This window comes from Lithobates pipiens, unplaced genomic scaffold (assembly GCF_037356315.1).
Source record: "Lithobates pipiens isolate NorthernLeopardFrog02 unplaced genomic scaffold, aLitPip1_a1.2 Scaffold_3, whole genome shotgun sequence".
Classification (NCBI taxonomy): Eukaryota; Metazoa; Chordata; class Amphibia; order Anura; family Ranidae; genus Lithobates; species Lithobates pipiens.
The window spans coordinates 173207329-173268276 of record NW_027507790.1 but is presented as its reverse complement, the minus strand read 5'-3'; the positions used below and the strand labels follow the sequence as shown (position 1 = coordinate 173268276).

Sequence of the window (60948 nt, the reverse complement as noted above, 5' to 3'; positions counted from 1 at the left end):
GTGAAAGATAATGTTACGCCGAGTAAATAGATACCAAACATGTCACACTTTATAATTGCGCGCACTTGTGGATTGACGACAAAGTACGGTACCTAAAAATCTCAATAGGCGACGCTTTAATTTTTTTTTTACGGTTACCAGGTTAGCGCTACAGAGGAGGTCTAGTGCTAGAATTATTGCTCTCACTCTGACGATCGTGGCGATACCTCACATGTGTGATTTGAACACCGTTTACATACGCGGGCGCGACTTCCGTATGCGTTTTCTTTGCTTCGCGAGCTCGCGGGGATGGCGGGCGCTTTAAAAAAAAATTTTTCTTTTTTTATTTATTTTAGTTATTTAAAAATGACTAAATTGTTTTAAAAAAAAAAAAAATTATCACTTTTATTGCTGTCACAAGGAATGTAAACATCCCTTGTGACAGTAATAGGTGGTGACAGGTACTCTTTATGGAGGGATCGGGGGTCTAAAAGACCCCCCACCCCTCCTTTACACTTCAGTGTATTCAGTTCGCCGAAAACGGCGATTCTGAATACCGGATATTTTTTTTAAGCCGGCACCATTGGCAGCCGAGTAAACGGGAAGTGACGTCATGACGTCGCTTCCGTGTTTACGATGAGGTGACTGGAACGAAGCCGATTACGGCTTCATTCCAGTCCCTGCCCAGCAGCCGAAGGCAGCAGAATTTGAATCGGTGCTCCCGATCGAGCGGGAGCACCGGTAACAGTGGCGGGAGGCGGCGGGAGGGGGGAGGTCCCCTCCCGCTCCTCCGGCATAACAGCCGAGCGGCTTTTAGCCGCATCGGTTGTTATGCCTGGATAGCCAATCGCCAGCTGAACAAAACAGTACCAGGATGATGCCTGCAGGTGCGGGCATCATCCCGGTATACCCCCCGGAAGCCGAGTACGCAGATCTGCGTACGCTCGGCGGGAAAGGGTTAAAGTGTAAGTAAACCCTTCTATCGTTTTCAGTCAAGGAAGCCGCCATCTTGGCCTCTAATAATTTTTCAACTGCCATAATGCTGCACATGTGATCAGTTATGACACCAGCCATTGGATGGTTTGAAAGTTTGGGTGAGAGCACAACCAATGTGAACGTTAGCATTTCCGGCATGCCGGGAATGTGTTTTTTGAAACTGGGTTTACTCTCGCTTTAAGTAACACAGTTCTGTTCAAAATCTTAGGCTCGGTACACACTGGATGCCGATGTGGCTCCCAGCAGGGGTCCTGTGCATCTCAGTTCACTGTTTCAGGTCCGATTTCAGCCCGAATTTTTAGCTGAATTCAGGCCTGAAACGGAGCAAGAGACGCACAGGGCTCCTGTGCAAATTCGCACCGGAGCCGCATCGGAGATATGTGAACCGGCTCCTTAGAGAGCCGGTCACAATCTCCTGCTATTGCGAATTGAATGCGGAGGAACACGCATCCAATTCGCAATAGTGTGAGCCCGCCTAACTGTTTATCTAGTCCTTTGACATGATTTGAAACAGTAATATATGTGAACACATTATCCCTTTTCATTGAGGAAACCTGCATCAATGGCTTTCATGGCAGTGGCCCCATGTCCCTGTGTGTCATCCAGCAGGTGAAACATTATTTACTAAAAACTGCTGACATAGGTTTTTAATATGTTATACAGCCTTCCATTGTCCTTTCTATGGGGTGCTGCTCTACATTCATAAATTGTCCCTCTATTGTGGTTTAAAAAAAAATTCTTCTTCAAACTTAGTCATCAAATCCAAGTTTCCTGCCAACTATGAGGATTCTCGGTGCAGTTTTTTCAGTTTTTTTTTTTTTTTAGTTTTTTTTGTCGGGGGGTATATATATTTGTTGTGTTAATGCACATTTGTCATGCTAAATTACAATCTGAAAATAGCCTAACTCTAAAAGACAGAGTTTACTGGAACTGGATACATGGCCTGGTTGCTGGGGCAGCCAATTAAACAGAATTCTGAATGTGTTTTTTTTTTCTTTAGATCAGGTACAGGAAGTGAATAAGGAAAAAAAGGTGGAGCTTGGCACCATTGTAGAACAGAATGTGGATAAAACAGTATTCAGGTTCAGTTCACATTAATATCACTGACATGACAGCTCCCAGCATATGCTGCACAGAATAGAGCCTTTGTCTGTAAGTACAGTAAATATTGTTATGTACTTTACTAAAGTGACTGTAAACTGGGTGATACGCTTGTGTTACAGCTAATTTGTGAGCCTTCTATTTATTAATTGTAATCTTATACAGTATTCACTTCCAACACACTTCTATTAAATAATAATTATGTGCATTGCCACTTGTATTCATTTCAATATAATATGGAAATTGTCTGGCATGTGTAAGTTTGATATCAATTGTTGCTGATACCTTTTTTTAAATGTATGTTATCGTTATTAATTTATTACTAATGTATTAAATTATATTATTGCTGTCAATATAATAATATTTAATAAATACCTTGTAAAGACCACCAGATATTCATCAGTCTGCCATTTTTATTTACCTTACTGGTCTTCAACTGTAATCTTAACAAACAACTGGGAGAAAAACTGGCTTTTACTATATGGCCTTATTATTTTATTTCACTCTATTTTGGAACTTTTTACAACTGGGAAAATTGTCTTTTTCATTACAAGCTTTTACTTTTTTCAAATTGTTTTTATTTTATTTACTTATTTGATGTTCTTGTTTTTTTTTTTTTTAAATCTGTATTGTAGCTACTCACAGTCAGTCAGAGTTCATGATCTTCGATGCCCTAAATTTCTCCCTTTGCCTTTTTTAAGTTAGCCATAGAAAGACTTATAGAGATCATTCATCGAAAATCCACCCATGGGATTACACAGAATTTACAAATTCGTTTTTGCCTTTTCTTCAGATATACACGAGCATTATCTGTGCTTCCTTATTTGAGATTCATCACTTTACTAAAGCGAATGTATACATCTCACTCATCTACCTATAGCAAGGAAACAAGCTAACATCCTTATAACATTAAACCTTCAATTTCCATTATCAGGCCATATCTTTATTGTTCATTTGTTTTAAATTATAATTTACCTGTTATTATTATTTAATTATTCACAAAAACTATTACCTCCTTTACTAAACTTTTCAATACGATATACAATATCCTTTAACTACTCTATATATATAGAGCAATACACATTGTGCCTACCCCCATTATTTTAAATGTTTTCATTTCATTTGCTTCTTATACTTCTGTAAACTGACATAAGAACTCATCCTGTATTTGATGTATATATATATTTTTTTTTTTTATTTGTCACTTTGTCAATTTTATAAACTTTCAATACATTTTTATTGTGGAAAAAAAAAGATTCATATCCATCTATTTATAGGAGCACATTTCTTATGCTTTAAAATTGGGTCTTGTGACAGTTTCCAGACAATTAAATTAGTTGCTGTTTGAGTCAGTCCATATGTAGTATGATTTTCTTAAGCGTTGATTCTGATACAATTGTTGAGTCTGTGAAGTGCTATATTTTATTTTGCATTGTTTTATTTTATTTGTGTATTTTAGTGTTTGTTATGGGAATTTTTTTCATTCAAATATTCTTAAGTTATTGCATACTTGTTTTTGTGTTGACAAAAATGTTTAATCAAAATCAAAAATGACCCTAATAAAAAAAATATGGAGTTGTTAGATCTTGATCAATTGTGATTCAATTGATAATCTCTTTCCTATATTATCTAAAAAGGAACATGAACTAAATGTTCAAAAGTCCACCTTTTACCCGATTCACATATGTGTAGGCATTGTGGGTTGTAGTGCTTTCTGATGTCTATCTATCAATAGGTTGAAAGTTTAAAGTGGATGTAAACCCTCACATATACCCAGTGAAGTGAACAGGGTGCATCATCAATGATGATACACAGAGATGAAACAAATCCTCCTACATAAGTTTTACATGTATATCTGCTGTCTTCATCTCCTGTTAGCACTGCACTAAAGCCTGGGCACACAACCAGGACAGCTGATTGGAGGAAAGGCACCCCCTCCTCATAGGTAGAGACTTTCAGCTGTTTGTTGAATAGTTTAGCTCTGTATCTATCTATACTATTTATAGCATCCTCCTCAACACAAAACTCTGTCTGCTTTTATTATCATATGTGACAGAGAACTTGTCAGGGGTTAACAGGCTGATAAAAGAACGGAGCAGGAGACAGCTGCGGGACTTAGTGCTTTGAAGAGAGATAGCAAAACATGGTAGATATATGTGTCCAGCTCAAATTTCATGAATCAGTTTTACATCCACTTTAAGTCAGACATGATAAAAATAAATTGTAAGGTGGTAATTCAATTTTAGGCAGCCATTCACACACTGCGAATACCTGTAACTCAGTTCAGGGTGGGTCTTTTCACATTTTCCTGTACATTCACATGTAGAGTGATTGTAGCTGTATTAGTGCATATGTAACAACACAGTTCAGTACTGTACATCATTTTCTGTACCAACAGTTGCTTTTTAACAACAATCTTTCAGTGGGTCTGACCCTCTTCTTCTAGGCACAAGCAGTACTGAAAGTAGAACTATAGGCAAAACTTTTTTTTGGATAGAGGGAGGGTAATAACCCCTGTCAGATTTTTTTACGCCATCTGTGTCCCATTTTGGAGATTTCCTTTCACTTCCTATCCCATAGCCAAAACAGGAAGTGTGAGGAAATCCCTGCAAATGAAGGGAATCTCTTGGGGCCCCCCAGGTCACCAGAACTAATGTCCCCATTGGAAGATTTCCCTTCTATTACTTTTCTGGGGACAACCCAATATTTGTGATTTTCTTTACTTTCACTTTCAATGCTAATGGTAAACAGGACAACTAGAGAGGATGAATCTCCTTAACGGGGGGGAATAACAGACTGACAGCAATATAAACTGATAGGAATTCTAATCCCTCTCCATCCTATTCAAAACCCTCAAAAAAAGTTTTGCCTGTAGTTATATTTGAAGGGCAGAGACCTCCAAGAGCTGGCCCAAAAAATTAATTATTAGTATAAATTAAAAAAAGTACTGTAAGAACTTGTAAGTACTGTAGGAACCTAAGGGGTTAATCCTATGCATTGTTTAAATAGGCTGTTTAAACCTGGCTTCTCTGATCCTCCCCTCTTTCCACTGTCTCCTAATAATTTCCTGATAACACAGAGTTTATGGAGTCAGGCTGCACATGCTCAGTTTGGTGTATATTGCTAGAGAGATTTTTTTTTTCTTGGGAGAATGCATGTGATCAGCACAGGGCCAATCAGCACTGTCCAGATCAGGGACCCTGCAGTCTCATAGGGCAGTCAGAAAACTCCTCCTACAAGCTTTAATCAGTGGTGGTCTGGACACTGATAGATGACACAATACTGCTATATACTGCTAATGAGAAAAGGTATTTAGCAATTTATATTTGTTAAAATAATTGCATTTCCATGTTCTGTGTATTGTGCTTATTTTGCGAGTATTTCAATTTATATAATTGCTAATCTATAAGTGAAGTACTCTGAAATTAATAGAGATGTAACAGTACATACAATTACAAATTGCTACTGATCTATCAGCTACTCTCACTAAAGTATTTTCCTGACAACAATATGACAGCATACACATATGGATACAGGCTCTTCCCCTGCCCAATCACAAGACCATTTATACTATATAAATGAGTCACTGCCCCCAAGACAGCATTCTCCTTTTTTTCCTGCAATGCTCAGCCAGTTATGAAGCCGTTTAAAGCAAATCATTTTTATTTTTACCCTCACCTTGCTGGATTCATCTTGACTAGCCGCACAGGTTCAGCCTCTACTGTGACAAAGCTCCCTCCATTTGGGTGTAAACTGCCTATAAGGGGAGGCCTCTCCCATAATCCAGGTATTGGGGTGCAAGATGCTGGTCTCTAGGTATTATACAAGTGTCTCCTTCATTATGACTCCATGGATGAACATTCATTGGACTTCCTGCTGGGGGTGACTCCATGAGGCATTCAGGTGGTAAGACTTCAGGGTTGCCACCCCATCCCTTTATAACCGAACACATATTAATTACACAGGTTCTGTGGCTGATTAAGGTGGTAATTAAACTCACTTGGTGCCTTATCTGCATTATATTAGCCTCAGAACTTGGATAATTCATATATGTCTGGGTTTAAAGGGATGAGGTGGCAACCCTAGGTAAGATGCACCAAATGGTGCATAAGACAATAGTATTCAGATGCTGTTATGCTGTTAAGAGTTGCCTACAGGCATATTCTGTTATCTTGCACTGCTGAAAGCAGGCATCACACATGTGAATCTCTGTCGGCTTGTTGTCCACAGTTCTGTCTGTTTTGCTAATGCCTCACAGGTTGTGGTTTGTGTCTGCAGTACTGCTAAAGCATGGGCTGATAGAAGGTGTTTGCTGTTGCTGGGTTGAGCCTTTCCTATTAACTCAGCAATGCTTGGCTCTGCAGGCTTGACTTAGTGTGTATTAATGTTATAAATGCTTGGTTTGTTGTATTAACCTTTGTAGTACATTTGCCTAGTGTAGGTTAACTTGCCAGTGCTAATTGGCTGGTGTCTATTAACCCTTTATTGCTTTGCCTGTGATATAGTAACTCATTGGTGCTAATGTCCGCTATGTGTTTACTGACTGCTATACAATTACATGTTATTTCTAATGCCTGAGTCAATTTTAGTATTCTGCGTTATCAATCTGTAATTGCTTCTGTATGATGTGCTTCAGATCTTGCTCAGGGCAGGGTCCGTTTGCTGCTGATCATGTGGCGGACCTTGGCACTGTGACTGGTTGTGAAACACAGTTGTGAGTGGGGCTTTGACCCTTCAATGTTCTACGGATGGTTGTGTGGATTGCCACTAATAGTGTATTAATAATAATTTCCTAGCCAATACTTACAGTATTTCGGGTCAAGCTGTAAACTATCCTATTGCTTCCATTATCAAACAGAATAGCTCTAGTCTCTTCTCCAGCACCATCCAAAGGTCTGCAAATCTTTGCACCTGTGTGAGGACATCATCCATCCAGCATGTCCAAACTAAAATGTGTGAGTCACCTCAAGCATTAGAAGTGGAGTCGATGTTGAAGGAATACATGAAAGTGGCCCTTCTCCAGAATGACAAAGAGTTCTTTAGAACTGGCAGAGTCAGAAGAAGACTTTCACTGTCCACTAGGATAATCGCAATTTTGTAGGTCAAGGTAGTCTTATGGGCTGATTATTATTATTATTATACAGGATTTATATAGCATCGACAGTTTGTGCAGCGCTTAACAACAACGGAGATAACAGTACAATTACAATTACAATACAATACAATTCAATACAGGAGGGATCAGAGGGCCCTGCTCATTGGAGCTTACACTCTAGAAGGTCGCTTGCAAATCCGGCAGACTGGCTTTACCCAAGTTGATCGATCAATCAACTTGGTACATTCAGCCTGCCCACTAATGATTCAAATCTTGGCCAGTTCCTGATGAACCCTGTATGACCAGCCTTGGACTCTCAGATAAGTTCCCACTGACACCATTGTTTTTTTTTGTATCTGTAGGAGGTAATTCTTCTCAACAATCACAAGTGTAAGAAGCATTCTGCGCACTGACTATCACACTAATGTATCATGAGTTCTAGATATAGTAATATTTAGTAGGGGTTCCCTGAGACCAGAAAGTTATTTCAATGGTTCCTCTGTGTTGAAAAGGTCGAGAATGGCTGGTCTGTAGGAAGCTCTAGAAATTTCAAATGTCATTCAGTTCTATATGACATGTGCATTGTGCAATGCATTAAATGACATGGCCTAGACCAATGAATCTCAACCAGGGTTCCTCCAGAGGTTGCTAGGGGTTCCTTCAGCATTGGGCAATTTTTGCCTCTCAGATAAGTTCCCATCGACACCACTGATCTTTTTAGCTACCTGTAAGGAGGTAATTCTTCCCAATGACCAAAAGTGTAAGGACCATTCTTCCCAATGACCATCACACTAATGTATCATGAGTTGTAGACTTCTAATTTTTAGATGGGGTTCCCCCCGAGAGCACGTATTTCCTTCTCACTCTGCAACTGTCATTTTCTGTAATATGGCAACCTGGAGGTGTTCTGTATACAGAATGTGTACAGGACAACGCCCAGAAATGTCATTTCCTGCTTGTGTGATTGGCTTACTGATTTTCCCAGAAGCACTAAGATACAAATCAGATTTTCGGTATTCCCACATCCGCTGAAACAAACATTTTAGCTTTAGTGAGATACTTCCCCTAAGGGGTATAAAGACCCTGTCACTTTCCTCATTAGAACCCTAGTGCAACTGCTGCTCAATAATGAAAAATCACTCACATTTATTTTGCTCATGGACACAAACAGACAGCTATTTCTTCAGAATAACAAAAGGTAGGAATCTGCAACAAAGTTTAGTAAAATCCTTGCAATGTACACAGATCACCCAGAGCGTGATACTCTTTAATTACTCTTTAATTATGAGTGGAATTTATAGGTTACAATATAGTATTTGAAGATGTATTTGATGTGCCCTGGAAGATTTGTTTCTCCCTTTTTATTTTAAGTACCGGCATACACTACACTTCACAAGCCGGTTTAGTGTTGTTTAATTTACTTTATTAATCACTGAATATAAAATCAGGGCATCATAAATACTCTGCAATAACAGCAATGGGCACATGTCACTAATTCATGTATATATTGATAAATGTAAAGTTATGCGCTTGGGGGCTAAAACTATGCATGCATCATACCTACAGAGTACATCTGGGGGAATCCATGGGTGTTCTGTAGATCATAAGTTTAAAAATAACATGCAATGCCAAGCTGTGGTTTCCAAAGCAAGCATGGACAGTAGAGAGTGAGATATCATTTTGCTCATGTACAAAAAGGATATCTGGGAACTGGAGAAATTGCAGAGAAGGGCAACCAAACTGATAAGAGGAGGAGCTCAGCTATGAGGAAAGATTAGAGGAACTGAATTTATTCTCTCTTGAGAAGAGAAGATTAAGGGGGGATATGATGATCAACACGTATAAATACATAAGTGGTCCATATAGTGAACTTGGTGTTGAGTTATTCACTGTAAGGTCATCACAGAGGACAAGGGGACACTCTTTACATCTAGAGGTAAGGAGATTTAATCTCCAAATATGGAAAGGTTTCTACTTTTTACTCATGTGTGGGCTCCAGCGGATTTTTTTATCCACAAAAGTCCGGCGGACTTAGAAATTAGTTTTGACTCAAAAAAGAGAAGAAGAGAAGGCGAGAAAGCGGCGACAGTGTCAACAGAAGAACGGGCCACCACCAGTAAAAGAGCTGAAAGAAGGAGCGGAGGCCCGGCAAGAAGAACCGAAGAGGGGGACAGGACCCCCGAAGAGGGGGACAAGACCCCCGAAGTCAGAAGAAGACACCCAGGCGGTGACAAAGAAGAAAGCCAGGCTCCTCCACTAGTAAAAGAGCTAGCAGAAGATAGTGGAGGAGTCCAGCGAGAAGACCCCCAAGGATGGAAGAAGACCCCTGGAGCTGTGCAATAAATTATTTTAAACCCTTCTGTTGTTTTTTTTTTACATTTTACATTTTTTTTACATTTTTTTCACAGGTGAATGGGTGAACATTGTACCCCATACTCATTCACATAGGGTGGGGGCCGGTATCTGGGGCCCCCTTATTAAAGAGGGCTCCCGGATTCCGATAAGCCCCCCGCCTGCAGACCCCGACACCCAACGGCCAGGTTTGTCAGGAAGAGGCCCTTGTCCTCATCAACATGGGGACAAGGTGCTTTGGGGGGGGGGGGCGCGCAGAAGCACCCCCCCATGTTGAGGGCACGTGGCCCAGTACAGCTCAGGAGGGGGGGGGGCGCTCGCTCATCCCCACACGCTTTCCTGACCGGCTGGGCTGCATGCTTGGATAAGGGTCTGATATGGACTCTGGGGGGGACCCCCACGCCGTTTTTTCGGCGTAGGGCTTCCCCTTTAAGTCCATACCAGGTGACGGGGCCAGCGATGTGCCAATCTCGCTGCCAAAGGCGGCGCCATTGACCTCCCTCTCTAGTCCCGTCTACCTGTGTGTGCACAAGTCCGTTCATTTTCAAAAGTACAGCGGACTCCCGCCAAAAGTCCGGTTGTGTGTGGGCAGGTCCGCTCGTTCGGAAAGTCCAGCGGACCTCCGCTTCAAAGTCCGGCGGTTTGTCCCCCAGGCTAAGTCCGCCGGACAGTCTGATCGTGTGTACGTGGCATAAGAGCTGTGAAAATGTGGAATGGTTTCACTGGTTCTGTCCAGCTCAGTAGATTGCTTTAAAAAAGTCCTGGATTCTTTCCTAAATTTACATAGTATAACTGGATACTAATATTTATAGCTAAAGTTGATCCAGGGAATATCTGATTGCCTCTTGGGGGACCAGGAAGGAATTTTCTTTGCCTTCCTCTGGATCAACTGTGGGTATAGGATTGTGTATTTTTTTTTTCTATTGGTTGGACTGGATGGACTTGTGTCTTTATTCATCCAAACTAACTATTTAACTAAATATTTGAAGCAGGTAGAAAGTTAGCACTTTTCAGTCCAACCTTACTGACACTTTTTAAATTTACAAAGTAATTCCCTCCCCCAAGTACTGATCTTCCCATCTTGCTCCTGTTTCAGCTGCTGCTCCTCTTCCCAGTTGAGTGACACCTAGCGTCATTTAACCCACTTCCTATAAGCAAAACTTATCAAGGACACCCTCCTTAAGACACATCATTAAACTGTTTTGGACTCACAGGAGAATGACACAGGGAACAGCGGCTATGTTAAGCCAAATATGGTTTGAATCTCAGCTGGTTCAGCAGGGACCAGCGGAGATTCAATCCATCTATGGGCAGGCTGATTGTACCAAGTTGATCCATCGATAGGCTTGGGAAGAACCAGCATGTCTGATTTCTAGCATGTGACCATAGCTGCTAATAATAATCATTTTGTTCTCCCAGTAGGGACGACTCCCTGTACCCCCTTCCCCGCTGGGAGAACACAATAGCTCCATGGGAGAGTTTCTCCATGTCACCCACGGTTGTAGGAAAGAAAGTCACATAACCTATGGCCTGTCTTATCATGTCATCATGTTGCATTGTTCTCTATATCATGTAAGGCCACCTACTGCTGAAGCAAGAAGATAGAGGACCTGGTAATGGCAAATAACAATTAATCTGAAAACAGCTCCAAAAAAGACATTTACACAAAAATAAATAAATGGGGGTGTGCTGCATTTTGGATTTTTTACAAGTGTATATGAATTGAAAAGCAAATCTATGTATCCAGAACCCCAAGATCTCTGTATGCAGAGGTTACTTTCACAAGGAGGGAATTTCCTTGTGTTGTGTACAAAATAGTTTACACAGCAATAAAGAACTTGTTTGGCTAATTTTTTGACTAGTATGGAAGTTAGCCCATGTAGCAACCTTGGTAGAGAAAACGTTGACTGACCCTAGGACGCTCAGGCTTAGCTTTGAAAGCTTAATGCTACATACATTTATTGATATTTAATATTTCTCATTACTGTCATTAGCCAAAGTAAGACAGCACAGAAGGTTAGAAATAGTTCTGCTCCTCCCATTGATAGTGATGGTCCTTTTCTAAGTTGCCATGGCTTCCTAATGAACAGTACTATGGTCTATTTTCTGCATAATGGAAAGCTACAGTAATGCTGAATGCATCTCCTGTACAGGTTGAATGGATAGGAGACTCAATGGAGGAGGAATGGGTCTACCATTTTTGTATTGGCTGTACTTTACCTGTATACAATAAAGAATAAATGTATTATCATATAAATACAAGGCTCAAAACTACCTCCTCCTTTCGGGTACCAGACTTGGTGCGTGTTCCAGAGCCTGTCCATCTGCCTCAAAAACCAAACAAGTCCAAAGAGTGAAGGCCCTATACTCATTCACTAATCAATTACTTTATGTTGATGTTCCGTCACTCCCCACCAGACTCGTCCCTAACACATAGTAAACAGACACCTTAGACAATAAAGTTATTAGTTGTTGGATAAGCCTGGTGTGGGTCCTCCATTCTTTGGATTTGCTTAAACAATAAAAATATAAGTAGAAAACCCATGTAAGACCTAATGTACGCAGGGTTCTGATTCAGAAGCAAAGAAACAAGTCAGATGCCGAAAAATGGCTTACGTTTATTTTCAGTCTAAGATGATTTTGGAGTTGGTTTCAGAAAGGTTTGCTTGGAAGAATAAAAACAAAGGAACGTGATGCAAGCTATAACTAGGGAACAATAACCGCAAGTGTACGCTGCTATAAGATACAGTTTAGGCTCCTTTTTGTAAATTTATAATAAATGCTTGCCAAAATTAGGTCAGAGGAAAAACACTAATGTATGTGTACACCAGGCCTGGCTGTATTATAAGTATTTCTAAGTCATATGTGAAATGCCATTACACAATCAGTAATTATTCTCAAGCACTTAGAAATAATGGGTACAGCATCTCTCTAAGCTTTTAACCCAAGTTCAAAGCTGCTTTATATTTTGTCAAAGACTAACCTGCAGCACTGACATCGGACCCTGCTAAGAACTTGGGCAATGGCCTGAAAGGTGTTGTAATCATCAGTGTCAAGTTAACTTTTGCTCTATGATCAGTGAAGGTTGAAGGTGTGGTAACACCTGATTCCAAAAGCCTGTTATATGAACATAATGAAATACAGTGGGGGTTATTTACTAAAGGCAAATCCACTTTGCACTACAAGTGCAAACTACAAGTGCAAAGTGCAGTCGCTGTAGATCTGAGGGGGGCATGCAAGGAAAAGAATAAATGGCATTTTAGCTTGCACGTGATTGGATAATAAAATTAGCAGAGCTTCCCCTCATTTCAGATCTACCCCTCAGATTTACAGCGACTGCACTTTCAAGTGCACTGTGTGTGTATTTATTTACATTCTCTCATTTTTCTCTGTGGTTGATTTACTAAAGGCAAGGACAAATGCATTAGTAAATGCGGTAATGTTTCCCTTTTCAAAGATTACCCAATAATTATTATAGCAAGGAAAATGTAAAAAAAAACAGCATTTTTGCTTGAACATGATTGGATGATGGAAGTCAGCAGAGCATTCAAAAGAGCTTCACCTCATTCACTAAACTCTGGGGCAAATTCTCTTGCAAAGTTCAACTTCCCTTGCAAAGCAAAAAGCCTCTTTAGTTAATCAACCCACATTGAATGCACTCATGAAGGAAGATTGAAATTGAGAAAGAGGTACCAAGCCTAAAGCTGGCCATACGTTATACAATTTTCTTGTTCAATTTCCTTTAGATATACCTTCAGCTATGTAGTGCAAGTACCTGCCTGATTGTATACAATTTGAAAGTGTTTAGGTTTGACATCATATTATATGGTTTTGGTAAATCTATAGGAAAATTGTACAAGCATATTGTATAAACGACTTAACTCTTATGTACCTTTGTACAGGAGGAGTGCCGACAACATCTCCCTCAGTGCAAGAGGCTATCTCTCCAGCCACATGCACACACTTCAGACAGGCTGATAGAGAAACTTTCATTACCCTTGATAACCATTGTATTTTCACATTGTATTAACTCTTGTACTAATGTTTTCATACCCCAGTGTGTATAGTGACCTGAACTGTAGACTACATGTGCTGGTTACTTACATTGCACCCCTTTAGTAACTTCAGACAAGGCAGAGTGGCATGATGCCAACAACAGTGAACAGTCAAAAATAAAGTGCAGACATTCCCTAACATTCCTAGTCCCTAACTAGAGCCTTACGACTGCCCTAGCATACCTGTTTTATTAAAGTCCAATGTTGGCTGAGTCCATGTTTGGAATGTAACTCCGACTCCGGCGAGATACGGGCCATCCAGACCCCAGCAATGGAACCAGGCAGAGTATCCTTCTGAGTATGCGTGGATTCTCCTCCAGGGCTCTCAGGATCCAGGCCCTCGTCCTTTTTATAACACGCAGGACCAGAGGGTCGGACCCAAGAAAAACCTGGGAGTACAGTTAACCTTTAACTTCCTGTTGGGGCAGTACTACCCACTACCTGCCTACAAGTAGATGGTGGTATTGCATCAGGAATACTGTATGATACACATAAGTAAATTTATTTACTACTGAAGAATGCACATAGAGATACAGACCATTGTTTCATGTTTTATTTTGCTTCATTCACTAGTTTTATATTTTACATGCTGTTATGCACGCTGCCAGTTATTATTAATATTTGTTTATTGTTGGTGGTGTCTCTTTTTGTTATGGTTTTAGAAAATATAAGAGTATTTATGTATGGGATGCTGTACGTTCTATAGGACACCAGCATTCCACCACCAGCTTCTGAGCCATTTTGGCTACATGTATTACACAGAGCAGGTGATAATATACATGTACTGATGCAAGATGCATTATACTTCTTAAATATTATTATTATACAGGATTTATATAGCGCCAACAGTTTGCACAGCACTTTAAAACATGAGGGCAGACAGTTACAATACAATTCAATACAGGAGGGATCAGAGGGCCCTTCTCATTAGAGCTTACAATCTAGGAGGGAGGGTCAAGTGATACAAAAGGTAATAGCCGTGGAGGATGATCTGATGGAGAAATTAAAAGTACAGTTGTTAGGTAGGGGCCGGATAGGCTTCTCTGCTGGGTTTTCAGGGATTGTCTAAAAGCAAGCAGAGTAGGAGATATTCGGTTTGGGGTAGGGAATTCCAGAGGATGGGAGAGATATTAATATCTAGGCTTAACTTGCCAGAGTGCGTATTGCGATTAATTATCTTAAATGTGTTTCCAATAATCAAAGGTAGGTATCTGCAGTGGATATGGTCTAGGGGTAATAGGTAGGCTGGTGATTAAGGGAGAAGGCCCACTCTGTCTTCCCCCCCCCCCTCCCTCAATATGTTGGTGCAGCTCCTCTACTACCAAATTCATTGGTACCATTAAAGTCCTTTAGTTAGCTTATAGGGTCTTTTTGTGTAACTTTTTGGTAGGATGTGGTACCGTTGTGACATTTTTGTTCAAATGTTAGAGCAGTGTTTCTCAACTCCAGTCCTCAGGGCGCCCCAACAGGTCATGTTTTTAGGATTTCCCTCAGATGAAACGGCTGTGGTAATTACTAAGGCAGTGAAACTGATCAAATCACCTGTTCAAAATAATGGGGAGCCTGAAAACATGACCTGTTGGGGTGCCTTGAGGACTGGAGTTGAGGAACACTGTGTTAGAGGACTCTCTAATGAGGCTCCTCCTCCCAAAATGTCCCCTTTTTATGTACTTTATGCATTACAGTGTTTAACCACTTGCCGACCACCTGCCGCAGTGTGCCAGGCGTGCCCCCGGAGCCGATGCTAGTGCCCGGCGGTCACGATCACCGCTAGGCTCCCGCGATCGCTTGGGGCACACGGAGAACCGGGATCTGTGTGTATAAACACACAGTTTATGGTTCTCTGAAGGGGAGAACAGACAGATTGTCTGTTCATACAGAATATGAAGTATGAGAGAGTATGAATAGCGATCTGTCATATCCCCTGTACAGTCCCATCCCCCCTTCAGTTAGAACACAAAAATTGTCAGACGTGTCCGCCATAATGTCACAGTCCCGATAAAAATCTCAGATCACCACCATTACTAGTAAAAAAAAAATGTATAATAAAAATGCCATAAAACTATGCCCTATTTTGTAGACGCCATAACTTTTGCGCAAACCAATCAATATACGCTTATTGCGATTTTTTTTTTACCAAACATATGTAGAAGAATACATATTGGCCTAAACTGAGGAAAAAAATGTTTTTATATAGTTTTGTGACAGGATGAAAGATGCCTGTCCTTTCCGTCCAGTTCTTCAATTCATAGAAGCAGCTTCCACAGTTTTTATCAATGAAATTGATAGTTTTTTTTTTCCACAGTTTTCATCAATGAAATTGGATCTATGAAAGGAGGGTAGGCGGATTATTGAAAGGAGGGGATCTGCTCCCACCATTCATACATCCTGTTTCATTTCATTCATAGAAGTTGTAGTTAGGAGGAGATGGGCGGAAAGGGCAGGCATAGTTAGACAGGCTTGACAAGTGCCTTTCATAGCCCCTTAGTTCTATTAACCCCCACCACACCAAAAATGAAAGTGGCTGGGATGGGGGTCAAAATAGGACTCAGCAGCACAAGGGACATATCTCACTGAAGGTAAGTAATGTCCCTTGTGCTGTTTTTTTTGTTTTGTTTTTTCTTTACATTTTTTTGTTTTATGTTCCTCTTTCACACGGAAGCACTGCTAATACAGTTGCTAAAGCGCCGGTCATTTTTGCAGTGCTTTAGCTGCGGTTTTTGGCCACTAGCAGGTTGCTTTTCAGGCTTTTTGCGGCTCTTTCAAATCACTTTTAAGGCGCTTCGGAAGTACTGCCTACTCATTTCAATGGGAAGGGGCATTTTTGGAGCGTTTTTTACAGCGCTCCAAACACGCCTCAAAGATGCTACTTGCAGGACTTTTTCTACAACCCCCCACCGCAAGCGTACCGCCCCAGTGTGAAAGCACCAAGTCAAACAAATAAGAGGCAATTTTCAGGTGCTTTTCAGGCGCTAAAACACCTGAAAACTGCCTCAGTGTGAAAGGGGTCTAAGGGTTTTTTTTTTTTAAATGCAGCAGCAGACAGTAGAGCGATAACCTCATCAGTCTATTGTTCCTCATTCACTGTCCAGTCACAGTCTAGGGGCAGGGAGGTAACCTTGCTATGTTGCTAAACTGCAGTAGAGAAAAATCAGGTCTCCAGCTTGGCTGTACTAATTGATGGTGCTGTGTATGTCTCTGGAATGAATGGAAAACAGCTCCAATATATGCATTTCAATAGTGTATTTGGAGATCTGCTTGAAAGTGTAAGAACACTTCCCATACAATCTCACTAGCCTTTTGCCACCCTCCAGGGGGGTCTAGCTTGCCCTCCCGCCCCTTAAAATCTTTATACTTACCCAAATATCACTCTGAGCTTTGCAGCATTGCTTACATTCTTCCGCCAACATCTTGAGCTGATGTCTGTACAGTTTGGCCCCATAGATTTCTATAGGGATGGTATAAGTCTTGGCACCTTTATGTCTACCAGCCCCATGGAAGTCTATAAAGCCGAACTGCATAGGCAATAATGTTGGATCAAGAAGCCAGTCACTGGCCCCAGAGCAGCTTCACTTTGTGGGAACGTTTGCTTACCCTTTAGGGTTTCTGTAGACTTTTGGAAGCAATGCATCAGTTAGGAAATGAACCATGAATAAACAAGAAATTAGACGTTGGCAGTTGTAGAAATTATAGGTTTGTGGAGTAATTACATATCTATTAGTGTGTAATACAAACTGAGGTGTCCCATGAGAAAATATTAGCTGATTAAACAAGAACCAATTCATTTTACATGGTACTTTCAACTACGTACACATTTCATAAGTTCCCTGTATTGCCCTCAATCATGTTACTGCCTGTGCTGTGCTGATCTGATTTCTGTCAGTGATAATATATGTATACCTGACCACAATCATTTCACAATGGCATTTACAATGAAAACAATGTCTCCAAGTCACATTTGTATTGTCCGGGTACAATGTGTTGTTTGTCTTTCCATTGTGGTTTTTCTTAGTCATAAAAAACAAGTCAGTTATGTAAACCAGAAAAAGAATATGACGGCAAATATTAATTCAATGTGTATTTATTTCAATTGCTGTCCTAGAGTACCAGCCTGGAGCCAGCTGCATAATGCCATCAAACAGAGTGTACCCTGAGCACCAGGTAAGATATGTATGACAGAAAAACATCTGTAGCATTTCATACCCAATGGAATTTTTACTGAACCCACCATGACGGAGGACCTAAGACTGTCCTGCATAGCTGAGGATTAGGGATGAGCTGAGCAAGTTATTGCCATAAAGAGTGTTTGGGAGCCCGTGTCCTGACCCAAGGGACATGTATCAATGCAAAAAAAGTTTTAAAGATGGCCGTTTTTTTTGGAAGCAGTGATTTTAATAATACTTAAAGTGAAACATTAAAAATGAAATATTCCTTTAAATATTGTGCCTGGGGAGGTCCTTAGTATGCTTGTGTTTCCCATGTTTAGAACAATACCACAGCAAAATTACATTTCTAAAGGAAAAAATGTCATTTAAAACTACTCGTGGCTGTAATGTAGCGTCGGGTCCTGGCAATATAGATAAAAATCATTGAAAAAAACGGCATCCCCCCCCCCCCCAGTCCATTACCAGGCCCTTTGGGTCTGGTATGGATATTAAGGGAAACCCTGCACCCAGATTTTAAAAAAAATGGCGTGAGGGTCCCCAGGCCCTGTATACAGAAAATTGGGCCTTAGGTGTTGGTGGTACCAGAACACTGTAAGCCCTCACAGTTACTCTCAGTGTGAGAACAAAGATTGTAGGAACAAAGTCACTTCTGGCGGGCTACAAAAAGATGGCCGCTGTGAAGACTAATCTCCTTGTGTTAAGTGGAGAGGGGAGGCCCCTCCCCACTCCACTGAACACACAGAGAAAGCCAGGAACTAGCTGGGGAGAGACAGACGTGGGGACACAGATGTGAGGAGGACCCTGCTTGGGGACACAGATGTGAGGAGGGACTCCGCTGGGGACACAGATGTAAGGAGGGGCTCCACTGGGGACACAGATGTAAGGAGGGGCTCCGCTGGGGACACAGATGTAAGGAGGGGCTCCGTTGGGGACACAGATGTAAGGAGGGACTCCGCTGCGGGACACAAATGTAAGGAGGGACTCCGCTTAGGGACACAGATGTAAGGAAGGGACTCAGTTCGGGACAGAGATGTAAGGAGGGGCTCCACTGGGGACACAGATGTAAGGAGGGACTCCGCTGGGGAAACAGATGTAAGGAGGGGCTGGTTTGAGCACACAGTTGGTTTGAGCCTAAAATATGCTCTAGTGTAAAGTCTCAGTACTTTTCCCTGCCCAGGGAGCTGCAGGTGGCATTTATACCCAGCCATAGAAGTAAATAGTTCTATGCAGCCACACTTGGGTATATGCCGATGCTGCAGTGCATTGTCAAAAACATGATATATTCACCTAATGTTGGGGAGTGCATCATACACGTATGCTTTTGTTTGCAGCAACCAATGGTGTCAGTATGGCCATGTACAGCCATTCACTCCATTGTCCAGTTGTACTTTCCACTTGCGGCTGCCTGGGAAAAAAATCTGTGTTTATACACTAAAGCATATACCTCAAACTGTCTGTGTGCATAAGGCCTAAGGAATACTGTACAGATGATTCTAAGTGCCTAAAGTGAAACAGGAGGTAGCCGACAGTGATCCCAGACTTTGCTTTTGCTAGAGACTAGCCACGCAAATTTGCTATAAATTGGAAAGGTGTGAATTAGAACTTTTGCTTCAAGTACCCTGCAAGTGTATAACTTGCCAGTGAAAATGTGCAAGTTACTAGACTTACAATTTAATACTGCCACACATTTGTGGCAAATTATCCTAGCTATTGGGAATGTATCAAGCTTTGCTGGCCCTGATGCATCTCACTGGTTAATATGGAGAATTAACAGTCCAAACATCCAAATATTTCAATATTTATCTGGACAGGGTCATGTATTATTTTACCTGCTGCATTAGTAAAGCAAACAATGACCCTGGCAGCACATGTATACCTACATACCTGTGATAGAAGAGGTTCTATACTTACCTATTTGGTAGCCCTTTGCTTTGCAGCTTCCCAACTGCTACACGTATCTGATGGCCTTAAATTACTTTCCTGAATAAATTAAATGTTATGCTGTAACTTTCAAACAAACAAACCTATGAAACAGAATTATACTATAAACCAGCATTGAGTTCCATGTTAAATGTATTCACCAACTTTTACTTGTTGCATCCCTAACAGGATTATGACACATTCTCAGTGTCAACATTTGATTCCAGAAGATCTATGACATTTCATCATAACAGAGGTAAAATATTGCAGAATTTATATTTGCATGTAGCACAGAAAGCAACATACACATGCTAAAATGCAGACCTAGCATAGAAAGCATGGCAGTACACATGTATGTAGCCTCATCCTTCTAATCCCGGGAAGAGCTATAATGCCAAAATACTGTCACCTAAAAATGCTCTTTAAAATATTTGGATAGTTGTCTAAGATAATCTGCATTTTATATATATACAATTAGCATCCTTGTTCAACATTTGCATAGATGGGACCATTTACCATATTCTCTAGCCTTCTAGAGAATATTTAATCATAGTCTGAGCAGACTATTTATAGTAGAACTGAGCTAATGAATTTGGTGTATCTGATTGTGCCTACTCTTTATGGTGCCTATATAAACTAGATGGCCACCAGTTGTTCAAACACAATCTACAACATATAAAACAAAAATACATGTATCACCTGCCATTTGGCAGGCTATATGGTAGCAGCTGTAGCCTTAATTTGCTTCTTTCTTTATCCATTGAGGGTATTTAACTATTTTGCCATTACATGAGCACTTGTTTTGTAGAAACGGGCTATGCTTCTTTTTGTTATATACATAATCTGCACCAGCAACAATCACTATTACAAAGAATTGTTGTATAAACATGCAGGTTTGCACTGGGTGAACTTAAAGGCTAAGTTCACCTTTGTTCAACTTTTTTTTTCTAAATTTCGGCTCCCCTATCAACCAATATAGCTTAATGTACTTCTTTTGCAAAAATAAAACAGCTTTCCATTTATTATACAACACTCTCTTTATGGCTGTTTGAAAACACTGCTCGATTACTTCTGCCTTACTTCCTGGACAGACTTTAGGTCATGACGCAGGAAGGAGTTGACCAGCTGAGGGTAGATGATGCAGAGTGTGTGCTAATGAGGTCAACTGTTCAACTCCTTCCTGAGTCATGACCTGAAGTCTGCCCAGGATGTGAGGCAGCAGTAATGGAGACACGTGTTTTCAAACAGCCATGAGGACAGTGAAGTAAACGTGTGCAGAAAAAATGGAAAGCTTTTTTTTTTGCAAAAGAAGTACAATGTTGCTATTTTGGTACATAGGGGACCTGGATATTAGAGAAAAAAAAAGTGAACAAAGGTGAACTTAGCCTTTAATGCTGCCTATGGAGAGCTGAGGGTGATCACCATAGGCAAATGGCTGCTACCAAGGAAAACAATAAAATATTCTGGTTAATCAATTCTTCTTCACTTTCTTCACTGGGGAGACCTACATACTATACATATAAACATTCCTTGATCTGACTGTAAGTGCTCTAATGTCTATAGGCACCTTCAGGCAGGAATTTGAATTTTAAAAATTCAGTATGAAGCATTGGTTGACTTTTTGCATATAACCAAGGCTTAGGTTGCCCTCAAAGATTCTTAATTTTAATGACTGTAAGGAGACAAAAATGATAATTTAAGACCGCTTTAAATGGCTGTGTTATTAGGGTAATGGGACATTTCTTATAATTAAGTTTGCCCTTTAAATTTAAGTTTGCACTTTAAAAAATATATTTTTTTAGACTATAGTTGGCTGTATTTTTAAAGATGCCACATTTTACATCCTGACTGTACAATTTTTATATACATGTCTTTGATTTTTATAAAAAACGGCCTACCCAAACAGTCAATTTATGTCCAGTCAGATAGTCCTTGACACTACACAGCCATTAGTAAATCTAAAAGAGATTTTTATAAAAGACAGCACACACAATAACATGTAAAAATAAAATGTGCAAACTAAACAAAATTAAACCTGAAACAATAGCCCATATCATTATGTGCAAGCTTACTAACAAATAAATCATTGATTTGTATCACTTAATACTCCAGGAGATGAAATGCACCAGTAAGCTTTTAGGGACACACTGGGTTGATTTACTAAAACTGGAGAGTACAAAATCTGGTGCAGCTCTGAAAACAAATCAATCAGCTTCCAGAATTTTTCGTCAAAGCTTAATTGAACAAGCTGCCACCATGCACAGCTGCACCAGATTTTGCACTCACTGGCGCAAGCCCAATACTATGTGACACTTTGGAAATGTGGATTGTGGCTGTGATCTGTTACTAGTTTACATAAGTTTTGCGGCCTCTTTCCTTTTTTCAGTGCATTGCAAATTTCTATACTGGTACAATAATGTAAGAAAATAATAAGAAAATAAGAAAATAGAGAGAAGCAAGTTAGATTCCATGGAGAGGGGATTACTGAGTGCTTTATCACTAAAACAAATGTTCTAGAATCATATTACAAGCACCTTACATGTATATTCAAGATTCAGGCATTCTTGGTTTAGCCAATGGAAAGCACCAGGGGGAGAAGACCAGTTCTGAAATGCACAAAATGCCTGAAAAACTGCCTGAAAATGCTCAATTCGAGCATTTTCTGGCATTCCTATTGAAGTCTATGGGGCCAAAAATGCTCAAATCTGCTTCCAAATCTGCTCATGTAGCTTTCGGCATCCACCTACAGGTGTCTGAGCTCTCATACTATATATGAACAGTGTCCATTGAAGTACATGGGATGCTGGAGCTTTGAGCTTCAAGCTACAAAATGCTGAAGTGTGCATGGGGCATTAACCGGGTAGCTCCAATCTAGTAGGTGGTGGTATTGCATTTGGAGAACACATTGATAGATTTATTTACTATTGAAGATTTCGCATAGAGAAATATTGTTTCATGTCTTATTTTGTCTGATTTACACATTTTCATTTTTACACATTGGTATTCTGTGCGCTCCCCTTTATTATTAGATTTTTAGTTCTAAATAGGATTTTTCAATTATGTTATGTGACCAGCTTAAAACTGACTATAGACACTATAGTGCAGACACGATCCAGCCACTTTTAGACAGTTTTGATGATACACCAAACAATAGCTTCTCACCTAAACCAGTTGATTGGATGGATCAGGAGATGTCATCCAACGTCTCTGAGAACATTTAATGATCGTTCGGTAATATATTAAAAGATTGGTGTTTGCACATGAATAATTTTGATGTACTTGACATTTCACTTGTATTTAGGTAATTTGTTGAACCTGCATAAAAAAAATATAATCAGCATTCCATTTGTTTATTTTGCTTATCATATGATCTATTCTACACTAAAACAATTTCCTATTTCCATTATCTGTGTTAACCATCAAGCATCTCAGATAACAGGAACATGGAAAAAAGGTATCTTTTGTAACTAAAGTCTAATGGAATGAATGGCATATTTTACAGACTGCACCTGTTGTTTCAAGCGAAAATGTTTTTGTATCAGTGGAATGGTGCTACTCGCCCTTGGAGCAATTTCTGCCTTTATCACGTTGGGAGTCATCTTTGGAATTCCAAAGAATGGAAGTAAGCAAACTGTATTATTTGTCTTTTCGAAAAGGTAGTCAGGACATCATGCCCAACATATAAAGCTGCAATTGCGAGAAAGCACAATTCTAATTTTGTGCCTTCCGCTATTTATGACATTTCAACTCCAGATAGCAGGGCAACTAGGGTGAATCTGTAGCTTACTAGCTATTGTAAAGTGTTAGGTCTCATTCAGAATGGCGTACTGAAGCATACACCTGTGCAAGGATGCACAGAGGTCCTATGCATCCCCGTGCGTGCAGTTGCATTCATGTCAACTGGGTCGCAGTAGCAGATGCAGTAGTTGTGTCCGTACAGACACTGCATCCCAATTAACATGAATGGGACTGCCTGCACGGGGAGGCTCATACCGCCTGTGCATCCCTACGTTCCTCACACAGGTGTACAAATAACCACCTTCCACCTGGCCACTGCACATATACAGCTGGGTGGGCACTTCCTCCTCCTGAGTGGACATTCAGGAATGTCCTTCAAAAGGAGGGGGATCATGTGCGCACGTGCCCATGCAGTGGCGCAATCCCGATGCGTTCTCCAACCGGCAGGAGAGCTCTGTGATTGGCCCTCCTGATCACATGATGACTGTGTCCAATCACAGCCATCATTTGACATAAATAGAGAGCCGGTTGCTGGGCGATCGGGTCTCCTCTCCTCACACGGAAGTTGTCAGTGAGGAGAGCGAATCACTGCATACGGCCGATAATCAGTGAGTATGAGCTGTTTTTTACAGATTTTTACACACTGATCACCAGCCCAGTGTCCCCACACAGTGTCCCCAAAACACTATCACCACATACATGTCTCCAAAATAGTGTCCCAAAACACTGTCACTACACACATGTCCCCACACAGTAAAAACACCTGTCCCCCACATATGTAACAGTAAAATCAACTGTCCCAATGATCATCTGCACACATATGTCTGTGATCATCTGCGTTAATCTGTCCGTGATAACACAAACCAATTATTATACACCTAACAGGATTTTGTTTAACCAAAGACATGTAGCAGAATACATTTTGGCTTAAATTTATGCCAAAATGTGATTCTATTGAATTTCTTTTAAAATAGAAAGTAGAAAAATATAGCTTTTTTTTCAAAATTTCTACTCGTTTTTTCACTTATAGCGCAAAAAATAAATAAATACCACGAAAAGAAAGCTCTATTTGTGTGATCAAAATGATAAAAATTTCATTTGGGTACAGTGTTGCATGACCGCGCAATTCTCATTGAAATTACAAGAGCGCTGAAAGCTGAAAATTGGCCTGGGAAGGAAAGGGGTGAAAGTGCTTGGTATTGAAGTGGTTAAATACACCTGTGTGAACGAGGAGTTAATATGCCTTGTCACAGTTTGGTTGTCTGTATGTGATGTACTGATGTAATTAAAATGTTATGATTAGGTCAAAGAGCTATGTTATCATAGTGAAAAAACTCCCTTTGATTGCTAAAAACACGTGTCACAGTAAGAGTATGCCCGCAATCACAAAAAGTACTGGTCCATTAGGGGGAAAGTTGTCAACACATATAACAATGTCCTACCCTCCTAAATTTACAGTCATGGTGGTGAGTGTGAACAGGTCTACCACAGATTCACATCCTGGGGGAGTAGAGGAAGTGAAGCTTATCTTACACCCCCAGAGGCAAGCAAGATTACGGCCATTTTTGTCCCATAGATTTGATAGAAAAATCCTTCACAATCACTAAAAAAGTTTAAATGGAGACCAAAAAAAACGTTTAAATGCTGAATTCCCAAATTTTGTCTAAGTATTTCAGGAAAAAGAATAAAAGATTGAAGAGTCCCACACCAGGGTTCATACTATAAAAAAAACTGATAGCTTACCCTCCATACAGGTGGCAGACATGATTATTACACTACCATTTGCTAATTAGGTTATTTTTTATTCTCATAAGTACATTGTAATTGTTGTTCAGAGTGCAAAATCCAAAAATTTTGCGACAGTAAGCTCAGATGTGAGGAGGAGAAGGTTAGAGATAGAATAAGGAAAGGGAGACTAGGGGCTTAAGGCAATGCAAGAGCTTTGGGCCCCCCATACACTTATAGTACAGGCCTTTAGTATTTCAAGGTGCAAAATGTTTCTGTTACCAAAAAAACATTAAAATAAAAGAGGGCAAATAGAAAGATAAAATAATATATGCTTGGATATTCATGCAATGATGAATTGACCGAACGTAGGTCGAACCTGATTTCTGGCTGTACTAAATTCTGCAAACTGATGTTCCGATAGTATAGCATTATGTAACAGTAATATAAATAATACCTATAATAATAATAGATATTTGTGTATGGGATTACTGGTTTATGACAATCACATATCATCTTTTTCAGATGTATATACTCGAGAGTGCAGAACCTCCCTCGGTAAGGCTGGCTTCCTGTGTGATGATCGAAGAACTTGTATAGGACCATCAGCACTTTGTGACGGGCAGGTGGACTGCGTCAATGGAGAAGATGAATCTAGAACATATTGTAGTATGCTTTAAAGATTCGATTTTTAAAAGACATTCTCACTATGTACTAATCTTATGATTGAGTGACGAAAACAGATCCTGGGCATGTAATAATGCAAATTGTACAATTGCAATATTATGTGCACTGATACACTGGAAGGAATTAAATTAAAGTCTAGCCAAAAAGCCTGTCAAAGAACCTTTCATGAGGATTGATTGTTTCTAATAAATACAGTTAAAAATTTTGAAGCAGTGTAGCCCAGCAGCTGTATGTCATATTTAGGAAAGACCCAGAGCCTAGATTGTGTTATAATCCTATCATTCATGGTTGTGTTGTAACTGTACAAATTGGGAGAGTCTCCATTGCAAAACTGGCCCTTTAATAGCCACAGCCACTCTCTATGGCACCCCTGTATTAAGTGAAACTTTACTTTTCCAGAAACATAAATCTATCTGTTTATCAACAGAATACGTTTCTAGTAAAACCTGAATGTGGAGCTGCAACCAAAACTAGTGTGTAGAATACAGAATGGAAACTATGGCATTGATAATATTTTTGTATAGATGTGCCATACATTGAGCTAGATGGCCATTATTGAGACACTACCAATGGCCCCACCAAGGCGCACTTGCTTCTTTCTTCATTTATATGACAAGATACCAGGATGGTTTACTGTTAGCTGTGAATAATTGCCTCACCTTGTTTAGGCATTGGCTTACCTTTTTTATGGATGGTCTTTGCACTGATTGTGTCTGTACTACTCTTAAAATTGTATGGAGTCTACATTTTATTGTAATTTGTTGCACATCTTTGATATTAAATGCTCAATAAACATATTATACTTACCTGCTCTGTGCACTGGCTTTACACAGAGCACCTCTGATCCTCCTCTTCTCGGGTCCCCCGCCGGTGCTCCTGGCCCCTCCCCTTGCTGAATATCCCCATAGCAAGCTGCCTCTGTGGATCCATAAGACACAAAGAGAGCGGCTCTGACCCGCCTCCCTCCTCACTGCCAGCAATTGACAGCAGCAGGAGCCAGTTGCTCCTGCTGCTCTGTGTCAGCCAATGAGGATGGAGAGACCCAGGAGTGCCCCTGGTCTCTTGCACATCGCTGGATTAAGATGGTGCTCGAGTAAGTATTGGGGGGAGCTAAACAGAGAAGGTTTTTTTTACCTTCATGCATAAAAAAACCTTCAGCCTTTACAACTACTTTAAATAAAGTGTCAATTTGAATTACTTACTTTGGTTGTTTTTTCAGTATTTATATGTTTTTGAATATATATATATATTCCTTGTTTTACAAATAAACATTTGATACATGACAAAGGATTCTCAAAGTGCTATAGATTAGCTGTCAGCTTGTGTTGATGGCATTCAGTTTGCAATACTTCTGAGATCATTCATTGATAGTGATGTATTTGACCTGCAGTGGATCTCATTCTGATCTGCATTTGGCCTGTTTTAAGTGCATTTTCCATTTCCATAGACATGTATGGGAATGCAAAACCCATTTGAAGTGAACTGAAGCCCATGAACACAGACCAGTAGGAACACCACAATAAGAAAGCTTGCTTTGCAACTCACTTTGTCTGTTTTTACCCTTTTACTGAGGTCTCTGAAAGGGGACGAGTCACAGCTGAGTTCTGTAAACTGCTGAAATAATTGAATATGTAATAAACAGACTAGAGCGCTATCTACTGGCAGGATAGAAGACTATAAAATATTAACATGCTATATGTCATATTTACATGACTAAGAAAATACAGAAAATGTTCGATTTTTTTACTTGTTATTAATATCATTATATTTAAACACTTTCTTTATAAATATTAAATGCTTTCCTCCTTTATCTTTTAATCTGGTTTTCTAAACCTCACAGGCAATTTACCTAACAACCTCCCAGAAGGACTGGTATTCAGATGTGCAAACCGTAAAATATGGACATATACTGACAAACTGTGTGACAACAAAAATGACTGTGGGGATTGTTCTGATGAATCAGGTACAGTGAATACTGAATAAATTACTCATTAACAAAGTAGAGCAAAGTGAATTACTGTAAACTTACATTATATTTTTCTTGCTGAGTAAGGTTAGTGTTGAAAATATTTTTATTGAACATTTCAATTGAAAACAATAAGACAGTAACCATCATGAGGCAAAAACAAGCAGGAACAGTAACAGGATTACATTCACGGGTGTCCGGCTAATGACTATCAGCCACAGTCGGTCCCGTCGGAAAGTCTGGAAAACATGGAAAACATCCCATTCCCGATCCACAAGGCCACAGCAGGGAAAAACACTCATGGGTTAATACATGAGACAACGTGTAATTAATATTGCAAAGAAGACAGAAAGAAAGAGAGAAGAGAAAAGGGAAGAGAGGAGCAAGAGAAAGAGGAACAGAGTGGTAGAGGGGGAAAATGAATAGTAAGAGGAGAGGAGAGGGAAATGGGGGGAAGGGGAAGAGATAGGGATAGGGGGGGGGGGTAGGGTAGGAGAGAGCCCACAGCGTCTCTACGCGTCCAGGATTTGTTTCATTAAGGTGTCAGAGGAAGAGAAGCGGAGCCAGATCGACCATTGAGATATAAACTTGGTGTAAGTGTCATTGTCCAGTGCCAACATCTCCTCCATTCTCATGTTGTCATTCATAATGGATACCCACCGCGACAATGGGGGAGTAGTCGTCGTCTTCCAATAAGCAGGTATCAGCTGCCTAGCAGAGGACATAAAAAAGCGGAGTAATCTTTGTCTCTGCGATTTAATAGACCCGGGCAGTATGGAGAGTAATGCAATTTTCGGGGAGATAGAAACCGGAGTATCAGCTAGAAGATTATAACAGTCAAAAACCTGTGTCCAGAAGGGGCGAATCCTCTCACAGTCCCACCAGACATGTATATAAGTTCCGACTGAGGCTTCACAGCGCCAGCAGGTGGCTGGCGTAGATGGGAAGATTTTGTGTAAAGTAGCAGGGTCTTTGTACCATCTGGACAGTAGCTTATAGTTCTTCTCTTGAGAGTAGCAGGAGATGGTCCACTTGTGCGTGAAAAGAGGTTTGCCATTCTGGCACAGAGATGTCTTCACCCAAATCCGCAGACCACAGCCTAGTATAAGATGGGAGCTGATCATGCGCTAAAGTCTGTAGCAAGTTATATAAGGAGGATAGCAGGTGTTTGGGGGTTTCTGGGAGCGAGCACAATACCTCAAAGTTGGTAAGCTTGCGGTGTATTTGAGAGGAGGAGTGTAGGCGTTTGGTAAATGCGGACACCTGTAGGGCCGTGAGCCAATCTCCAGAGTCTGTCAGGGGGACCGGGGTCCCCTGAGAGGGATGTACAAAAGTGAGAGCTTGTGGCCACTCCGCACACCTAAAGGGTCCTAGGGAAGCTGCCCCTGTACTTTGTGGCAGGGCAGGATGGTCAAAAAGGGACGTCAAGGGGCCCGGATCAGAGGAAAGGGTGGCGTTTAGCCCTGTCTTATACCATAATTTCAAGGAGGCCAAAGTCAATGGGGATAAGGATGTCATACTAGGGTAGTCCTGATTGTATCCCCATAGAAGAGCTCGGAGATCCACAGGAGAAAGGTCCTGTTCAACAGCCACCGAGGCCTTGCAGGGAGGACGGGGGAACCATTCTATGATGCGAGTCATGTGAGCAGCCGTATGGTAGGTCTCAAAGTCAGGGAGGCCTGTTCCCCCCATAGTCTTCGGGAGTGTAAGCAGTTTAAATTTAACTCTGGGGAGGCCCCTGTTCCACATGAATCTGATGGCCAGCGAACGCAGGGAGATGAAAAAACATTTGGGGACTTGAATGGGGATGGTTTGGAATAAATACAGGAGCTTGGGCAGGATGTCCATCTTTAGAATATTAATCCTTCCGAACCAGGGCGGGGGGGATCCCCCCCATTCCTCAAGGTCCTTCCGTATACGGTTAAGCAGGGGAATATAGTTCAGGGAAAACAAATTAGCCAGGTTGGGGGGTATAATAACCCCTAGGTAAGAGATCCCCTTGGTCTGCCATTTGAATGAGAAATTGGATTTTAGAAGGGACAGCGTGGAGGGGGTGAGGGATATGTTAAGGGCTTCAGTCTTAGCAATGTTGATCTTGAAGTTACTATGGAGACCAAAACATTGAAATTCTCTGAGTAGGGATGGTAGGGAGGTGTGTGGGTTCTGAACATACACAAGGAGGTCATCAGCATACAGGGAAAGTTTGTGATGTGCAGACGGAGTTTGGATACCTAGAATGGAGGGGTTTTGTCGTATGGCACATGCCAAGTGTTCAATAATGATGACAAAGAGGAGGGGGGACAGGGGACAGCCCTGGCGTGTACCGTTTGCAATGTCAAAGGGGGCCGACGTGGTATCGTTGACTAGGACCGCAGCCGAGGGTCGTGAATATAGGGACATAACTTTAGAGATGAAGGGTGATCCGAGGCCAAGTTGTTGTAGAGACAGCCGTAGGAACCTCCAGCTGACCCTATCGAAGGCCTTTTCAGCGTCAAAAGACAAGAGGCAAGCTTTCAGGCCTTTACGTTGGATCAGGGAGATAAGATGTATCGTCTTGGAGGTGTTGTCCCTCGCTTCTCTGCCAGGGACAAACCCCTCTTGATCGTTATGAATAATTTTAGGCAGTAAAGGGGACAGACGGGTAGCCAGAACCTTCGCAAATAGCTTAATATCTATGTTGAGCAGGGATATGGGTCGATAGCTGCTGCATTGGGAAGGGTCCTTGCCTGGCTTGGGGATAATAGAGATGTTGGCAGATAAAGATTCCTTGGAGGGGAGGTTAAGACTGTCTACTGAATTAAAGGCCTTTGTCAGAAGGGGTGCAAGTTGTGGGGCAAATGTCTTGTAGAACCGGGGTGTAAAGCCGTCTGGACCCGGGCATTTTCCCACTTTAAGGGCTTTGATGGCCTGCAAAAATTCAGAAGTAATTAGGGGCTCATCTAGGGATGTCGCGTCTGCATCATCAATAGTGGGTAAGGCAGTTTCCATAATATAATCCAGTGTGGGGTCGGGAGAGGGGGGGGACCGATCGGAGGGGTTTGCACGCGAAAGGTTATAAAGCTGTGAATAGTATTGCCGGAAGGATTCAGATATCCCAGAAGTGTTAAATGTTTTCCTATGGTCCGATTGGACGATAAAGGGGATAGAATGTCGTGGGGGTCTAGGGTGAATAGTTCTTTGCTGAGTAAGTAAGGTTAAAAGAGTGTTTAGACTAGACTGGACACCTTAAAGAGGTGCTGAACTCAGGAAGATGTGCCTAAAAAGGCATGTAGAGTGCAAGAAGTGGTGTCAATAGCATTTCCTGTGGTCTCCCTTGATCTTTCCTGTTATTGACCCACCTTGGCTTGTTCTGTGCTGTGACTCCTGGTAGAGGCAGGGTTTTGCCTCCCCTTGTCGGAGAATCCACCATCAAGAACAGTGAGCAGCACAGTACTGACATCACCAAAGTTTATACAGTGGGTGTACCCATAGCAAATATACAGCAATGAGGCTGTAGACATGGGAGCCTAGGCAACCTCACACACCAGGAAAGGCTATTTTTTGGAATTCCAAAATAAAGATACATTTTTCAGGGTACTTCTTGACACAGTTATAATTTCAAAATGTTCCTTATTACAGAGCAAATCTTCATGTTTTGAGTTCAAGTCCACCTTAAGAGCCCTTTCACATTAAAAGCGCCTGGGCGTCAGCAATACAGCAGTGCTATTTTTAGCTTTAACCCCGCTAGTGGCTGAAAAAGGGTTAAAACCGCCCGCAAAATGCTGCTGCAGCGGTGAATACACCGCTCCTGTAGCGCTGCAAAGAAGCTGCTTGCAGGACTTTTTGTGACGCCCGGCCAGCGCAGCGCCCCAGTGTGAAAGCACTCTGGCTTTCACACTGGGTTTGCAGCTGAGGCTTTTTTCAGATGGTTTTCTTTTGCTATTTTTAGTGCTAAAGTACCTGAAAAACGCATCCAGTGTGAAAAGGGGTGTAAAGGACTTCTGTAGCTTTAGAAAAATTTTAATTGTTTAATTCCCACATCCTCGAACATCCATTCCCATGGGTTAGCCATACTAGTGGTGGCCTCCAGCCATCCAGTGGACTATGGCTCACCCAGGAATAAATATGGTTGGTGTGTGCATGTGCAGCATGACAACCCCCATCTCTAGTTACATTCACAGAATAGTGGGTGTTAGTTGGTGGATTAAGTTTCTGGAATCCCTTTCCCTCCAATCAGTACCTGTTTTACTACTTTGCAGCCACATAACTAACTAACCAATTAACATGGTGACTAATTAACTGCTTCCATCCCGCACCACTGTAAAATGGCGGTCGGGCGGAAACCCCATTGTTCTGGGAGGACATCATATGACATCCTCCCAAGAACATGCCTATTGTGGCTCTTCAGACTGTCTACTTTCCAAAAAGGTAATTTGGGGGTATTTGTACTGTCCTGGTGTTTTCGAGTCTCAAGAAAGGAGATAGGCCGTCAATACATCAGGATTGATTGATTTTCAGATGTATACCATAGTTTGTGGACTCTAAAACTTTCCTACAAACTAGTCGATTTTTTAAATTGATTATTCGACTAATTTCAATTAATTATAATACACATACAGATCCAACTACTTTTAGCTGATCTCCTTGCATTGCAACTCTGCATTAGTACACATTAGTAATCTGGTATACACTATATACAATCACCCGACACTAGTTAGTTTCCACAATCCATGACTTAACTTCACAGTTCACACAAATACGTTTTTTAAATTAAATTTTATTAAACTTTAAGAAAAACGTAGAAAGTTAGTGTAACTTTAATTATAAAACGTATCTAGTATATTGACTGTCAGTCACTTTATAGTAGGCAAGTAGGCATCACTTTAGCCAGTCACGCAGACATACCCGAGTGTTTACATTTTGTTGTTTTTTTTTACAATTTTAAAAACGGAGGTTATCAAATTTGCCTACACTTAGCTCACTGAATGATCCCAGTTAACCACATCCATATTTACCATCACTGTCCAGGCTGCCCGGAGACGTCACGGACATCATCAACGTCACCGGAGTCTGGTGACGTCGATGTCCGTGACGTCACCGGATCTCTGACAGAACTCCCTGAAGACCCGGAAGCCGGCGGAAAGGTGAGTACCGAGCAAAAGAATTTTGATCGATCAAAAAATTTATGATTAATTCGAGGAATTAATCTTTACTTTTCCCAGCCCTACTACCGTATAAACGAAATAACATACACTTCTTTGGGTTATTTTTTACCAAAGCAATGTAGCAGAATACATTTTGGTTTAAATTTATGAAGAAAGATTATCTATTTGCAAAATTGAAACAAAGAAAACGCATTTTATACCCAAAATATTTGCCCTTTTTTTTATTTAGCAAAAAAAAAAAAAACTGTGGTCAGACACACACTCTAGCTGCACAGGACAAAGCTTTGCCCCGCTCTCATTGTGCATGGAAAAGCCAAGCCTCCACCAGTGAGGCTTTATTCCAGAGTTTCTGCATGTCTTTGCTATCCAGCTGCTTAACATTCACAGGTATATTAGGCTTAATTGTATTCCCACTGCTCATGTGACAGAAGAGAATGATTCACATAGAAAGCTTTGCTGAGCTGACATCGGCTTCCCTAATTCACCATAGAAAAATACTATTACATATCTTTCTGTTTTACTATTTAAATAAAATATTTATATATTTTTAAATAAACGCATAATATAGGGTGCACCAAAGGGTGTCACGGGTGTCCCAAAGCATTTATTTCTTAGAACATTTCTGAGTTTTCTAAAGAGAAAGCAGAGTCAAAACCATTTGCTTTCAGGTTGCCTATCTCCAATTGAAAGCCTGTATAGAGTCATCCAGAGCAGGGAGAAGGGGGGAGGGGCAGAAACCACTACTTTGCTAAGCATGTAAATAAGGCTTTGCCCCAGGCTCACACCTATGCGTTTTTTAGTGCATTTTGCAGTTTGTAGAAATACAATACAGTCCATTTAACATGGTTTCCTATGGCACATGTCCACATTTATGTGTTTTGCAGCCGGTGTGTTTTTGGAAAGGGTCAGGGACTTTTTTTTTCCTGCATTATGTGTGCAATAGACTTCAATGAATCACACCAGAAAAGCAAGTGCTGTGCTTGTGATGCGATTTTTCATGTGATGTGTGTTTTTTATTTTTCCATTTAAACATTGTGTATATAGCAGGTTGCTAAGGAGCGGGCCAGGAAGCCTGTCGCCATGTGCTTAACGACCGATGGGTCATCAGCTGTCAGCAGGGTTCTCCGCTGACAACTAAATGTAAAAAAAAATGGGTCTAGTATGGATTTGGAGGGGATCCCCCACATAATTTTTTTTTTTAATTGCATGGGGTTCCCCCCTCAAATCTATACCAAACCCTTAACCAAGCATGTAGCCCGGCAGGTCAGGAAAGGGAGGGGACAAGCTAGTGCTCCCCCCCTCCTAAACCATACCCGGCCACATGCCCTCAACAGGGGGAGATAGGTGCTTAGTGCAGAAAGACTTGGACCAGTGATGTACATGCCTACAATGAGGCCTGTGTAAATCAACAGAAAAAGTTTAAACAGCACAATCACCTGGAATACCCAGTGTCACCGCACACAGCCCTCCAAAGATTAGATGGAATAAAGGGGGGGGGGGGGCTTTTTGTGGTAAACCAGGCACAAAGTTCACTGTCCTCAAACAGGTTTGTGTGGCAGTAGGGGAAACCGACCAAGAGTATTGTACGTGGCACTCAGTCTGGAATGACACAAGTGGCTTTCCATAGGCGCACCCGGCTTGGGCATATAGATAGCTGCACTGTGTGAAAAAAAGTATCCACGGTCTACAGTCCCTGACAAAAGTCTTGTCGCTTCTCTATTTTGTAGAAACTCCTGCTATCAACCTGACTTTTAATTAATCAATTGGTGTTAGAAATAGCTCATATGAAAAGCTAAAGCCCTCCCAGATGATGTTTAATGCACTGAAATAAATTAGTTTCACTGAAAAAAGATTTATCATTTAATCAAGACAGACATGTCAAAATTTGGCCAGAGAAAAGTTTTGTCGCCTATACAGAAATTGAACAACTTCACTGAAAATCCAAAAATATGTCAGCAAATTAAGTAGTGGTGCTGTGAGATCCAAATTTAATATCTTGTATGACTTCCATGAGCTTGAAGGACAGCATCCATGCGGTTTGGCAAGGATTCATACAATTTATTGATGAAGTCATCAGGAATAGCAAAGAAAACAGTCTTGCATGCCTCCCAGTGTTCATCAATATTCTTTGGTTTCATCTTCCATGCTTCATTTTTAATCCTACACCACATATGCTCAATGATGTTCATGTCTGGTGACTGGGCTGGCCAATCCTGGAGCATCTTGATCTTCTTTGCCTTAAGGAACTTTGATGTGGAGATGGAAGTATGCAATGGAGCACCGTCCTGCTGCAAAATGTGGCCTTTTTTATGGTTGGGAATATAAGAAGTAGCTAAGATTTCTTGGTATTTTAGACTATTGATGTTGCCTTCCACCCTGCAGATCCCTCGCACACCCCCATACTGGATGTAACCCCAGACCATGATTTTGCCTCCACCAAACTTCACTGTTTTCTGGGTAAATCTCGGCTCCATGCAGGTTCCAGTAGGTCTCCTGCAATATTTGCAATATTTGTGGTGTAATTCAACAGAAGATTCATCTGAAAAATCCACCTTCTGACACTTTTCCAGAATCCATCCTTTTAGCAGGTTGTGGCCCTTGGCAAATGCCACACGGTTTTTCAATTGTCTTTTGTTTAGTGCTGGCTTATGGGCACTGATTCGACCATGGAGGCCATTTCGAGACAGAATCCGACAAACTGTTCTGGTTGACACAGGGACTGCAGGTGACCAGGTCTCGTGGAGCTCTGCTGCAGTGGAAAATGGGCTGGCCTTGGATTTTCGAGCCAACAAACGGTTCTCTCGAGCAGTTGTCTTGCGGGGTCGGCCTGACCTGGCCTTGTCCAAAACATCGCCAGTCTCTTCAAATCTTTTTTTTATCCTCTGAACTTGACGCTGAGACCCATTGAAGGTGTCTGCCACATCAGCAGTTGATCTGGTCTTCAGCCTCTTGATAATCAACACTTTAGTCTCCGGGTGAATCTTAGGCATGTTTGCAGAGGTCTAGTTGCAGTTGGGAAGGTCTAGTGTACTGGTATTCTTTTTATACACACCTGAGACCTAATTGATCCATTATTAGTCACAGGTGAAGCTCATATAACAAGGCGACAACACTTATGTCTTGGCAAAAATGGACTCAATGGGCTTTACCAAGCTGTGAATATTAGAATACTTTTCGTCAGTTTCATTTTGCACTGAAACATTATTACAAAAGCTGTTGGGATTAAAATTACCTATTTCTTGTAACAAAATCTTGATTAGAAATATATTTTAGAGGCACTTCAGGTCAATTTGTATGCAAGCGACAAGACTTTTGTCAGTGACTGTATAAGTTCACATAATTAATGATGAATCGAATCATCTTAAAAGGTAATTCAGAACACCTTGATTTACAGCAATATCCTGGGCTCACAGTGTACAAAGCGTAGCTCTTAGTGGGCTTATAGATCTCTAGGTATAGATTCCTCTGCCAGAGTACATTGAGTTCAAACTGCAGATGACAGAGGATATGCACCTATCCGTACACTGTATGGCTTTGTCAGAAGCTGCTTCAGGACAGCAAAGACAAAGGTCCCTTAGTCCAGGTACTATTCCAGAATTCCAGGAGGTGCAGGTTCTAAATGGACTCATAAGAACTCTATAGCATTAACAGCACAGTTTCACATTTAGACCTGTTAAGAAACTGCACGGAGTCTCTTCCCACTCCACGGCATTCAGGTATGTCACCACTGCATTCCTCCACTGTGTTCCTGATTGATATAGTCCCATACACCGTTTTGGTAGGATCACTTGAATTGACACAATGGTCCAGGTTATCAGTGCCGTTATTCCCATTATATGTGTTTGGAAGTTTGCATAAAGCCAATGCACTATGCCTGGTGAAGCTGTGCGGGTGGCCGATATGGTGCCACCAGGATGGTGGAACGCATGATGGAGCGCAGGGCCTCGCTGGTGCTGCCTACATTAACACGTTTCGCATGCGTGACTATATGCTCCGTCAGGATGTTCAGACGTTACTTACCCATGCCTTTTAAAGGGGGTGATGTCCATCTTAGTATTCCTTAAGTGGAACATCTGATTGAGGCCATCTACTGATGACTTATCAAACTTATTTAAACATAAAGGACCAATTCACCATTAAAATATCATACAGTCTAATACAATCTTTTACCCGGGTTTCTTTGGCGCAATGGATTATTACTCTTTTTTACTTACTAATTCTATTGCTTTCTTTTTCTCAGAGTACCGCTACATAAACTTGTTCCCAAGTTGTCTCAATCTCTGGGACAACCTTTAATATGCAGAAGTAAACTTTAATTATGGTTCAAAGAACACTTTTAAACTAATCTTTTTGTTTAACCCCTTAGGTGACAGGGTTCTAAGCCTAAATATCCAGGCCTTCTCTTTCTTCAAGAGCACTGTATCAAAATCACCTCTCCTATTCGTTAGTTTCAAGGCGAAAAAGCCTTTAACTTTGAGGCCCTCAGGCAGGCCTGTACTGGCCATCGGGACTACCGGGAGTTTCCCGGTGGGCCGATTGGCTCAGTGGGCCGGTTGTCAGACAATGTGTTATGTGTTTGACTCACTACACTTCTCTCCCTGGATTCTCCATGTCAGTTGTGTGTTACAACAACGCCGGCGGCGGCAGCTCTGCTCCTGCATCTGGCACACAAGCACCACCCCCTCGTGACGCCGCCACTCACTCCCCTTACATTACAGGCTGCCTCCTTGTCCCAGCGCCGTGACGTCATTCACGGCCGGAGGGCGGAGGCGGCCCGGGGACATGGGAGGAGCCGGAGTGCAGCGAGAGGCAAAGGATGCTGAGATTCGCGCTGTGAACTGAATGTCAACCTGATACTTGATACTCCGAAGGGGCTAGCATTGAAAGGAGGTGAGGAGACGAGCAGGACAGATCAGTGCAGAGGAGTGGGGGTAAAATAATGTGAGCTCTGAAGAAACTGGAAGTGTGTGACCAGTTAAAACTAAGGGCACCTCTTGTGCACCCCCAGTGTACTCCTTGAGTTTCTTCAGTGGTTTCCCTGTGCTCCGTGTTCCCCCTTAATCTAATCTTTGCGCTTCCCCCCTGGCTGTGACCATGACAAGGGGAAAAAGGTGAGGAGCAGCCGCACCAGGAGAGTACAGGCAGTCAGAAAGCCAGACTAGATAAGGAGAAGGGGAGTCTGGCATCTGTAGCAGCAGCTAAATTGGAAAAGTTTGCACATGGTGCAGCGCATTCGCCTGTCAAGAACCCTCAGCAAGCCCAGGGGAAAACACTGACGGGAGGATCTGGGGACAGAAGGAGCCAGGGCCAAACAGTGGCCGGAGACACTCAGCAGCAAAATCTGTAAGTAAAAAGCACTTGGAGGGGGCCCATCTCTGGAAATATGAGTGAGGATGACCCTGGCTCAATATCTCTAGAAGATCCTGAGCCAACATTGAAAGACGTTTTATATAAAGTTAATGGTTGCAAAAGCTTGTTAAATAATCTGATTGATCAATTAAATTATATTAAAGGAGAATTGTTAATGAACCGAGAAATACAAAAAGCAGTGGAGGGGATTACTATGGTGGAGGAGAGAGAGTAAGCCAGGTGGAGGACTGTTTATTCCCAATGAAGCAAGAACTAAGACTTATGCAAGAACAGTTGGGCTTCTATAAAGCCAAGATTGATGAAACTGAAAATAGGTTAAGAAGGAATAATGTGAGGGTGGTGGGCTTACCGGCAGGCCTGTACTGGCCATCGGGACTACCGGGAGTTTCCCGGTGGGCCGATTGGCTCAGTGGGCCGGTTGTCAGACAATGTGTTATGTGTTTGACTCACTACACTTCTCTCCCTGGATTCTCCATGTCAGTTGTGTGTTACAACAACGCCGGCGGCGGCAGCTCTGCTCCTGCATCTGGCACACAAGCACCACCCCCTCGTGACGCCGCCACTCACTCCCCTTACATTACAGGCTGCCTCCTTGTCCCAGCGCCGTGACGTCATTCACGGCCGGAGGGCGGAGGCGGCCCGGGGACATGGGAGGAGCCGGAGTGCAGCGAGTTGCTGCCCAAGCTTAGCTGCAACCAAGAGGAGCCAGCACCGCCAAGTCCACTTCAGACAGCAGCACAGACAGGGTAAGGGGACAAAGAATAGTCTTATCAGTGTAATTCAAGCACTAAATAATAAGATAATCGGATGCTATATGGGATGCAGGCTGCATGGCAGCATGATTAATAATAAACTGAGAGTCTGGCTGTTACTGTCAGTGTCCGTGATTACTGTAATATGCAGCATGGCAGGGGGAGGGGAAGGGGTAAATGTATAGCCACTGGTCATGGTAACTGATAAATAATTTAATGTCACTGGTCATGGTAACTGATTTTTATTCATCAGTTACCGTGACCAGTGACATTAAATTATTCATCAGTTACTGTGGCCAGTGCCATTAAATTAATAATTGACCAGTGGCATTAAATTATTAATCAGTTACCGTGACCAGCGTCATTAATATTAATTGAATGCCACTGGTCAATTATTAATTTAATGTCACTGGCCAAGGTAACTGATCATCAATTACCGTGACCAGTGGCATTAAATTATTGATCAGTTACCGTGGCCAGTGGCATTAAATTAATATTAATACCACTGGTCACAGTAACTGATGAATAATTTAATGCCACTGGTCATGGTAATTGATGAATAATTTAATGCCACTGGTTACGGTAACTGATGAATAATTTTATCGTATTTTTTTGCGCAATTATGTATAGTTTATATACTGTTTTTGTGTGTATTTGCAAAATTAAAGTGGGCCGGTCTGGATGAAGTCCAGGGCCAAATTTTTGTCCCAGTCCAGCCCTGCCCTCAGGTCGTCCCCTGTGGAATTCCATGAAATGTAGCCCAATGGGTGTTTCTTCCTTAAGTTTAATACTTTTAGGTGCTCACTGGATCTGATACGAAGCTGACGTTTTGTTTTTACTACGTACAATTTTTTGCAGGGGCACTCTAAAGTGTAAAGTACCCTTGTAGTATCACAGTTTATGAACTTTTTAATCTGGTAATTCCTAAGGCCATCAGAGTCTGTGAACTCCGTCGAACAATCTACGAATCTACACATTCCACAATGACCACAAGGATACATACCCTTCGGTTTTGGAAGGTCATGATTCCTATTTGATGTTCTCAGGAATTCACAAACTCAGATTGAACCAAGGTGTCATTTAAGTTCCATGCTCATTTTGCCACCAAAAAAATGGGCTTGTGCTTACTATGGCTTTAAGCCCAATTCAGTATGTCAGTAAGTGCCAATAGTTTTTTAGGATCCTACCTACCTCACTCCACTGAGCCCCATACCCCGTAATAATCCTCACGGGACCCTCAGAGGTATATAGTGGGGCTGTGTGGAACCTAAGGAGATCCATTCTAGTTCTTTCCATTGCAATTTTTCTAGCCCTCTTAAGGGTGCGGTGTGAATAACCCCTTTTCTCTGAATCTTGTGTACAGATCATCTACCTCACGCTGGAAGTCATCATCTGTGGAACAGTTCCTTCATATCCTAAGGAACTGTCAAACCAGAATCCCACGCACCAAGGGTGTTGGATGGTGACTACTTGCGTACAGCAGATTATTGGCAGCCGTTTCGTTTCTAAATGTCTGGGTACCCAACTTCCCTCCTTCCAACCTGATAGATAGGTCAAGGAAGGAGATCTCCCAAGTATCTACTACAAATGTCAGACGTATATTACTTGTGTTCTGGTTCAGTTCATCCATGAACCATCCTAACTCTTCACCAGTACTGTCCCACACCATCAGTACATCGTCAATGTAGCATAGCCACATTAAGGTTTGGTTAAGGTACATCAATGAGACATAGACCCCCTCCTCTTCCCACCATCCCAGGTGCAGACAAGTGTATGCTGGCGCCCAGGGGGCACCTATTGAGGTGTCTCTTATCTGTTGGTAGTTGGAAGCAGTAAAATTAAAAAAATATTCTTGAGTGACAGTTCAAGTACCATATTTATCGGCATATAATGTGCACTTTTTCCCCTTCAGAGCCAGGGGGAAATCATGTGTATAGATGCCAATTCCTGCTGTCTCTGAGGGGAAGAGGAGGGGTGAGCACCGCTGGATTACACAGAGCTGCAATCTCCTGTGTACCCGGCACTCATTAATACACAGTCCTGCCGCAGAATTGGACGACTGTTCTGTTTATCATAGGAGGTGGGACTGTGTGTGACTGAGCACTGGGTACACAGGAGATTGTGGCTGTGTAATCTGGCACTGGCGAGGCTGCAATGATTGGCAAAGGCGAGGCTGCAGATGGTAACTGAGCAGACCGCATTTATGGGCAATTTAAAGGCATCAGATGGGCAATTTAGAGACTGCAGATAGGCACTGAGCAGACTGCATTGATGGGCAATTTAGAGGCATCAGATGGGCACTGAGCAGACTGTATTGATAGGCAATTTAGAGGCTACAGATGGGCACTCAGCAGGCTGCATTGATAGGCAATTTAGAGGCTGCAGATATGCAATGAGCAGGCTGCATTGATGGGCAATTTAGAGGCTGCAGATGGGCACTAAGCAGGCTGCATTAATGGGCAATGGTGAGGCTGCAGATGGGCACTGAGCAGGCCCAATGGTGAGGCTGCAGATGGGCACTGAGCGGGCTGCAATGATGGACACTATGAAAAGAGAAATGTTGGGATAACGGTGCCACAATATAAATCAAATAATATTACCAGTGCTGCACCTAAAATTAGACATGTGCTTCAAAATTTTGCTCATAAAAGTGCTAATAAAATGCACTCACTGAATAGCTTTGGCCACAGAGCGACCACAAAGAATGATTTTATAGAGAAATCCTTGATTCCATGGTATATCTCCTTCAAATATCCCATTCCAGTCAATCATTCATGCGTAGAAGAAACTGGATCCCAATCCAATATGCAGATTTTGAAACGTGAGTATCGTCATCTTATGTATCCTCTACTGCATATCACCAACTTGTATCAAGTGGGTCTGTGAAATAGACCCACTTGAAATAGCTTCACCACAAAGAGCCACAAAAGGCAGGATATAGTGTGGTCCCACTTATTTTATTGCTTAAAATTAGCACTTACATAGTCCAGCATAGGTTCACAAACAATCCCCTCAAGGGGAAGCAGAAGCCAGTCCGACACGCTATGACTCGCGGCATGCGTAGTGCGTCTCAACTTTACAAATGGAAGTGAAGGGCTCCTAATGTTGTGAGTGTCAGGCCTCGCTTTTATTTATATTTTTAATGACGGACACTGGTGAGGCTGCGGATGGGCACTGATCAGGCTGCATTGGTGGGCACTGTTGACGCTGCAGATGGCACTGATAAGGCTACATTGATGGGCTGTGACCCTTATTTTGTGTCAAAGTTCTTTATTTAAAATTTAATTGATGGGCAATTTAGAGGCATCAGATGGGCACTGAGCAGACTGTATTGATAGGCAATTTAGAGGCTACAGATGGGCACTCAGCAGGCTGCATTGATAGGCAATTTAGAGGCTGCAGATATGCAATGAGCAGGCTGCATTGATGGGCAATTTAGAGGCTGCAGATGGGCACTAAGCAGGCTGCATTAATGGGCAATGGTGAGGCTGCAGATGGGCACTGAGCAGGCCCAATGGTGAGGCTGCAGATGGGCACTGAGCCCATGAAAATTAATTTAATTTTTTTTCCTGAAACTTCATTCTTAAAATTAAGGTGGGTGTTATACGCCGATAAATACTGTAATTCAATGACAAACTCATTCTGTGCCCCCATTTCAGGGAATTTTGCATCAAGAAAATTGAACACCTCTGCTATACCATATTCGTATGGTATAGACGTGGAGAGCAACTCCACATCTATACCCGTGAGTATTATATCCCCCGGGAAGGCACAATCTGCTATTTTGTTAAGGACATCTCCTGTATCCCTGACATAGGATGGCAAGTCACACACCAACTCCTTAATAAGGGAGTCAATGTATTTGCCTACCCTTTCCAGTGGGCATATTATAATCCTTCACACTCAAATATCCGAGTTCCTTCTTTGTAAGAAGATCTGCCTCAAAAGCAAAGTGTAGCTTATTGTTGATAAGGCTGACAAGTTGAGGGGATGGGTTGTAGGCTTGTGCAATTCGTTTCGTAACGAATCGAAATTCAGCCGAATTTTGCATCTTTCGGACATTCGGATGCATCCGAATGTCCGAATAAAAAAATAACAAATTACAACGAATACGAAAGAAATATAACGAATGAATTCGAATGAATTCGACATGATTCGAAATTATTTCAACCGCATTCGAAATTATTTCAACATGATTCGACATTATTTCAACTGCATTCGAAATGATTTCAACATGATTCGACATTATTTCAACCGCATTCGAAAATATTTTGTGACCCGACTTTAGGGCCATGTATTTCGGGCTCACTTGGTGCTAGACACTTCAAATTTGGATATGTTATATTGCTAGTATTATTGTGTTTGCATACCAAATTTGGGGTTTCTAGCTATAAGTGACATCGAGATATGTGGCCCCAAAATCGGGTCGCAAAATGTTATTAGTTATTAGAGCAGAGAATGACATTTTGCGACCCGATTTTGGGGCCACATATCTCGGGGTCACTTATAGCTAGAAACAAATTTGGTATGCAAACACAATGGTACTAGCACTACAACATATCCAAATTTGAAGTGTCTAGCACCAAGTGACCCCGAGATACATGGCCCCAAAGTCGGGTCACAAAATATTTTTGAATGCGGTTGAAATAATGTTAAATCATATTGAAATAATTTCGAATGCATTCGAAATTATTTCAACATGATTCGACATTATTTCAACTGCATTCGAAATGATTTCAACATGATTCAACATTATTTCAACCGCATTCGAAAATATTTTGTGACCCGACTTTAGGGCCATGTATCTCGAGGTCACTTGGTGCTAGACACTTCAAATTTGGATATGTTGTAGAGCTAGTATTATTGCGTTTGCATACCGAGATATGTGGCCCCAAAATCGGGTCGCAAAATGTCATTCTCTGCTCTATTAACTAATAACATTTTGCGACCCGATTTTGGGGCCACATATCTCGGGGTCACTTATAGCAAATTTGGTATGCAAACACAATAGTACTAGCACTACAACATATCCAAATTTGAAGTTTCTAGCTCCAAGTAACCCCGAGATACATGACCCTAAAGTCGGGTCACAAAATATTTTCGAATGTGGTTGAAATAATGTCGAATCATGTTGAAATCATTTCGAATCCGGTAGAAATATTTTCGAATTTCGTTGAAATATTTTCGAATGTGGCCGATTTTTCGAATTCGGTAGAAAACTAAACGAAATCCGAAAACGAATATAACTAAATGAAATTAATGAATTAACGAATTAAAATGAAACGAAACTAAACAAATTTTTTCCTTTTGCACATGTCTAATGGGTTGAAGTTCAGTCTTTAATAGGTAGACATATCTTACAACAGAAGTCGTACCTCGTTTTCATGTTGGTCTTCGAATAACAAAACCACATTCCCCCTTGTCATTTTTCTTAATTACCAGCCTGTTTTCCTCATGGAGTGCTAAATGCTCATCTGGGGGGAGGTTATCCAAAGTACCGCATAGCCAATTTATCTTACTAAATTCATCCTGCACAAGATCCAGAAGCACACCCAGCCATTTGTTCTTTCTAAACTGGGGCATAGATGTTAATTTAATTCTAAGGTTGGACTTCCTTCCCCAGGAGCCTTCTGTATTTTGTTCCTCACCTCCTGAGATGTCACTTCCCTCTTCAAGTAGGGCTGTCAACTGGCTAAGTGCCTCTCTATCTAATGCGCTCGTACACTCCAACGGTTGGACTATTTTTTCTTTTCCTGAGTACATAAGCTTATAGTAGACCCTCCTAAAAAACAGGCATAAGGATTTTTAGACCTCTAAATTATTCATTTTGTCCATTGAAGAAAATGGCAAACCTTTTTTAACAGGACTATATGTCTAGCTTCAAGATGAAAATCTGACAGTTTGACTTTTTAGATACCTGGGGCCTATAGTTTTACCTACCAGGCTACCCTCCTGTGCTAGTTGCCGTGCCTCTGGCTCCAGGTTCTCATTTTTTTCCACTCTCATAGACTTTCCTATCTCTTTTGACTTTCCTCTTTCTGTTCTTCCTGATCTGGCTGCCTTCAGGATTCCCCTGGGTGATGGAGGATCTTCCACCCCAAGTTGTTCCTGATCTAAAAAAAACTTACTGAGCACTGATCATTACCCTCACTTCCCTAGGATGTAAGTCCTGTATCAGATCCAGACCCCCTGGGTGTGAGATCAAAAATTCCCCCCTTCGCTAAGTCGTCTAGATGTCTTTTATATTTGGACTGTTTTGTCACTTTTAAATTCCTACTTTATCAATTTCTTTTTTAAGGAGGTCGTTAAATTTCTCAAACTCAGATTTATCTTTGAAGGGTTCAAGTTTAGCTCTATCCTCATCAATTTGAAGCTGAAGGGTAATTGGCCCTGTATTTTACCAATGTGGTTCATCAATGTTTCAATAAACGTTTTTCTATATTTGTACACGGTTGTTGGTCCTCCATATACAACTACATTGTACCCCTACCCATTCACCCCAAAAAGCAGTGAAGTGCTAAAAAAACAAGAGGCCGTTTTTGACAAGTTCTTAATTAAAAATTAATAATGTACCCCATTGTAGCTCCAACATGTGTTCTCCCTCTGATGCAGTCTTCTTCCCCTGGTGCTGTCTTCTCCTGGTGCTGCCTTTTTCCTTTGCTGCCACTTACCCACTAAAAGAACAAAACAAAATAAAACCTTCTAACGCTGTCTTCCTCCCTTTATGTTGTCTCCTGATGTCTGCCTTTTCTTATATAACCATTGGGCTTGGCCATCCAATGACGTCAACCTGCCCCTTGTGAACAATAGGCAAAATAGTTAGGAATACTCTGCAAATAATGTAAAAACAAACTTAGAGCTGTCATACCGACTGAAAAAAAAAATTATAATATTCAGATGCAATAATTTATACTTACATGACATAGTAATCTTTTGTGAGAAAGAAGAATAACTGCCATTAATATCCTCCTTCACAAAAATTCTAGTTGCTGCAGTTCTTTCTGCTTCATTGTCCAAACACAGAGAGTCATATACAAGAAGCCAGAGGATAAGCAAGAAAGTGAAAGAACTATACGGTCATCATGACTATATGGTCAGCGATAATGCACTATTTTATCACAGGTTTTCAGTAGTCATAGAGCTGAAAAAATATCCAGCCATAACCTATTTGCAATTAAGAATACCAAATACACAAAATGTGATCTGTGTCTAAGGTTGATCAATCAACTCGTCAATGTCAATTTAGGATTAGGAGATCTGCGTTGTGATCAGTACACTAGCTATATCTGTACACAAAAGAAAATTTACATTTTGAGTGTAACTGTACAAAAGTGTAAAAAAAAAGTGTAGTTCATTAGCCACCAGCACAGCAGCTAGCGATAGAAGTCAGGAGTAATCCCAGACCTGTCCCAGTAGTCATGAAGAAGATCATATTCAGTATTGTTTTATTTTGCATAGGTGAAAAGTAAGATTTTATTTTATATTCTAAGTTAACCAATTTTATTTGTTGCAAATCATTTTATCATATACATACATCTATACGATAATCTATTTCTAAATGTATTTTCAGCTCTCCGCTGCCCTGCTTGTCCAGGATGGAGATGTAACACTGTATTCTTTGCTGACTGCGACTGTATTCCAAAAACACGTTGCAATGACACTGTCCAGGACTGTATAGACTGGAGTGATGAAATATCCTGCAGATGATATGGAGCCCAAGTAGAATCTACGGAAGGTATCTGCAACCCCCAATCAATGGGGAGAAGACGAGGTCAATGATTGCTTCTCCAAAGCATAGCCCAGTACTAAAAACAGTTTTGTATTAGGGCAGTGGGATTTTGGACCTGCATTACTAAGTACTCTATAACATCGTGAAAATTAAAAATGGAGTGTCAAGATGCATACATAAAGGCAATCTACCTATTCAAAATTTGTCAAGAATACACAGATTTGCAAACCGCTGGAAAGAGGTTTCCCAATGTACCTACAGTGGGGAAAATAATTTTATCCCCTGCAGATTTTGTAAGTTTGCCCACTTACAAAGAAATGAAGGGTCTATCATTTTTATCATAGGTGTATTTTAAATGATAGAGACAGAAAATCAACCAAAAATCCAGAAACAAAACACCATAAAAATGTTATAGTGAGTAAAATAAGTATTTGATCCCCAACCAAAACATGACTTAGTACTTGGTGGAGAAAACCTTATTGGCAAGCAGAGGTAAGGCGTTTCTTGTAGTTGGTGGCCAGGTTTTCGCACATCTCAGGAGGGATTTTAGTCAGTGGCGTAACTAGAACCTTCAGGGCCCCGATGCAAGAAACCATGGAGGCCCCCCCCCCCCCCCCGACCTCCGGACAGGGCTCTTTTCTCCGAGCCCGATGGTGGAACACCAGGGCCCAGTCCCAAGTGGGTGGCTGCATATAAAGGAACCGATTTAAAAAACATCAATTACAGCCACTGTGCCCATCAAACGCCACCACTGTACCATCTAATGCCACCACTGTACCATCAAATGTCACTACTGTGCCCATCAAACTCTGCCGCTGTGCCCATCAAATGCTGCCAGTGTACCCATCAAATGCTGCTACTGTGCCCATCAAATGCTGCCACTGTGAATCCCCACCGCCCGCTCACTGTCTGCCCGCCACTTACCCTGTCTTGGTGGGGCAGCGGGTAACGGCCATGAGCGGGGTCCTCCATGCAGCTACTGCCATCCTCATCTCCCGTCCTCTCCTCCTGATGGGCGTCCAATAGCTGCACCTATTGTTTCAGCCAATCTGGTGATGGGTAAAAGACCCGCACACCTGATTGGTGGAGAGGCGGTTCAGTGTTAGGAAAGTGAATATTAATTCACTTTTCTAACACACCTGGGTAGACTGTGAGCGTCAAGCATGGCGCTCGCTGTTCACCTATTTTGAAGCCTATTAGAGCCCATGGCTCTAATCAGGTGCTGCAAAAACACCCCTCGCCGCTGTAATTCAGGCACCCGGCACCCCAAAAGGGACCAGACACCTAAATATGGGGGTGGCAGCGGTGGCCATGGATAGATTCATGCTATGCTATGCATGAATCTATCCATTGGTCATAGAGGGGGTGGAACCTGTGCACCCTTTTGGATGCACCGCCACTGATAAACAGATGCACACACACATGCATACATACACATACATATATGAACACACACACACATACATACAAGCATGCTCACACACACACATACAAGCATGCTCACACACACACATACAAGCATGCTCACACACACAAGCATGCTCACACACACACACAAGCATGCTCACACACACACACATACATTAATGCTCACACACACACACACATACATGCATGCTCACACACATACAAGCATGCTCACACACACACACAAGCATGCTCACACACACACACACATACATTAATGCTCACACACACACATACATGCATGCTCACACACACGCACACACATACAAGCATGCTCACACACACACACACATACAAGCATGCTCACGCACACACATACAGGTATGCTCACACACACGCACACATGCATGCTCACACACACATGCACGCTCACACACACACATGCTCACACACACACACACATACAAGCATGCTCACACACATGCACATACAAGCATGCTCACACACATGCACATACAAGCATGCTCACACACACACACACACACATGCACATACAAGCATGCTCACACACATGCACATACAAGCATGCTCACACACACACACACACACACATATACATACAAACACAAATACAGTAGATAGTCTTATTAAAAAAAAAACAGCAGACATTTACCTTTTGCTCTTCCTGCCGGGTACTGCACTCTAGAGGGAGACAAAGAGCACACACTGTGCTTTCACTAAGCCTAATGTGAGGAGCTCCCGCACAGTGCCGATTTCAGTTCGGCTGATGATCGAGGAGCTCCTCTCAGCCTCTCCTCCTATCGAAGAGTGCAGGGGGCCCTCGGGCCCCCTGCAGCAAGGGGCCCGGTCGCCATGGCGATCCCTATAATACCGCCACTGATTTTAGTTCACTCTTTTTTACAGATCTTCTCTTAATCCTTAACCACTTGCTTACTGGGCACTTAAACACCCTTCCTGACCAGACCAATTTTCAGCTTTTGGTGCTCTCACACTTTGAATGACAATTACTCAGTCATGCAACACTGTACCCAAATGAATTTTGTGTCCTTTTTTTCCCACAAATAGAGCTTTCTTTTGGTGGTATTTGATCACCTCTGGGGTTTTTATTTTTTGCGCTATAAATGAAAAAAGACCGAAAATTTTGAAAAAAAACGCATATTTCTTTGTTTCTGTGACAGAATTATGCAAATTATTAATTTTTCTACATAAATTTTGGCCACAATTTATACTGCTACATATCTTTGGTAAAAATAACCCAAATTAGTGGATATTATTTGGTCTTTGTGAAAGTTATAGAGTCTACAAGCTGTGGTGCGAATCGCACAAAATTGATCACATCTGATGTACTGGTGGCCTATCTCGCTTCTTGTGACCCGAACAAGTCAGGAAAGTACAAATACCCCCCAAATGACCCCTTTTTGGAAAGTAGACATTCCAAGGTATTTAGTAAGAGGCATGGTGAGCTTTTTGATGTTGTCATTTTTTCCCCACAATTCTTTGCAAAATTAAGATTTTTCATTTTTTTTATTTTTCTCCACAAAATTGTCATTGTAATAGGTTATTTCTCTCACATGGCATGTGTATACCACAAATGACACCCCAATACTCCTCCTGAGTATTACAATACCACATGTGTGGGACTTTTTCACAGCCTGGCCACATAGAGAGGCCCAACATGCAGGGAGCGCCATCACGTGTTCTAGGAGCATAAATTACACATCTAACTTGTTGACTACTTATTACACTTTTGAAATACCAGGACAATGACACGTGACACTGATGACAGATGGCACTGATACGTGGCAATGATGACACTTATACGTGGCACTGATGACACGTGGCACTGATGACAGATGGCATTAATATGTGGCACTGATGACAGATGACACTAATATGTGGCACTGATGACACGTGGCACTAATACGTGGCACTGATGACACGTGGCACTAATACGTGGCACTGATGACACGTGGCACTAATACGTGGCACTGATGACATGTGGAACTAATACGTGGCACTAATACGTGCCACCGATGACAGATGGCACTAATACGTGGCACCGATGACGCGTGACACTGATGACAGATGGCACTGATAAGTGGCATTGATGACACGTGACACTGACAACAGATGGCACGTGACACTGACAGGTGGCACTGATGACAGATGGCACTGATACGTGGCACTGATGACAGATGGCACTAATGACAGATGGCACTATGTGGCACTAATGACACGTGGCACTGATGACAGATGCCACTTATACGTGGCACTGATGACAGATGGCACTGGGGACAAATGGCACTGACAACAGGTGGCACTGGGGAGAGGTGGCACTGGGGTGGGGTGGATTGCACTGTGGTGGATTGCACTGGGGCGGATGGCACGGGGGCGGATGGCACTGGGGCAGGATGGCACTGGGGCAGGATGGCACTGGGGGAGGATTGCACTGGGGGAGGATGGCACTGGGGGAGGATGGCACTTTTTTTTACACTTTTTTTTTTTTCCTCTGTGCACTGACGGCTGCTACAGCCGTTCATCTCTCCCCTCTCACACGCTGTCTGTGTGAGGAGGGAGAGCGGCGCTGAGAGATGATCTCATATGTTTACATATGAGATCATCTCCCATTGGACACGCCGATCACGCTGTAAACGGCTGCTGTGATTGGCCGTTTACAGCGATCTGTGTTTGCCTGTCCCCGTGGGACACGGCGAACACAGAACTTCCGCGATGCGCGCCCGCGGCGGCGCGCATTGCGGAAGTAAACAATAGGACGTCCAGGGACAATAAAAAGTGATTTTAGTGCGGCGATCTCCCCAGCTGTGCTATTGTACCATTGGCTGCCAGTGTTGATCGGATGTTGGTCTTCCAGTACGCCTCTGCTCAACTGAAGCCGGTTGGAAGACCAGCTTCTGTAGGGCAGACAGCTATGCACACAGGCTGAAAGTCAGCCAGTTTCTGTTTAACTGACTGTTTTCTGGCAATTTTTGTCCTGTGCGTACCCAGCTTTAAGCTGGCCATACAGTATTAGAAATTTTTCCAAAATGTTTCCAGCCACTCAATTTTCTATTGTTAATGGGTTCATAACATTGTTTTTGACTGCCTTAATGAGAAAATTCAAAGAAACGGAATGGAATTTTTTTCTCAAACTAAAAAATTTCCAACGCTGTACAGGTGGTCCCCGGGTTACAAACAAGATAGGGTCTGTAGGTTTGTTCTTAAGCTGAATATGTAAGTCGGAATAGGTAAATTTTTTAAGTGTTGCTCCAACCAAAAAAAAACTATTTTTAACCGCTTCCCGACCAGCGCACGACGATGTACATCGGCAGAATGGCACGGACAGGCAAATGGGCGTACAGGTACATCCCTTTGAATTTGCCACCATGCCATCGCACGCGCACCGGTCGGGACCTCTGTAAGTCCGATCATGGGTCCCACGGACTTGATCGCCGCGGGGATACCCGCGATCGTCTCACGGGGAGGAAAAACGGGAGATGCCGATGTAAACAGCATCTCCCAGTTCTGCCTAGCAATAAGTGACACTGATCTCTGCTCCCTGTGATTGGAGCAGAGATCAGTGATCTGTAAAACACAGCCACGTCCCCCACAGTTAGCAACACGCCCCAGGACACACTTAACCCCTACACTGCAACCTCCTGGTTAACCCCTTCACTGCCAGTGTCATTTACACAGGAATCAGTGCATTTGCATAGCACTGATTGCTGTGTAAATGACAATGGTCCCAAAAATGTGTCAAAAATGTCCGCCATAATGTCACAGTCACAATAAAAATCACTGATCGCTGCCATTACTAGTAAAAAAAAAATTATTAATAAAAATGTCATAAAACGATCCCCTATTTTGTAAACGCTATAACTTTTGCGCAAACCAATAAATAATCGCTTATTGCGATTTTTTTTACCAAAAATATGAAGAACAGTACATATCGGCCTAAACTGAGGAAAAACATTTTTTTTAAATATATTTTAGGGGAATATTTATTATAGCAAAAAGTGAAAAAATAATGTGTTTTTTTTCAAACTTGTTGCTCTTTTTATGTTTATAGCACAAAAAATAAAAACCGCAGAGGTGATCAAATACCACCAAAAGAAAGCTCTATTTGTGGGGAAAAAAGGATGCCAATTTTGTTTGAGAGCCACGTTGCATGACCGCGCAATTGTCAGTTAAAGCGATGCAGTGCCGAATCCCAAAAAGTGCTCTGGTCTAAAGCCAGCAAAACGGTCCAGTCTGAAAGTGTTTAAGCTTTTTGGATAGCAAAGGGTTAGCACCCCTATAATGTTTGTTTTGCTGTCTGTGGCCCTGTTCAGAAGATTTCACCTAACTTTCTGTCCCAATGACAATTGGATTTTTTAAATTTTGGGTTGTTGTGGAAACAAGCCTTGGTGATAAAACTTCAGTAGAGACACCTTTTCCCCATAACTCTTATGCCCCGTACACACGAGCGGACTTTTCAACATCCAAAGTCTGAAGGACCGAGTCCGTCAGACTATCCGATCGTGTGTGGGCTGCAACGGACTTTTGATTCGCCAAAGTCTGACGGACTTTAGAAATGAAGCATGCTTCAAATTTTCCCGAAGGAACTCCGCCGGACCCGGTCCCCTTCGAAAACTCCGCTCGTGTGTATGCTACTCCGACGGACTAAAACCGACACTAGGGCAGCTATTGGCTACTGGCTATGAACTTCCTTATTCGAGTCGGGTCGTACGTCATCGCGTTCGAATCCGTCGGAGTTTAGTGTGATCGTGTGTGGCCAAGTCCGTTCGGCCGAAAAGTCTGTCAGAACTCCGGCGGAACTCCGGCGGAACTCCGGCGGAACTCCTTTGGAAGTCTGTCGGACATAAGTCCTCTCGTGTGTACGGGGCATAACAGGAGTGAATTTCCTTTCCTAGGGGTAGATTTCCTCTCAATTGCTGTTGCCTCCCTCCATTTGTAAGTAGGAGTCGGATGTTTGTAACTAGGGGATGCCTTTATATGGTTTTTGTTCAAAAAAAAAATTTATTTTTTTATTTTTTGCGCTATAAAAGAAAAAAAGACTGAAAATTCTGTAAAAAAATGAAATTTTCTTTGTTTCTGTTATAAAATTTAGCAAATTAGTCATTTTTCTTCATAAATTATGGCCAAAATTTATACTGCTACATATCTTTGGTAAAAATAAGTACAAATTGGTGGATATTATTTGTTTTTTGTGAAAGTTATAGAGTCCACAAGCTATGGTGCCAATATTTGAAAAATGATCACACCTGAAGTACCGACGGCCTATTTCAATTCTTGAGACCCTAACATGCCAGAAAAGTACAAATACCCCCCAAATGACCCCTTTTTGGAAAGAAGACATTCCAAGTTATTTAGAAAGAGGCATGGTGAGTTTTTTGAAGTTGTAATTTTTTCCCACAATTCTTTGCATAATCAAGATTTTTTTTTTTTCACAAAATTGTCATATTAGCAGGTTATTTCTCACACACAGCATATGCATACCACAAATTATGCAAAACACATTCTGCTATTACTCCCGAGTACGGCGATACCACATGTGTGAGACTTTTACACAGTGTGGCCACATACAGTGTAAAAGAGGCCAATTCTGAAATTTCTCTCCTACATGTAAAAATCATCATTTATTTGCTAGAAAATTACATAGAACCCCAAAGCATTATATATGTTTTTTTTTAGCAAAGACCCTACAGAATACAATGGCGGACGTTGCAACTTTTTATCTTGCACAGTATTTGCGCATCAATTTTTCTAACGCATTATTTTTGGGGAAAAAAAAACAGATTTGTGCTTTAAAAAAAGAAAAAAGAAAAAGTTAGCCCAATATTTTTGCATAATGTGAAAGATGAAGTTACGCCAAGTAAATAGATACCTAACATGTCATCCTTCAAAATTGCACACGCTGGTGGAATGGCACCAAACTTCGGTACTTAAAATCCCCATAGGCGACTTTTAAAATGTTTTAGTGGTTACATGTTTTGAGTTACAGAGGAGGTCTAGGGCTAAAATGATTGCTCTCGCTCTAACATTCGCAGTGATACCTCACATGTGTGGTCCGAACACCGTTTTCATATGTGGGCGGAACTTATGTATGTGTTTGCTTCTGCATGCGAGCACATGGGGACAGGGGCGCTTTAAAAAAAAAAAATGTTTTTGTTCATTTTATTTCATTTTCTTTTGACACTTTTTTCCCCAAAATAAATATTTTGATAACTGTTATTACTATTACAAGAAATGTAAACATCCCTTGTAATAGGAATATGGCATCACAGGTCCTCTTTACAGTGAGATATGGGATCAATAAGACCCCGCATCTCACCTCTAGGCTGGGAAGTCTGAAAAAAAAAAAAGGATCCTGGCTTTGATCGCTGAGTCGGTAGAAGCACCGGAGGGCGGCAGGAGGGGGAGCCCCCTCTCGCCTCCCATAAGAACGATCAAGCGGCGGATATGATCATTCTAATGGTGTAGGGAATCGCCGGCTGAAAAAGCTGATATCTGAATGATGTCTGTAGCTGCAGGCATCATTCAGATATCCCCGTACAAAGTCAAGGACGTCATATAATGGCCAATGGGCAGGAAGTGGTTAAAATGCATTTTTTTAAAACACAAAGTTGACCATTTATATAATATTTCTCCAAAACAGGGCGGAGCATTGCTCTACGCGGCAAAGTAGATCTTGACAGATCTGGTAATATTTTTAGTTGAGCCCCATCGAAGTCTATAGTGCCCACCAACCAAACCTTTTGGAGGATAGTCTCTCTATGCGAGTAATAATGCATACGACAGATCACATCCGAGGACGTTTCGAAACTGGGGGTCTGGGTCCCAATACTCTATGTACCCTGTCCATCTCCAAATTCGGGGGTACTTTCCCTATTATCATTTTTTTAAAGATCAACATTACCATATCCCAGAGGTTCTTTCGATCTATAGCCTCTGGGAGACCCTGGAGTCACAGGTTGTTCCACCGGCTCTGGTCCTCCAGACTTTCCAACTGCACCTGCAATGTTGCTGCATCTTCTGTCTGTGAAGCACCAGCCCTCTCCAGTTCCAGCATTCGTTGCTCCAACCTGTTTGTTACTATATCCTCAGCTGTGAGACGCTCCGACAGTGTCTGAAGCTCTGTCCGTATCAGCTGTAGGTCTTTGCGATGTGCGTCTTCCACTCTAATAATCAGTGCTTCTAGATCTGCTTTGGTTGGGAGCGCCTGTACTAGTTTTTTCAAGTCTTCCTCCACTATCCCGCAGCACCTGGTCTCCTGTCACCTGCGTGTACTGGATGTCCTGTATAGCCTCTATATCCACCGCAGCTATCGCCGGGGCCTGTACCTCTTGCTTAGTTATTATTTCAGTTTTAGTTTCTTGTGCCCATGCAATCAACCTCACACTTTCCTGTCCTTGAGTAGCGGGGAAATACTGCTGTATCTCTGGCTGGCTGCCTCCAGTATTCGCCTCCTTACCTTGCCGGTCAGCTGCTCTTCATGAGGTTCTGGTCTCCCGCTCATACCACACCCCTTCCTGCATGTTATACAATATTTCTAACACATAGCATGTACATACCAAAAATGACACAAAATAGATTCTCCTACTCCTCCTGAGTATGGCGATACCACATGTGTGAGACTTCCACAGCCTGGCCACATACAGAGGCTGAGCATGGCCGAGTATGGCTGGGTATTGCAGAGTATTACAGAGTATGGCAGGGTATGGAGGGATGGCTGAGCATGGATGGATGTGACTTCAATTGTCACTGAGCAGCGCTGCGGGCACTACAGATCCAGCCCACAGCGCTGCTGCCATCCGCTTTCCCCTCGCACTGTACAGATCAGTATAGAGAGGGGAGGGAGGAGCCGGTGTCTTATCGAATACTGTCCTCCATCGGATAGTGTCCACCCTGAAGTGCGCTCGTGCAGTACAAAGGACAAAAGATACGCCAAAGGTCTCCAAAGATGAACGGCGCCTGCGCACTTAATAGTACCTTCTGCCTTGAGTCCAGGTTCAAGCCCCACCATCCAAGTGGACGTAGAGTTAGAATAAAAATATGCCGAGTGAAGCAAGGCCATGACCGAAGCGTGGCGAGCGGCGCTGTTACAAAGTGCTGTTTTACATCATCTATGTCCACTTGGATGGTGGGGCTTGAACCTGGACTCAGGGCAGAAGGCACTATTAACAGCACAGGCGCCATTCATCTTCGGAGACTTTTGGCGTCTCCTTGTCCTCCGAACTGCGCAGGCGCTGCACCTGCGCATTATAGGGTGGACACTTCTCGCCAGAACACCGGTATCATGACATGACGCCAGTTTGTTTACAAGAAATTGCTCCATCTTTTGACGGAGCGATCACGTGGTAAACGTCCACCATCAGTCACGGATGTTCTCGGGTGCGCGCCCGATTCTATGAGAACGTCCATGGACGCCCTTCCAGAATAAGCCGTCCGCGCTGTAGCCGTCTTTGCCAAGAACTTCTGTTTTTTACAAAAGCTTGTTTGAAAATCTACTAGTGCATGGCAAGCTTAAAGCACATTATGGCGGGAAGTTCAAACTCTATTTAGTGTAATATTAACAAAGGACTGAGGATACAGGGCACCAAGTGCTTTTGCCATTTTCCAAGGCTCTGCTGCTGATCTCTACATATCAAACTTGATATAATCTGTTAATATTGTATTACTCATGCTATAAAATAAATTATTAGTATCCTTTACTCCAGTTATTTGGAATGTCCCAAAATGGCATTTTACAATCATAAAAAAGGATGTGTGTGTTTTTTTTTTTGTTTTATCAGACATCTGCTAAGGAAGATATTTTAACCTTTTCACTACAAGGCATTTTCACCCCCTTCCTGCCCAAGCCAATTTTCAACACTATCGCAATTTGAATGACAATTGCCCGGTCATGCAACACTGTACCCAAATGAGATTTTTTATCATTTTTTCCCCCACAAATAGAGATTTATTTTAATGGTATTGGATCACCTCTGCAATTTTTATTTTTTGCGCTATAAACAAAAGAAGAGCGAAAAGTTTGAAAAAAAAAATACAACTTATTTTTTACATTTTGCTATAATAAATATCCCAATTTAAAAAAATAAATAACATTTTCCTCAATTTAGGCTGATATGTATTAGTCTACATATTTTTGAGCATACGCAATAATAAGCGTAAAAGTTATAGCGTCTACAAAATAGGGGACAGTTTTATGGCATTTTTTTTTTTTTTTTTTTACTAGTAATGGCGGCGATCTGCAACTATACACTGATCACTGCACATTATACAGTGATCAGTGCTATACAAATGCATGGATTACTGTATAAATGTCACTGGTAGGGAAGGGGTCAACACTAGGGGGCGATGAAGGGGTAAAGCACATGTGAAGAAGTCTGCTTTGGTACGTCAGCATGGTAGAAGATAACCTGGACATAAAATTAGCAATAATCTTCCATTTTCAATATATACACTAGCATCTGTATTAAAGTTTTTTTTTTTTTTTTTTTTAAAGGCTGTATTATCTTAAGTCATTATATGCATCATTAAAATAAAAAGCCTTCAGTGTATTAGGGGGACTAAGTATTTGATCCCCTGCTGATTTTGTACGTTTGCCCACTGACAAAGAAACGATCAGTCTATAATTTTAATGGTAGGTTTATTTCAACAGTGAGAGACAGAATAACAAAAATATCCAGAAAAACACCTTTCAAAAAAGTTACCGTATTTATCGGCGTATAACACGCATCCCAAGTTTAGGAGGGAAGTTTAACCAGTTGCCGACCGCCGCACGACGATGTACGTCGACAGCATGGCACGGGCAGGCATATGGGCGTACATGTACGTCCCTTGCCTCCCGCGGGTCGGGGGCCCGATCGGGCCCCCGCCCGGTGCCTGCGGCGGTCGGTTTTCGTCCGGGAGCGATCCGGGACGAGGGGGCGGCCATTCATTCATGGCCACCCCCTCGCGATCGCTCCCGACGAATAGGAATCCCCCGTGACATCACTTCCTCTCCTGTAATGTAAACACAGGAGAGGAAGTGATGTATTCTCTCCTCCGTGTCGGTATTTTTCGTTCCGACACGGAGGAGAGCGGATCGGTGAGTTGCACCAACACTCTACACACACAGTAGAACATGCCAGGCACACTCACACCCCCCCGATCACCCCCCCAATTACCCCTACCCCCCAGTCACAGTGACACCAATGTCATTTTTTTTTTTTTTTGCATTGGTGTCATTTGTGACTGTAATAACTGTTAGGGCAGTTAGGGTTAGCCCCCTTTAGTTCTAATGTACCCCCCTAACCCCCCCAATAAAGGTTTAACCCCGTGATCACCCCCCGTCGCCAGTGTCACTAAGGCTGGGTTCACATTGCAGCGGTTTATGAGAACGAATGTGATTCGCACCGCACTGCAGTGCAAATCACATCCGATCTCTGTGCGATTCGAGTTCAGCCATTCGCCGCACCCGCCACACCCGCCGCACCCGCCGCAAATTCGCACGGGACCCTTTTTTTGGCCCGCAGCAGAATCGGATCGCATGGGTGTTCACACCATGCGATCCGAGTTTGCAGATCGCACTGCGATATGCGAACTGATCTGGGGGTGTCAGTAACATTTCACTGACACTCCCAGCAGTCCGCATAGGGCAGTGTGAACTGCCGCCGGGAGGCATGCGATGCGGGAACCCGCCGCGGATTCGCGGCGTTTCCGCATCGCTCCAGTGTGAACCGAGCCTAATAAGCGATCATTTTTCTGATCGCCGTATTAGTGTCACAGGTGACGCTAGTTAGGCAGGTTGGTATTTAGGTTCGCCGCAGATTTTTATAGCGCCAGGGACCCCCATATACTACCGCATAAAGCCCCCTGATTGCCCCCTAGTTAACCCTTTCACCAGTGATCACCATATAACTGTTACAGGTGACGCTGGTTGGTTAGTTATTTTTTTATAGTTTCAGGGCACCCGCCATTTATTACCTAATAAAGGTTTAACCCCCTGATCACCCGGCGGGTGTCATTTGTGACTAATAACTGTTAGGGCAGTTAGGGTTAGCCCCCTTTAGTTCTAAGGTACCCCCCTAACCCCCCCAATAAAGGTTTAACCCCGTGATCACCCCCCGTCGCCAGTGTCACTAAGGCTGGGTTCACATTGCAGCGGTTTATGAGAACGGATGTGATTCGCACCGCACTGCAGTGCAAATCACATCCGATCTCTGTGCGATTCGAGTTCAGCTATACAGATAGTATGGCTGAATTCGTGTCGCACCCGCCGCAAACTCGCACGGGACCCTTTTTTTGGTCCGCAGCAGAATCGGATCGCATGGGTGTTCACACCATGCGATCCAAGTTTGCAGATCGCACTGCGATATGCGAACTGATCTGGGGGTGTCAGGTAGGTAGGTATTTAGGTTCGCCGCAGCTTTTTATAGCGCCAGGGACCCCCATATACTACCGCATAAAGCCCCCTGATTGCCCCCTAGTTAACCCTTTCACCAGTGATCACCATATAACTGTTACAGGTGACGCTGGTTGGTTAGTTATTTTTTTATAGTTTCAGGGCACCCGCCATTTATTACCTAGTCTCACTAGTGTACCCCTAAATTTAGGGGTGTCTACTTTCCAAAATGGGGTCATTTGGGGGGGGTTTGTGCCATCTTGGCATTTTATGGCCTTCAAAACTGTAACGCCCTTAGAAAGCCTGAAGGCGGTGCTTGATTTTCGGGGCCCCGTACGCGGCTAGGCTCCCAAAAAGTCCCACATATGTGGTATCCCCGTACTCAGGAGAAGCAGCAGAATTTATTTTGGGGTGTCATTTCACATATGCCCATGGCATGCGTGAGCAATATATCATTTAGTGACAACTTTGTGAAAAAAAAAAAAAAAAAAAAGTTTGTAATTTTCCCGCAACTTGTGGCAAAATATAAAATATTCCATGGACTCAACATGCCTCTCAACAAATAGCTTGGGGTGTCTACTTTCTAAAATGGGGTCATTTGTGGGGGTTTTGTGCCATCTTGGCATTTTATGGCCTTCAAAACTGTAATAGGTAGTGAGAAGTGAACTCAAAAATTTACGCCCTTAGAAAGCCTGAAGGCGGTGCTTGGTTTTCGGGGCCCCGTACGCGGCTAGGCTCCCAAAAAGTCCCACATATGTGGTATCCCCGTACTCAGGAGAAGCAGCAGAATTTATTTTGGGGTGTCATTTCACATATGCCCATGGCATGCATGAGCAATATATCATTTAGTGACAACTTTGTGGAAAAAAAAAAAAAAAAAGTTTGTAATATTACCGCAACTTGTGGCAAAATATAAAATATTCCATGAACTCAACATGCCTCTCAGCAAATAGCTTGGGGTGTCTACTTTCTAAAATGGGGTCATTTGTGGGGGTTTTGTGCCATCTTGGCATTTTATGGCCTTCAAAACTGTAATAGGTAGTGAGAAGTGAACTCAAAAATTTACGCCCTTAGAAAGCCTGAAGGCGGTGCTTGGTTTTCGGGGCCCCGTACGCGGCTAGGCTCCCAAAAAGTCCCACATATGTGGTATCCCCGTACTCAGGAGAAGCAGCAGAATTTATTTTGGGGTGTCATTTCACATATGCCCATAGCATGTGTGAGCAATATATCATTTAGTGACAACTTTGTGTAAAAAAAAAAAAAAAAATTTTTTTTTGTCATTATTCAATCGCTTGAGGCAAAAAAATAAAATATTCAATGGGCTCAACATGCCTCTTATCAATTTCCTTAGGGGGTCTA

At 42.2% G+C, this 60948-nt stretch overlaps 1 protein-coding gene across 1 annotated transcript; it reads left to right on the top strand.

Annotated features, from left to right (window-relative positions):
• The first annotated feature begins 828 nt into the window (after positions 1-828).
• On the top strand, positions 829-47335 carry LOC143940787 (low-density lipoprotein receptor class A domain-containing protein 1-like). The gene is made up of 7 exons (XM_077462513.1): positions 829-2127; positions 17681-17739; positions 19854-19920; positions 23167-23286; positions 25653-25796; positions 27655-27777; positions 46617-47335. The coding sequence occupies exons 2-7, from the start codon at positions 17707-17709 to the stop codon at positions 46751-46753; spliced, it is 624 nt and encodes a 207-aa protein (XP_077318639.1). The 5' UTR covers positions 829-2127; positions 17681-17706; the 3' UTR covers positions 46754-47335.
• Positions 47336-60948: the final 13613 nt, after the last annotated feature.

Bases quoted from the DNA above. Each gene is read 5' to 3' on its own strand.
- LOC143940787 (XM_077462513.1), top strand. From the start codon at position 17,707: ATGCCATCAAACAGAGTGTACCCTGAGCACCAG. The intron at 23,287-25,652 runs GTAAGCAAACTG...CATCTTTTTCAG, and splicing joins TGGAATTCCAAAGAATGGAA to ATGTATATACTCGAGAGTGC. The intron at 25,797-27,654 runs GTATGCTTTAAA...TAAACCTCACAG, and splicing joins TGAATCTAGAACATATTGTA to GCAATTTACCTAACAACCTC.